The 72089-nt window shown below is 38.1% G+C and overlaps 3 protein-coding genes across 4 annotated transcripts in view; 1 reads left to right on the top strand and 2 right to left on the bottom strand.

Annotated features, from left to right (window-relative positions):
* Positions 1-745, bottom strand: part of LOC121250778 (monooxygenase 2-like) — a 2294-nt gene extending 1549 nt beyond the window's left edge. Inside the window, exons 1-2 of one of the 2 annotated variants that reach the window (XM_041149989.1) lie at positions 435-745; positions 107-172 (exon numbers count right to left, since the gene is read on the bottom strand). In XM_041149989.1, coding sequence (XP_041005923.1) covers positions 107-172; positions 435-436 — 68 coding nt within the window. In that variant the 5' untranslated portion in view covers positions 437-745. Of the gene's footprint in view, positions 1-106; positions 173-426 lie in introns of both variants that reach the window. The other variant, XM_041149991.1, reaches the window with a different exon arrangement.
* Positions 746-15856: 15111 nt separating this feature from the next.
* LOC121249279 (monooxygenase 2-like) lies at positions 15857-31463 on the bottom strand. The gene is made up of 7 exons (XM_041147990.1): positions 30650-31463; positions 22984-23224; positions 22663-22728; positions 22344-22521; positions 21981-22209; positions 21630-21800; positions 15857-16317 (listed from the first exon to the last, which is right to left on the bottom strand). Exons 1-7 carry the CDS (start codon positions 31461-31463, stop codon positions 15890-15892), a joined length of 2127 nt encoding a protein of 708 aa, XP_041003924.1. The 3' UTR covers positions 15857-15889.
* Positions 31464-52466: 21003 nt separating this feature from the next.
* Positions 52467-55558, top strand: LOC121250388 (probable mediator of RNA polymerase II transcription subunit 26c). Its single transcript, XM_041149518.1, has 9 exons — positions 52467-53476; positions 53577-53645; positions 53743-53825; positions 53976-54049; positions 54174-54223; positions 54337-54370; positions 54458-54582; positions 54863-54950; positions 55064-55558. The coding sequence occupies exons 1-9, from the start codon at positions 53075-53077 to the stop codon at positions 55183-55185; spliced, it is 1047 nt and encodes a 348-aa protein (XP_041005452.1). The 5' UTR covers positions 52467-53074; the 3' UTR covers positions 55186-55558.
* Positions 55559-72089: the final 16531 nt, after the last annotated feature.

The raw sequence follows: 72089 nt of genomic DNA, 5'->3' as shown, positions 1-72089 counted from the left end.
AAAAAGCCTGCTGAAGTTGGGGATGTGAGAAGATGGATCTAAATGAAAAAGAAAACAACAAAATCATGTGAGCAAGAACATTAAAGATAGGGTTCAAGTAGCATACTTGAAAGAATTTGCCGGGAAATAGGCCTCCTGAATTGCTCCAGTATCAAGATTTGTTATCTTCGTCCTACAATAACAAAAAGAGTGGAAAATTGAAAAGTGGATATATATGTACACAAACTGTACGTGCATCATCAATTGCATGTGTCTCTTCATACAGAGCACCCTTGAAACCATTCATTACTTCCATTCTAGCATGCTAGACAGAAAAAATCACCCAAAATTCCATACATCCACTGAAGAATTTACTAAAAGTTCCAGACGAAATAAAATTGAAAATACAAATGTTTGAAATGGAAAGAAAAAAATTGAAGGTTGTACGAAATTACATAGTGAGGGGGTAGAAGTAGCGGTGAGTTTGGAGCCTACGCCGAGGGCATGAAGGGCAAGCCAAGCATTTGGGGCAAGACCCAAGGACGTGCCTGTCGCTCTTAACCCTTCGGATTTCTCTAACACCAACGCTCCAACCCCTACTCTCTTCAAAGCTACCGCTGTTGCCAAACCTGCTATACCTCCTCCCACTATCACCACATCCTGTTCTTCCATCTCTTTCTGTCTGTCTGTCTGTTTTTCTGTGAATTATGTATGTGGACTTGGATGTATGGATGCTGCTCTATATATATAGATATATGTATTCGATACCAACCCCAATGTGTAAGAAGATCATGCAAAAGATCTGGTTTTGTTTTTCGTCGAAACTTGCGGTCGAATTTCATTTTTTTTTTTTTTAATTTTTGTTATTGTCTTCTCTCGGTCTGGAACTCTGGATACGTCAGCCAACTTCTAGCTAGCTGTGACATTTTGACAAGTACATCGTCAAATATAAGAAAAATAAGTACGAAAAACGAAAATGCAATCTAGATATTTTGAATTCATAATAAATAATTAAATAAATATAGATAGCCGTTACTGTTAAGAATAATCATTTTATACATATGATGTGGTATCATCTAGACCATACATTTCCCAAGTCTAAAAAATAAAAAATAAATAAAAAGAAGTAGAGAACTAGAAGCAGCCATATAATGAGTGTAAAGTGTGTACTGCTACAATAGTTTCTCTCTAGCATTACTCTAAATAATTTTGATTTGATGTGATTATAAAATCAATTTATAGAATTACATTTTTATTATAGTACCTTTGTTGTTGTTGCACTTCTCAACATTTTTTTTTTTTTTATCTTTTTGAATAATGCGTTGAATTAAGAAAAAGTTAAAAAATAAATGCTGATTTAATAAAACACGAAAGATATAAATATTGAAGTTAGCTTAATTTGGATCCAAAGAATTTTAAGAAATATTAATACACAAATACCAACTTATATAAAAATGAAAATTCATGATTGAATGCACCGAATCGAGTGCAGAAGCAAATTAAGCAATTATATATATAAAAAGGTTAGCGTATGGCCTTTAGATACACCATGCATGCCTAGCTTTTCAATTAATATTTCTATGTAAATATGAATTTTAACTGAATAAGGTTTTGTTCTTAGTTAAATACATTAATTGCTAAAAGTGATACTCAAAAGATTCTTTTATTTTTATTAAGTATTTGGTCAAACACGAAAACCGCCGACGGCTCTATTTGATGCCAAATCGAACTCGTAGTCCGTAGAAACCTGTGGAAAGGCTGCTAAGAAACAATAATTGATAGTTTTACAAGGGAAAGAGAAGCTTCCTGGTACTCGGCCTTTGTTGTAAAAATCATAAATTCTGTTCAAAAATGACATGCAGAGGTTGTTTGGAAAAGAAGGAAAAGCAAAAATGAAAGAAAACACAAGAACAACAGTGTGAAGTGGCTGCTGAGTGCTGAACATTTGGCTATAAAAGTTGCTTGGTGCGACTTGTCAATCTATTGGGGCACGTGGCACAAGCCACATGGTGTTGGGTGTGACCTAGAGTCCTTTAGGGCTTAAGCCCACTTGGTTGGCCGAAACTTCAAGGGCTTAAGTGGCCAGTCTCTTGAGTTTTGGATGCCCAATATTGAGACCCAAGGCCGTAATCACCATATACCTAATCCATGACCCTTAATAAAATAAAAATTACGCAACGAAATACAGACAAAAATCTAGCTAAGTCCGGGTTATCACACACAATTCATAGCTAGCAGGACGAGAATGTAGAGTTGACTATAAAAACCCCCACTACGCTGCAAGAGTTCATAGATCAGGATGATGGCTTTATCAATGCCGAAGATACACTTCGGGCCTTGACTGAACCCAGAAAGACGAAGCTAGAACATGCATACAGGAAAGCCAAGGCGTCAGGTAAAGTTAAAGCCCTTGAGAAAGGCAAGGGGAGCCAGCTAGATAGGAGGCGGGATGAGGCGCCCATCTTGAGAGGCCTGAGACCTCGATATGGTGGGGTTACGTTATCTATACAGGATGAGGGCAGACCAACAAGCAAGGAAGTTGACAACCGGAATAGAGGCCGCCGCTGGCTCGCTACTGCACCACCGGACGAAATCTCACCACACTGCGAATTGCACCTCCCTCAAACCAAGACAAAAAGTGCTAGAGTACTAACCCCCTCAGCACCATATTGACTGGAGAGGGGAGCGGGAGCAGAGTAAAGGAAGGTATGATAGGTCAAGAAGGAGCGAAGAAGGTGGCAGGTGGAGCAAGGGCCCTAACAGGACTACCCTCGGATGCCACCCCTTGAGGCTAAATGAGAAGCATATGGCATAGAAGCAGTAGATGAAGGAAAATGATCCATATAAACAGCATGAATAGAAGACTGAGACATCAAATAAAATCGGTGAATTGTATTAAACAGTTGTTCTCTGAAGCGTCCAGCACCAAACAACTCAACCAAAAAGGAGATACTGTTCATCCTACTGATCAACTCCTCCAAGCAAAAGTTTCTAATCCATGCAAGTTGCTTGGTGCGACTTGTCAATCTATTGGGTCACGTGGAATTCTTCTCTTCCAAAGCACAGCACGAGTACCGCCATTCTCAAAAAAGAAAGTACAGGCAATACGGAACTCTCGACAGCTCCCTCTCCTTGGTGAGGTAAAACATTCAACTCTTTATTTAAGAAAAAATTTAATCGTAAGTGATTCTACACATTAATATGCTTACATATTTAATATGATTGGTCAGAAAATAAATTTTATTGAAAATAGTGCTAATTTAAATTTAGAATATGAAGGCAATAATATTAGTATGCAGATTAGTATGCAAACTTGTTTGTACATAGCAAAACTCTTGTTTATATATCGTATACTTGTTTTTATTTTTAACATTTTCTATGTTTTTCTTTAGCAATTTTATGATGTAATGATGATAATAAGTAAAAGAATTACTTTATTTAGTAGGAATAAAAAAATAAAAAAATAAAATCTGGTGTGCAGTGTAGACAGTTGGATAAAATGTCTAATTTTCATACTCATTATTAATAAATGTTTTACTTACAAAAAGATCTAATGAAAATAAACTTATAAACTGATATGTTTTGATATGGTATATCAGATTGTAAAACTATTTTTATTTTAAAGCAAATCTAAATTTCATATAAAATCGCATCAATTTATAGATTTACTTTTAAAGAATATTTTTATAGCTCTAGTCGTTCTCTTTATTATTATATTCCTATCTAGCCGCCTTCTGTCTTGGATCGAAAGAGTACTCGTCTTACCAAATGCATTCAGGAAGTCCAGGTTAATTTGGCGACAAAAGATGTAATTAAGTTGACTTGGAAGTAGGGGTGTAACCGGTCCAGTCCGGTCCAGTTTTGAACAAAATCTAAGACCGAACCGGTATGTACCGGTTTTTCATTTTTCAAAACCGATTACGCCTCGGTTACCCTCCTAAACCGGTACATCCGGTTTTACCGGTTTCCAGTCCGGTCCGGTCCGGTTTTCTCCTTTTTTTAAAATGTAAAAAACATATAAAAAAGTGTTAATTCTTATGATAAAATATTATTAATAATTTAATATATATATTATGTTTAAAGTATATGATCAATTAAATTTTTATCTTTAAGATTAAATTTTTATTTTATAAATTATAATAACATTATCTTATATATAATTATATTAATAATATATGATCAAACAAATTACAAATGTTCATATTTAAGATTAACATTTTATGTAATAATTTATAAATTATAATATGAAATTATTTCATATATGATATATAATTATATATTATATATTATATATAAAAATTTAATATATAATTATATATTATATATAAAACTTATATATATAAATATTTTGTATAATATATAAAATTAATTTTTATAGATATATTTTTTCCAACCGGTCCGGTTTAGTTCCGGAAACTACGGAACTGAAATCGGACCGGTTCCGGCTGGTTTTCATAATATAGGAACCGGTTCCGGACCGGACCAGTTCAAAACCGGACCAACCGGTCCGGTCCGGTTCAGTCCGGTCCGGTTTTCTGGTTTATTTACATCCCTGCTTGGAAGGGATATTCCACTTTCGGCCCATTAGCTTGGTCCTGGGCTAGATACTAAGGCCCCTCTCGGACTAGAGTCTACCCTCCCACATCCCAAGAATCATCAAAGAGACCCGACCCACGAGCTATGTTAACAAAAAGAAAATGTATCGCGTGAGAAACAAGTCGAAGGGGACATATGGGATGTGTCAACCCTGACACTCGCCTACAATGACTAGCATTAAAGGATCCACGCTAGTAAGTGAATGGGAAGCACAAGCAACCTTCCATTCTCTGATGATGGGGACAGGAAGTGACAGCATTGATCGCCAACCGTCAAGACAAGAATTGGGAAGTTACGTCGCATTAATGGTACCACCTTAAGTACCACGCCACATTAAAGGCAATGACTGGGGGAACTGTGAGTGCGCCATAGGCCCCTAACACAAAGTACAAGAATGTTCCCTCCAGAAATCTCGTATAAAAGTCATGCTCTAGGGACAAATGAATCAGTCTAGAGTCGATGAGTCACCAACAATTTCTCTCGGACGAAATACTAACTTTGGCATCAGAGGTTTCCCGAAGAACCACCAAGCCCATCTTTGTCCTTGTGATCTCAAGTAGAAACATCTCGGCCTAAGTTGCATGAACTTAACCCAAGTGTACAAAATATGACATTAACAGTGGCGCCGTTTATGGATCTATATAGACGTAACGTGTACTTCATAGGTTGGCTACTATGTGCTCACAAGCAACCCTCGAACATGAAGCAATGTTGAAAAACATGGAAGAACGCTTTGTAAAGATGGAGGAATGTTTGAGAAAGATGACGGAGGAAGTTGGGAATCCTCACCATGAGAATGAAGTTCTGAGACAAGTCAACATCAAACTACAAGATGAAGTCGGGCCAAGTAGGAATGAACAAGGAGAATTCCGGAGTGCTGGCAGGGTTGACACTAGTGAAGAAGAAATAGAAAGATGCACGAGCTACGAGGCCTTATGGACAAGTATGAGGAGATGGCGAGGAGGCTGGGCACCTCCTCGTCCGGTAGATCAGCTACTCACCAGTATAGATTTACCCTACAATGTCGAGGTAAAGGCTGCGCTGTTGCCACCAAAGTTCAGGGTCCCTCAAATGGAAATGTACAATGGGACCATGAACCCCCTTGAGCACCCAGAAACCTTCAAGGGCTCACATGATTCTGCACAGGTTCCTTTGGGAGATTGCTTGCAGAGCCTTCCTGCTGACTTTGAGGGGCTCGCAAGGGTGTGGTTTGTGTTGTTGGCGCTCAGATCAATGGACAGCTGTAAAACCTAGGTGATAAATTGGTTGGCAGCCTCTAGTCTATCTACCATAGAGGGCTCCAATGAGCGCTCAGTGCCCTTCAGTGCCTCCTTGACTATCGGGGGTACCAACCTCTTGCGCTTCCCTATGAGGGATTTTTTCGTATCATGTTACAACTTCTACTATTTCGAGAAGGGAATGGTAGTGAAAACTACCACAATAAGATTTCGAGAAATCTCAGCAAGTAAACATACAATAGTAACATAAGCATACAATGATAAATCATGAAATGCGTGCATGTAGATGTACTTGACATAAAACTTGACTTATGCAACTTGGCATTTTTCAAAACATGAGACATAGGTCCTTAGAATTTTCAGAAAAAACATGTTTTGACATCATTTTCATGTTGATCATTACACATTCATATCATATCATTTCATGTGAGCTCATGGCCTTGTTCCTTTCATATAACATATGGTGGACACATCACGGCTCCCTTAAACACTACTTGTTCCTGCTAGTTACCACACCATTAATGGTCTGTACACTGTGGTGAATACGTTTTATTCATATTCATTATAATATGACAGTACTTCGTTGAGTTATTTGCCTTAGTCATGGCACCCACTAGCGTTTGGTGTTACCTCGCTTCAGCATCCTTTCTAAAAAGATCAATTCGAGGCATGCCGACAGTTCTTTGTCGGCCCTAGGAGTTACCACTCAATTCTTAAGCACTCCAGAGTGGACAGAGAAGTTCCACTAGGACATTCACCCGTCCTAGGAGTTGGGGTCGTGATAAAACATTTACTTGACTTTTGAAAATATCATTTACCCAAATGCATGTGACATGAGACTTAAAACGTGCTTTTTCTTACTTTAAGACATGTGACGTATGAAATGCCGTGTATGCATGAACAAGCATATCACATTCAGTTTCATGGCATGGTAACATATGAATATAACATGATACATAGGCAATATCCGAAGCATATTACAAATAAAACATCAAAACGCTCAAATCAAACATACACAAACATGATTGGCTGAAACTTCTAGGGTTCATTACCAAGTGAAATTCATCTTTAACATACATCAAATCTGAAACACAGTAGACTATACATCATGGAAAAGATAATCACATAATTCGAATCATGAAAACATGACAAATCATTACACAAGCCGAAACCCTAATCTCTAGCTGAAACCCTATATTACATAAAATCATGGCGTAAAGTCATGCAAACTGAAACCCTAATACACATGTGATCTTAGAATGGCATCATACAAAATGAAACATGTAATCATGGCATGTTCTTATACAACTTACAACAAGATATTTGTTCACAAAATCACTAAATAACAAACATACACAATACCAAACACGACGAAAAATTCACACAAGTATATACATATGTTAACCAAAAATAGGTTGAGGGTTTACTTACAAAAATCCTTCGAAATATTCACTAGCAAGCTGTAATAGAGTGATATAACTTATTAGAACAAGGGTTTAAACCTAATCCGCGTGTGCGTGTGTTATGAAATTGCTAGGGTTGGTCGTTTGCTTAAGGTAAGGCTTCAAGTGTTTGGTTAAGTGCTTAGAACACATGGACGAACTTGTGTTGGCGTGTGCAAAGGCCACCTTTGAAAGTGGCGTGTGCCTTGCCCTAGGTCAGTCCAAAGTCTCTCTTGCTCCTCTCTGAAATGTTCAGGTTCGTTGAACCTCAAGTGCAAAAACGTAATCAGCCTCAAAGCCCATTCATATTCCCAAGAAAGTGGGTGGTGCATGCATGCCACGTGGCATGGGCGTGTGAAGGGTGTGCGAGTTAGGGGTGGGCAGCGGGGCCCCGCCCCGCTTCCGTTCTGCCCCCGCATGGCGAGGCGGGCAATCCCGCCCCACATCTAGCTCCCCTAGCGGGGGCGGGTGGCGGGAGGGCCCAACCCCACCCTGCCTCTGCCCCCATTTTTATATATATTATACAATATATATAAACATAAATATATTTATATTTTACAAATTGTGTATATATAAATATATATTACAATTTGTTAGACTTGTTCACAAAATATACATTGGCAAATTTAAAAACTGCATAGTTTAAAAATTAATACACTACAATTTACACAAAATATGCACTAGTAAATTTAAAAATTACACAATTTTTAAATTATAGTCATATTTAAAAAATTTAAATTTATAATTTGGATCTAAAAATATATTTTTAATTACTTTTGCACTTATAAATAATTTTTAAATCAAATAAATGTAATGTTTTTTTTAAGTGAAAATAGGCGGGGCGGATTGGAAATTTGGCCCTCCCTCGCCCACAGGGCCAGGGGACAGGGGACATGGGTGAAAACCCCACCCCCCGCCCCATGCGGGGCGAGGTGTGGGGAAGGGGTGCCCCCACCCGTAGGGGGCGGGTAGTACCCCTAGTGTGAGTGCCACTCCCGTTTTCTTTTCCCCACGAGGATCCTTCCTCTTTCCTATGCATGTATCTTCCTTTTCCCCATGTGTGTCTCTTCCTTTTCCCCATGCATGTTCCCTAGGTGGCTTATCCCAATCTCTAAAGTCTTCTAGAATCCCTAAATATCACATGTGGCAAGTGAGGGATGGTTGGGTGAGTGCGGTGGCCGAAATCCTAGGGTTAGGAGGGTAATTTCGTGTGGCGCCTCTTCCATTTCCCTAAGGCAAATCTTCTAGAACATCTCTTCCAACAATGAGTGAGTGACAAATGGCATAATGATCTAAAAATGCCCTTCGGTGGGCCTGTGGCCTAAGAATCCGAAATGCCTCTTTGTGTTCCCCATACAAATCCTTAGGAAATCAAACTTTGGTCTTCCCCATGTGTCATTCCCCATGCAAAATCTCTTAGAATTCTTAACAAAGGACAAGTGGCGTGAGATGGAGGTGCTTGGGAGTGTGAGTGGCATGTTGGTCGAGGGGCCTTTGGCCTCCCCTAGGTGAATCTCATTATGTTTCTTCTAGAATCTTCATGCATGGATGACAAGTGGCAAGCCCAATGGCTTGTCACTAGGGTAGGCGTGCAAGCCTCCTATGGGTTTCCTAAAACCTTATTCTTTCTCCCCTTAGCCCACAATCACGTCTAGATACATTAAGTTGTGCATGGCGACAAGTGGCACCAGCCACATGGTGTTGGGTGTGACCTAGGGTCCTTTAGGGCTTTTGGGCTTAAGCCCACCTAGTTGGCCTAAACTTCAAGGGCTTAAGTGGCCATTCTCTTAGGCTTTGGATGCCTAATATTGAGACCCAAGGCCTTAATCACTCTATGCCTAATCCATGACTTTAATAAAATAAAAATTAGGCAATGAAATAGAGACAAAAAATCTAGCTAAGTCCGGGTTATCACACACAATTCATGGCTAGCCGGACGAGAATGTATAGTTGATTATAAGAGCCCCCACCACGCTGCAGGAGTTCATGGATCAGGATGATGGCTTTATCAATGCCGAATAAACACTTCGGGCCTTGACTAAACCCAGAAAGATGAAGCGAGATCATGCATACAGGAAAGCCAAGGCGTCGGGTAAAGTTAAAGCCCCCGAAAAGGCCAAGGGGAGCCAGCAAGATAGGAGGCGGTATGAGGCACCCATCTCGAGAGGCCTGATACCTCCGTATGGTAGGGTTATGTTATCTGTACAGGATGAGGGCAGACCAACAAGCAAGGAAGCCGACAACTGGAATAGAGGCTACCACTGGCCCGCTACTGCACCATCGGACGAAGTCTCACCATACTGCAGATTACACCTCCCTCAAACCAAGACAAAAAGTGCTAGAGTACTAGCCCCCTCAGCACCATATTGACTGGAGAAGGGAGCGGGAGCAGAGTAGAGGAAGGTATGACAGGTGAAGAAGGAGCAAAGAAGGTGGCAGGTGGAGCAAGGGCCCTAACAGAACTACCCTTAGATGCCACCCCTTGAGGCTAAATGAGAAGCATATGGCATAAAAGCAGCAGATGAAGGAAAATGATCCATATGAACAACATGAATAGAAGACTGAGACATCTAATAAAATCGGAGAATTTGAAATAGGTATGTAAATTGCACTTGGGAAACTTGTAGAAGAGCCATCCTTGGTAGTAGACTCAAATATAGAGGTTTCAATAGAGATGAAGTGCAGACCTTGGCTGGGAACAATGAGAAAAACCACATGATGACTTAGATACACATGCTTTGAGATGGGATGATCATAACATCTATATTCTCAAGAACTAGAACTATAGCCAAGAAAATTGCACTCCCTTTGAAAAAAGTAGACAAATTTAGAATTCAAATAAAAAAATTATTTTTTTAACGGTAGGATTCACTTTTTTTAAATGGAAATATGTGAACTTGCACACCCTAAGACTATATCTAGCATTACTCCTAATAATTAAACACCTTATAATGATTTACAGGAATCGTTTGAATACTTTTTTTTTATGTAGCATGTCAACGTGTACATAACACATCCCTCCCAACTGCAATGGCAAAGCAACTCTGAATCCTAATCTGTATATCGAGGAACAAAAGGAGATATCTATATGAAGGAACAAAAGGGATATTGACTCAAATTCACTAGAGCTGGGATTCATTCTACTTTTTTTTTTTTTTTTTTTTTTTTAGGATAGGGCCTCATTTATTAAAGAAAAGCCTCACTTCTGGCGGAGTAAAACTTTAACAAGGAAGCATTAACATGGAAGGACTTATGAATTGCTTCAAGTGTTGAACTTATAGTGCCATAAAAGCCGACCGACTCTCTTACGATGAGTTCTTCCTCCTCTCTAGTAGTCTTATCCTTTATGAGCCGCACCTAACCTCTCTTTGATTCCTTCTTATTCTTTTACTCCCCTATACCATAACCCTAACAGCCATTCCACCCACCAATCTACCGTAATGACAAAAGACAAGTCAAGCATTGATCTTCTCATTGAACAAACAAAATCTTTGACTTGGGACAATATCATCTTGGTCCCAACTTCAGAAACAACCACAAAGAGTTTCAATCACGCTCTTATAGGTAAGCTGGTCTCAGACAAAACCCTTAACAAGCATATTTTTCATTCCATTATACGTGCGGTATGGAGTTTTGTCCCGGATCTCCTGATTGAAGATTTGGATACCAATACTTTCCTCTTCACTTTTCCATTAACCTTAGAAAAAAATAGAGTTTTTCTTCAAAGGCCTTGGAATTCTAAGGGCTATTACATGGTCCTTAAAGAATGGCCTCCAGGCCTTAGTCTCTAGGAAATTGACCTTACTTTCTCTGCGTTTTGGATCCACATTTGTGGTTTACCCATTGAGATGATGAAAGAGGAAAATGCTAACAAAATAGGCAGAGTCTTAGGAAACCTTGTTGAAATAGATCAGTCCTATCTTCCGCACAACTGTATGAGGCCATGCTTACGTATTAGGGTTGAAATAAATGCAATGAAACCACTCTTTGAAGGCTTCTCCTTACCCAGACTCAACAAAAAACCTGCACAAATTAGATTTAAATATGAAAGGCTTTTTGAGTTATGTTATGGTTGTGGAAGATTGGGTCATCTCCAACAAGCATGTCCCATTTACACTAAATTTGCTGAAGAACCATGGTTTGGTCAATGGATGAGAGTAGAGTCACAGGACTTGCGTCATTTTAGTACCATGCAGCAAAAACCTGAAGAACAACCAAGAGGCCATACCCAGTTGATTACTTCTTTCAGGAATCTGAACTAAATCCCGCCTAGTTTATCCCCAGTAAGAATCAGAGAGGCCTTTGAAAATTCCCTGCAAAGTCTCAACTCAGCATCGAAGGAAAAAACCTAGGCCAGATACATGGGTAAGGGCAAAGCGGTCATCATCAATACCAGTGAAGGAAACAAAAAGGAGTTTTGTATTAAATAGTTATTTTCTGAAGCGTCCAACACCAAACAATTCAAGCAAGAAGAAGATACTGTTCATCTTACTGATCAACTCCTCCAAGCAAAAATTATTGATCCATGCCTAATCTCACCACCTACACGTGGCACCGACCAACGTCATCATCAGTCTGAATCATTAAAGGAAAGCAGCCATTCAATCTCAATCAAAAACCCTATCCCCTCTAACCCAACTGACCTGACAAATGTCATTAGATCACCTCCCCTTCAAATTCCTTTTTCAGAACCAACTGAACCAAATGTTTCCCCATGTTCCCTAAAGAAAAAGGATCAAATACCCTTCTTACCAACCGCAAACACTAAAGAGATTAGTCCACTGCCTAACAAGCCCAAAGTTAGCCCATCTTTTTTAACCAAATCCTTTCTCAACTTCAAAACAAAGAAGGCCCGGATGCATTTACCAAGCCCAATCACAACCTTTCCTTACTCGTAAGTCCCTCGGGTAGAGCATGCATTGCTTTCAATACTTTCCAGGTCAGCCCAACCCAACCTTTATCTCAAGCCCATCTCGCCCCTTATCCATATTCTCTCATCCTGTCTGAGGCTCCCCAGATTGAAACCTTAACCACAAAAAAGATGTCCTTTACATTCTCAACCCCATCCCTTACCCCAAAATCATCCACTGAGACTACTATAAAGAGGAAGGATTTCATCGTGGAGAAACCTATCCCACTGTTTGCCCACAAAAATGCTTCCATAGGTCAAAAATCATAATGGAGGCAATCGACACTAAAAAATTATAGTGGAGCTCAGACGAAAGGAACTGCACCAATCAATCCAGGAGCTACATCAACAAAAGCAAGGGCAAACCCAAGAGAAAAAAAGGAAAGAGTTCAAAGGAGGAATTTGAAGAAATCACTTCCTGTCCGCTATGCTCCTTACCAGAATCAGGAACTGAAAGAATCGGGTAATAATGTTCAGACCCAAACAATGAATCTCTTCCACATGAATCCAACTACTGAGGTGGCAGGGTCCTCACTACCACCAATGAGTCCATGAGGCTTATAGCATGGAATTGCCGAGGTATAGCTTGACCTCGTGCAATCAGATCCCTAAGGGCCATCATCAGGGTTCATAACCCTGAAGTCATATTTCTTTTTGAAACTTTACTTTCTCCTAATGAAACTGTTTGTATCGTAAATTTGCTGGAGTTTTCATTTTTTGTGCATGCTCCCCCTACTGGAAAATTGGGGGGAGGGGGGGACTTTTGTTATTGTATCGATCTGGTATCGATACTGAACTTGTGACTATTTCTAGTAATATTATCTATGTGTTGGTTTATTCTGATCCCATCCACACACCTTGGCTCTTAAACTTAGTATATTGTCATGCCCTTTCTAGCAAAAAACAAAAATTTTGAGATCGATTTAGCCTTTTAATAGAATCCTTCTCTAGCCATTCCTTGGTAGTGGGAGATTTCAATTCAATTTTGTCCCAATTAGAAAAGCTAGGTGGTAAACATTTTGCCCAAGCTTCTAATCCGAAAGGCCTTCAATTATTTATGAATAGATTTGACTTTACTGATCTTGGTTCCATTGGACCAAAGTATACCTGGTCCAATAATAGTCAGAGGCATAATCTGATCAAGGAGAGACTTGATAGGGGAATTGCAAACCTATCTTAGGTTGATCTCTTCCCCCAAGCAACTATTTCTACCCTCAATAGAATCTCTTCCGACCATGCTCCTATTTTTCTGGATACCTCCAATAGAAACTAGTTCCCTAAATCTTTTAAATTTGAAGAATTCTGGCTTCGTGATCCGTCAATCTTTAAGACCATAAAAAAGCTTGGAATTCTCAATTTATTGGGACCCATTCATTCATTCTTTCAAAAAAGCCCAAATTTACAGAAAAAGCTCTTAGACCCTAGAATCTCAAATGCTTTGGACATATTCAAACCCAAATAAAAAATCCATCAAAAGCTCTTTCTTCTATACAAGGGCGAGACTTAATCTCTTCTTCTAATCAGTAGGAGTTTGATTTGCGAGAAAATCTGAATGGGTTGCTTTTAAGGGAAGAGAGTTTATGGAGGCAGAAATCCAGGGTTACTTGGCTCATTACCATTGATTTGAACAAAAAATTCTTCCATGCCTCAACTTCTATCAGACGTAGAAGAAACAACATTGAGTGTCTCAAATTAAATGGACTTCTGATCACTCGGTTATCATTGAAAAAATCGATCACTTCAAAAATACTTTCATCTCCTCAAATCCTACTCCCCAGGTAGGATCGGAACACTTATTCCCTTGGAAGGTTACTAATACCGAGAATGATTTCTTGTGCAAAATTCCCACTGATGAGGAAATCACCCTAGTTGTCAAAAAACTTCATTCTTTGAACTTCTTTGAAGGCCCCTGGTCCTGATGGTTTTACTGGATTATTCTATAAAATTTTCTAGAAAATTATAAAAAAGTACCTGATTGCTACTGTTAAGAGTTTGTTCATCCATGACAAACTTCTCAAAGAACTCAATCATACCAACCTGGTTTTGATTCCCAAAGTTGATAATCCAAATGATGTCAGTCAGTTTAGACCTATTAGATTCTCTAATGTTTGCTATAAGATTATAGCAAAAATCCTTGCTAATAGACTTAAATCCATTCTTCCAAACATCATATCTCCATGTCAATTTGCTTTCATCCCGGGTCGAATCATCCAAGAAAATACAATTCTCGCTCAAGAAATCTTCCATTTAATGAAAAAAAGGAAAAGCAGAATTGGTTCCATGGCCATAAAAATTTATATGGCCAAAGCCTTTGGTTCCACAGAATGGTCATTCCTTTTTGCTGCCCTTTACCAGGTTGGTTTCAAAAATCAATGGATCAATTGGATCAAAGAATGCATATCAACAGTATCCTATTCGATCATTATTAATGGGTCTCCCCACAGATTCTTTCAACCTTCTAGGGGTTTAAGACAAGGAGATCCTCTATCTCCGTTCCTTTTTATCTTAGGAACTGAAGTGCTCTCTAGACTCATTGCCAAAAAGGAAAACCTCAACCTTTTAAAAGGCATCAAATTGTCAAGGAATGGACCTTTATCTCTCACCTTCTGTTTGCGGATGATTTATTTTTCTTTGGTTTTGCTTCTATCCAAACTGTACAAGCGTTTGAAGATTGCATTGATGCCTATAATTCTTGGTCTGGGCAAAGTATTAACCAAAAAAAATCATCCCATCACTTCAGTAGGAATATCACCATGGACTCTATTAACATTGTTAAAAATTATTTTGAGTTCAGACTCTCTCCCCCTAATTCTAAATATTTGGGATTACCTCTCTTAAGTGGGATTGACAAGAAAAATCTCTTTACAGAAATCATTGGAAGGATTCAAACAAAACTTCAAGGTTGGAAAACTAAAATTCTCTTTCAAGCCTCTAAAACTGTCCTAATAAGAGCCGCTGCTAGTTCAATTCCCTCTAAAACTCTCACAAGCAATCTGCTCCCTCTATCCATGTCTATGTAGAATGAGTCTTCAAAACCTATACACAGCATTCAAGAGCTTGGGCAGCAAAAAACATTCTGATTGGAGAAAATGAAGTGAGACATCGTACTGGATATCATCTCATTACCTTTGATGTGGCGATTAGCAAAAAAGGATCCATCCTTGCATCCATTTGCTGGAAAGATAATGGAGAAGTATTATTTGTCAAATCAGACTTTATTAATAATGTCAATCCAAATCAAGGAGAAGCAAGTGCAGCTCTTATGGCCATCAAGGAAGCTAAAAGACTAAAGCTGGAAGAGATAGTGCTGGAAGGAGATTCAAAAGTGACCATCCAAGCAATTTCAAATTCCTCTCCTGTTCAAGAATGGATTTTGAGCCCCATCATAAATGACATTAGACACCATTTAAGCTCATTCAAAGAATGAACAGTGAAGAAAATTTATCGATCAAAAAATCGATGCGCGCATAACCTTGCCCAATGGGCAGCAGCAACGCAAGCCTTCGAAAACATCTCCTTAATCCAAATTCTAGCATCCTAACTGCAATTGCACAGTGGAAAGGACCCACTTGTATCTAAGTAGTTTTTGTAGTTTCTGAAACTCCAATTATATATCAGACTCTTTATGTTTTAATATATCTTTAGTAACTTGCGAAAAAAAAAAAAAAAAAAAAACTTTAACAAGCAGACCATAGGACAAATAGCCCAACAAGCTGGGATTCTGTCTACTCGGTCTTACTTCGGTTCTCTAATTCAAGACTATAATTTGATGAAACACAGGGCAGCTCCCCACAATCATACTGTATAAAATTAAATATTCTAGTGAAGAGAAGCCTATAGAAAATCACATCCCTGAAGAATTTCATCCACCATCCAGATCCATCTTGTTGTACCCACCCTGATAGATACGAGCCCGTGATCAAGGTAGCGGCACGCCACCTCCTCTCCTTAGTATATCTTACCAAGGCTCCAGCCAACGGATCTCCAGCAACAAGTCTTTTGTTTCGGATAATTGAGTTCCCAATGTGTCTGCCTAAAACAACGGCATCTTCCAATGCTGCGCAACCACCTTGTCCTAGGTCTGGTGTCATAGGATGCATGGCATCACCTGCCACCGTAACATTCCCTTTGGTCAAGTTTCCGAATATCAGGTCTGTTATGAGGTGGCTTGAATTCTGATTGAACAGTGCAAGTGTCGTAGGTTCGCTCGAGCGGAGGTTCACTCAACTCGAGCGAGTTCAGGCAGAGAGCTTCGCTCGACTCTCGCACAACTGTTGGCTTGAGCGAAGTGCAGAATATCTACGTTCGCTCGACACTCGCTCGACGTTCGCTCGAGCCAATGTTCACAAAAGTGAATTCTCACTTTTCTTATAAATATCAAACGGCGCCTCTCTCATTGTTAAGACTTCAGAATTCATTTGTCATTTGTTTTAGTGTTTTCTTGAGAGAGAAGTCTAGAGAGAGTTTTGAGAGATAACTTTCTTGTGAAGTTTTGTTGTATTGATTTGTACTCCATCTCTGTTGATAGTGAAATCTTCGATACCGACTCCACCAGTGGACGTAGGCTCGTTTTGAGTCGAACCACTTAATTCTTGGTGTTCATTCTGTGTGATTGTCATCAATTTCTTTCATTTTTTTAGTTCCGCTACTATACTTCGCGTTAGTCCTAGCTACACTTATTCCCAACAAACTGGTATCAGAGCTTGGCTCAGGATCTGGAGGGATGGCTATGGCTAAGTTCGAAGTGGAGAAATTTGACGGTCAGAACAGTTTCAGTCTATGGCGCATCAAGATGAAGGCTTTACTGCGACAACAGGGCTTGTCAAAAGTATTAGAAGTCTCGGTATCTGAAGATTCTCCGGCTCCTTCGAAAGAAGAAGAAGAAAAGGTACACAGTACTATTCTTTTGTCACTATCTGATGGAGTTTTAAGAGAGGTTGCTGATGAGGAGACTGCAACTGGTCTCTGGTCGGCACTTGAGAATCTGTACATGAAGAGATCTCTCACTAACCGGTTGTATTTGAAACAACGGTTATACACTCTCAAAATGAAGGAAGGTACTCTTATTTCTGAACACCTAGATGAATTTAATAAAATCATTATGGATCTGAGGAACATAGATATTAAGCTTGAAGAAGAAGATCAAGCGTTAATTATTTTATGTTCATTACCCACATCTTTTGAGAACTTTGTAAATTCCATGTTGTATGGTAGAAATACAATTTCCTTGGTAGATGTAAAGTCTGCTTTGAATTCTAAGGAGTTGAGGAATAAATTGAGTGTGAAGAACACTAATGAACAAGCTAGTGGCTTGTTTGTTAAGGGGTCCTCAAGCAGGGGTAGATCGAATGACAGGGGTTCAGAAAAGAATAAGGGGAAATCCAGGGGCAGTTCACAAACAACGTTTAGTAAGAAAAACGTCAAATGTCATTACTGCCATAAGTTTGGTCACTACAAGAACGAGTGTCCAAAATTGAAAAACAGGGAGGACGGCACTAGTTCATCTAATGCCGTTAGTGTTGCTGATGATAGGTCTAACGACCTAGATCTTGTTCTAGCAATAAGCGACTCCAATAGTCGCTTTAGTGACAAGTGGGTTTTGGACTCAGCTTGCACTTTCCATATGTGTCCCAAGAGGGACTGGTTCACTAACTATGAATCGGTCAACGGAGGTTCTGTTTTGTTAGGGAATGATATGGGTTGTAAAATTGCTGGAATTGGTTCAGTCAGAATCAAGATGTTTGATGGAATTGTCCGGACATTGTCTAATGTTCGACATATTCCAGAGTTGAAAAAGAATCTCATTTCTTTGGGTACTCTTGATTCTCTAGACTATAAGTACACTGGTGAAGGTGGAGCTATCAGAGTCAGTAAGGGCTCTATGGTTGTGATGAAAGGAGATAAGACAAATGGTCTTTATTTCCTTCAGGGCTCTACAGTGACAGGTGCAGCTGCAGTGTCAGTGTCAGATGATCTAGATTCAGATGTCACTCGTTTGTGGCATATGCGTTTGGGTCATATGAGTGAAAAGGGAATGTCAATTCTGAGTAAGCAGGGTTTGTTATGTAATCAGAAGATAGGGAAACTGGATTTTTGTGAGCACTGTGTGTTTGGCAAACAGTGCAGGGTTCAGTTCTCTACAGGGGTTCACAGAACCAAAAGTTCTGTGGACTACATTCATTCTGATCTTTGGGGCCCATCTTCCGTCCCGTCAAAAGGTGGAGCTCAATACTTGCTTACGTTCATTGATGATTTCTCTCGGAAGGTTTGGGTCTACTTTTTGAAGCAGAAGAGTGATGTATCTGTCAACTTCAAACAGTGGAAAGCTTTGATTGAAAATCAGACGGGCAAGAAAATCAAGCGACTTCGCACTGACAATGGTATGGAGTTCTGCGGAGGTGAGTTTGATGAATTCTGCAGAAATGAGGGTATTGCCAGACATCGTACAGTTAGACATACTCCACAGCAAAACGGGGTAGCTGAACGGATGAACAAGACCCTTTTGGAGAGAGCTCGCAGCATGCTTTCTAATGCAAGCTTGGCTAAGGATTTCTGGGCCGAAGCAATCAACACGGCCTGTTACTTGATCAATCGCTCTCCAGCCACAGCGATTGGTTTGAAGACTACGAATGAGGTATGGTCTGATACTCCTACTGATTATTCAAATTTGAAAATTTTTGGTTGTCCTGCATATTTCCATGTTAATGATGGAAAACTTGAGCCAAGGGCAAAGAAGGGCATATTCATTGGATATGCCAGTGGGGTGAAGGGATTCAGGTTGTGGTGTACTGATCCTAAATCACCCAAGTTTGTAATCAGTAGGGATGTCACTTTTGATGAAAAGTCCATGCTTAGTCCGAGGAAGGAGAATTCTGAGTCTACAGGACAAGAACAGGATGTTAGAAAGCAGGTGGAGTTTCAGGTGGAAGCATCACAAGGGCTGCCCAACGGCGCCCAAGATCATGCTTTTGAAGATGAGCATGATTCCGATTCAAGTAGCGGCGCACAAGGTGAGCAAGACTACAGTATAGCGACTGGTAGACAGAGGAGGCAGATTAGACCACCTCAGAGGTATGCTCATGCAGATATGGTTATGTATGCTCTTACTATGGCAGAGAATATTGTTGGTCAGGAACCTTCCAGTTATTCAGAAGATGTCAAGAGCGTAGAATCTGCACAGTGGTGCGCAGCTATGACTGAAGAGATTGAGTCTCTTCACAAAAACCAAACATGGGATTTGGTTCTGTTGCCAAAGAAGGTAAAGACTGTTGGCTGTAAATGGGTTTTCAAAAGAAAAGAGGGAATCCAGGGTGACACAGATGCAAGGTACAAGGCACGCTTAGTTGCTAAGGGCTTCAGTCAGAGAGAAGGCATCGACTTCACTGAAGTCTTCTCTCCAGTGGTGAAACACAGTTCGATCAGATTGCTACTAGCTTTAGTAGCATTGTATGACTTAGAGCTACAGCAACTCGATGTTAAAACAGCGTTCTTACATGGTGAACTTGAAGAAACCATTTACATGCATCAGCCAGAGGGATTCATTGTTGAAAACAAGGAAGATCAAGTGTGCAGATTGAAGAAGTCTTTATATGGTTTGAAGCAGTCGCCAAGGCAATGGTATAAGCGGTTTGATTCCTTTATGATTGATCATGGTTATTTGAGAAGTAACTATGATAGTTGTGTTTATCATAAGGAATTATCTGATAAGTCTTTCATTTATTTGCTATTATATGTTGATGATATGCTTATTGCTGCTAGAAGCATATTTGACATAGGGTTGTTAAAGACCCAACTCAGAAATGAGTTTGAAATGAAAGACTTAGGTGCTGCAAAGAAGATTTTGGGAATGGAAATCTTCAGAGATAGGAAAGCTGGAAAGTTGTACTTGTCCCAGGGAAAGTACATTGAGAAAGTGCTTCAGAGATTTGGAATGTTTGATTCCAAACCAGTAAGTACACCACTTGCTACGCACTTTAAGCTTTCAGCTTGCCTATCTCCTCAGACAACTAAAGAGGAACAGTTTATGGCTAGTGTTCCTTATTCAAGTGCAGTTGGCAGCATCATGTATGCAATGGTTTGCACCCGCCCAGACATTTCACAGGCAGTGAGCGTAGTTAGCAGGTATATGGCTAACCCAGGTAAGACTCATTGGCAGGCTGTGAAATGGATACTCAGGTATCTGAGGGGAACCCTGAACTTTGGGTTAATATTTGATAGAGATGTCGATCTCAGTTCCAAAGTTACTGGTTTTGTTGATTCAGATTATGCTGGAGACTTAGATAAAAGAAGATCATTGACAGGTTATGTTTTCACTCTGTGTGGGTCAGCTATCAGTTGGAAAGCAACACTGCAATCCACTGTTGCTTTATCAACTACCGAGGCAGAGTACATGGCAGCAGCAGAGGCTGTTAAGGAGGCCATTTGGTTGAAAGGCTTGGTCAATGATTTGGGTTTACAACAAGCTAGGATCTCAGTATTCTGTGACAGTCAGAGTGCAATACATTTGACCAAAAATCAAATGTATCATGAAAGAACGAAGCACATTGATGTCAGGTACCATTTTCTCAGAGAGATTGTTATAGAGGGTGCTATACAGATTCTGAAGATTGCTACTACAGAAAATCCAGCAGATATGATGACTAAGCCAGTTGCAGTATACAAGTTCAAACTTTGTTTGGACCTGATTGGCGTTCGCATTTTGTTATTCCCGTAAGGGATTTGGTGGTGGGGATTGGTTTTGTGGTCGGAGGTTTTTTGTGTTTTGGCAGAGTTCAAGCCAAGGTGGAGATTTGTTATGAGGTGGCTTGAATTCTGATTGAACAGTGCAAGTGTCGTAGGTTCGCTCGAGCGGAGGTTCACTCAGCTCGAGCGAATTCAGACAGAGAGCTTCGCTCAACATTCGCTCGACATTCAGCTCGAGCGAATTCAGACAGAGAGCTTCGCTCAAGTATCGCTCGACATTCAGCTCGAGCAATATCCAAGTCAGAGAGTTTCGCTCGACACTCGCTCGACACCCAGCTCGAGCGAGTTCAGGCAGAGAGCTTCGCTCGACTCTCGCACAACTGTTGGCTTGAGCGAAGTGCAGAATATCTACGTTCGCTCGACACTCGCTCGACGTTCGCTCGAGCCAATGTTCACAAAAGTGAATTCTCACTTTTCTTATAAATATCAAACGGCGCCTCTCTCATTGTTAAGACTTCAGAATTCATTTGTCATTTGTTTTAGTGTTTTCTTGAGAGAGAAGTCTAGAGAGAGTTTTGAGAGATAACTTCCTTGTGAAGTTTTGTTGTATTGATTTGTACTCCATCTCTGTTGATAGTGAAATCTTCGATACCGACCCCACCAGTGGACGTAGGCTCGTTTTGAGTCGAACCACTTAATTCTTGGTGTTCATTCTGTGTGATTGTCATCAATTTCTTTCGTTTTTTTAGTTCCGCTACTATACTTTGCGTTAGTCCTAGCTACACTTATTCCCAACAAGGTCCCATGGAAACCTAAACATCAGTGGAGCCCCTGTAAGAGTAGAGATATCTGAATGCTTTACAACCCTCAAGTACATTGGGGGAAAATCCTTGGCAAGATTGTCAGTAACTTCTCTTTTTATCATCTCGGGGTCATGTGCGATGTGATCTTCTCCTGGAATGATAAAAGATTTCCACTTTTTTGTCATTTATAAGTGTCAAAGAGCTATAAATCTTGCTGCAATAATAAAATATATTGGTATCCATGAAGTGTAGGCTTCTTTCGCTTAAAAGGTGGGGTAGCCTACTTGACTTATACATACATACATATATATGGTAGGTAAAAAAGGCAAACCTTTTGAGGAAAATTTGCAGACGAGAAACCAGTAGATCTCCTTATCATTGAGAGGAGCGAAACCAGCCCGTTTGCCGATTGTTACAAATTGTTGGAATTCATAGTTCAATCCATGGCCATCGGGAAATACAGCCAATCCACGCACTGCCCTGCGGCCGGAGTTGACTGGCGCACTGAGTCCTAACCAACTTGCCACAACCGAGTGTACCCCATCACACCCTATAAGAGCCTGCCATATTCAGAATGGAAAAACGATCAAATCAAAGAATTTCAAAGAAGATGTACAATCGAAATGGGAATATTGTACATAATGAGAAGTGGGCTAGCTTCAACATGAGCCTATTACATTTCATTCCTATGTACCTTTGCTTTGATGCTAGCTCCATCCTCCATATGAATGATCGCAAATGATGAGCCTTCTTGTGTTTGGTTTTCAATGGACTTGAGCTTAGAAGAGAAACGGATGGAGTCAATTGGCACTTCTTCTGCCAGAGCTTCCAGTAAGGCTTTACGATGTACTACTCTAAGTCCATGTTGACCCCTGCATCACCACAGACTGTACGTTCAGCATAAAGAAAAAGCCTGCTGAAGTTGCGTATGTGAGAAGATGGATCTATATGAAAAAGAAAAGAACAAAATCATGTGCAGCAAGAACATTAAAGATAGGGTTCAAGTAGCATACTTGAAAGAATTTGCCGGGAAATAGGCCTCCTGAATTGCTCCAGTATCAAGATTTGTTATCTTCGTCCTACAATAACAAAAAGAATGGAAAATTGAAAAGTGGATATATATGTACATAAACTGTACGTGCATGTATGTCTCTCTTCATACAGAGCATCCTTGAAACGATTCATTACTTTCATTCTAGCATGTCAGATAGAAAAAATTACCCAAAATTCCATACATCCACTGAAGAATTTACTAAAAGTTCCGGACAAAATAAAATTGAAAATACAAATGTTTGAAATGGAAAGAAAAAAAATTGAAGGTTGTACGAAATTACTTAGTGACGGGGGTAGAAGTAGCGGTGAGCTTGGTGCCTACGCTGAGGGCATGAAGGGCAAGCCAAGCATTTGGGGTAAGACCCAAGGACATACCTGTCGGTCTTAACCCTTCGGATTTCTCTAGCACCAACGCTCCAACCCCTACTCTCTTCAAAGCTACCGCTGTTGCCAAACCTGCTATACCTCCTCCCACTATCACCACATCCTGTTCTTCCCTCTCTCTGTCTGTGATCTGTCTGTCTGTTTTTCAGTGAATTATGCATGTGGACATGGATGTCTGTATGCTGTTCTATATATATAGATATATGTATTCGATACCAACCCCAATGTGTAACAAGATCATGGAAAAAAACTGGTTTTGTTTTTCGTCAAAACTTGCGGGCGAATTTCATTTTTATTTTAAATTTTTGTTATTGACTTCTCTCGGTCTGTGACATTTTGACCTGTACATCGTGAAAGTTAAAAAAATTAAGTACGGAAAGCGAAATACATTCTAGATATTTTGAATTGATAATATTTAGATATTATGAATACTTTAATTATAAAAAAATATATAAAAATAATCTTATAAATTGATGTGATTTATTGTGATTTGTCAAATTATAAAATTATTTTTATTATAAAATAGATTTATCAGAATAGATGAAAGTATATCAGTTTGTGAAATTATATTTTTATTATAAAACCTTTGTTGTTATTGTTGTTGCAGCTCCCAACATTTTTTTTATTCTTTCTAAATAAAGCGTTGAATTAAGAAAAAGTTAAAAAATAAATGCTGATTTAATAAAACTAGAAAGACATAAATATTCAACTTAGCTTTGGATCCAAGGAATTTTAAGAAATATTAATACAAAAATAATTACTAATTTTACTCGGGAAAGAGAAGGTACCCGGCCTTTCTTGTAACAATTTCAAAAATGACATGCAGAGGTTGTTTGGAAAAGAAGGAAAAGCAAAAAGGACAGACAAAACATGAATAAAAAAGATTAAAAAATTAATTCTGTTGTACAGCATAGGTAGCTGGATAAAAGGGCTAAATATATATAAATTAATATTTATATATATTATACAAAATATATAAAAATTAATTTAATATATTATACAAAATATTTATATATATATATAAGTTTTATATATAATATATAATTATATATTATATTTTTATATATAATATATATAATTATATATCATATATGAAATAATTTCATATTATAATTTATAAATTATAACATAAAATGTTAATTTTAAATATGAACATTTGTAATTTGTTTGATCATATGTTATTAATATAATTATATATACGATAATGTTATTATAATTTATAAAATAAAAGTTTAATCTTAAAAATAAAAATTTAATTGATCATATGCTTTAAACATAATATATATATATATATATATCTATTAAATTATTAATAACATTTTATCATAAGAAGTAACACTTTATTATATATTCTTTACATTTAAAAAAAACTGAAAAACCGGACCAGAAACTGGTAAAACCGGAGGTACCAATTTAGGAGGGTAACCGGGGCGTAATCGGTTTTGAAAAATACAAAACCTGTACATACCGGTTCGGTCCTAGATTTTGTCCAAAACCGGACCGAACTAGACCGGTTACACCCCTATAAATTGCTGACGTGTTTTGATATGATATGTTAGATTGTAAAAATACTTTTATCATAAAGTAGATATAACATTTCATATAAAATCACATCAATTTATAGATTTTCGTTAATGGAATCTTTTTATGGTTATAGCAGTTCTTTTCATTATTATATTCCTATCTAGCTACCTTTTGTCTTGGAGTGAAAGAGTACTCGTCTTACCAAATGCATTCAGGACGTCAAGGTCAATTTGGTGACAAGAGGAGTAATTAAGTTGAAAAACTCTAAACCCAGGCATACGGGGGGAAGGTCGCGCGCACGACAACCTATGTGCACTAATAAAACGCTGCGTTTAGTTGAAGACAAAAATCGCGATGATGAACCCCTCCTCCATTGAAATGGTTCGTTTTGAACATTCCTAATTCCCTAATTCCATCTCTCTACTCGAGACTCCCCTGCCCTCCCTCTGGTCGAGTCCCCTTCCCATTATAGAACCCTAACCCTAAGCTCCATGTGACCCTTCCTCTCTGTGTCTGAGGATTTCGCTTTCTCTTTAATTTGGTCCTAAGTAACTCACTACTCCAATCTTAGTCCATTTATATTTCTATTCCACTTAATTTTATTTTTTTATTTTAGAATATTTTTCATCCTTGGTACTATTTTTCCTTTCGTTTCATTTGATTTTTTGTTTGATTGTATGTATTCTTGTTCGCGTCGAGGGTTGTTTTAAAATGTAGATTGGTTGTGATGCCTTAGAATTTTTTTTTGCTTTTCCTCATTGTTATTAGCGACTCATTGCGGGGTATTCTAGTTTTCTTTTTGATATAGTAGGTTTTTAGCTCTCATTCTCCGCTTGGTTGAATGAAAAGAAAAGAAATCAAGCAAGGAAATTATAAGTCATTTTTTTCCTTTTATGTTGTTTGTAGGTTTGGTTTGATTTCGCAAGAAAATGAGAACCCAAGTCAACTAAGACTCTATAGATGTAGGGTTTTGTTAGTTGGGTCCCAAATAACTCAGTCTGATGCATGGTTTTACTTAAAACATTGTTTTCTATTCAGTTAAACATTGTATGGAGCATTAGAAATTGTTCTTTTGGAATCATTTCACCTCAGTATTGTGCTTTAGGTTTTCATAAGAATTTGAAGAGTCTATTTCAAAATGCAAAAGATGTAGTTTCTTGTCATCTTTAAGTATTCCTCATCTCTTATGAAGGGCCTCCATTCGGGTTTAGAATGATAGAGGGAAAAGAAGTGAAATGAAAAAATGGGTTTTCTTCAGCAATCATTGTTCCTTATTTTGTCTAGCTTGTCCATAAGCCTCGTAATAACGCCATTTGCATGATTATTTTATCCATAATAATATCAAATTTAGTTCATTTGTTTCAAAATTGGAGTACACACTACAACAAAAATTGGTTTTTGGGACGATTTTTGTTTAGAACGAAATAAAAATCGTCCCAAAAAATGAGATGTAGGGACGAAATTCACAGTTTGTTAAAAAAAAAAATTGAAACATGTTCGAATGTGGTAATAGTTCGTATATGTAGGAACGATAAATTTCATCCCTAATAAAATAACAGTTCGAATGTGGTAAAGAAATTGGCGAGTTAAGAACGGGAAATTGATTTTTCGTTCGAACATACCGCTTTACTGTTTGAACATGTAGATCATCAATGTTCGAACGTGGATAACAGAATTCAAATGGTTATTTTTCGTTTGAGTGGTATATATGTTGTTTGAATGCTAACATTAATTTTAATTAAAGAATATATAATAGAAATTAACACTTAATTTATATAAAAAAATATTTAATTCATAATTAATTAAATTTACCAAACATATTGTCCATACCAAAAACAAAAGAAAATATAAATTAAAAATACAAAATACTAAGATCCTAACTCTTTACACACATCCTCGACTAAAGTTAGGTGGGTCTCTAGCTGTGTCAGTCGAGTACAGATCGTGTGCTGAGTTTCAGACAGGAGATCAATCTCCATAGGTAACTTAGAGAAGGCAGTCCGGATCTCTGTGCTTACTGCAGCAACAATCTGCGAAGTCTGTACGTGGATCTATGCACGCATTATATCAGCAATCTGGCCAGGAGTGACAGTGCATAAGGCCTCGGGCTATGTGAATATCTCATCGGCTGATACTCCATGATCTGTCGGGTGTGCATCTCTGACTTGAGTATCGATCGGCTCCTCCCTAGGAGCATGATGATGAAGTCTCGAGTGCCCCATGCTTCGTGACAGGGTGGAGGAGTTGATTGGTCCAATCGACTCCCGTACATACTTGGCAATATCTAGCAAGACCCCTGCCTGTAGTAGAAATCGCGTGATGAGGATCCCAAAAGGCAAAATATATCTCGTAACGTAGGATCCCTCTGATTGAATCCTACTGAATATATAGTCCACTATGTTGATAGGCACCATAAAAGCGATCCGTATCATAAACTTCGTCCGATCAATGCCAACCTCTGTCCTGTGCTGCCTCGGATCAATATTGTTGGCAATGATCAAGTTCATGATCTTGAAGAAAGAAGATAAATCAACATGTTTGATACTCTTCATCTCATCATAGGGAGGAACATCTGGACCAATAACCACTATTTGACCTCATGATCTGCGAGGCCGTCGATCTCATCTCTAGCAGAGCCCTCATCCTCAGTCGTCTCCCATCAGTTGTAGACTCCCAGGGCACTACGTTCGAATATGCAGTTCGCAAACATTAGATGTTGATGAAATCAACAAGTTTGCTGAAAATATAAATGTTGCTCCCCGTATAGTGATCAGATATGCATCATCAGCATCTCGACTGGAGCCACGATGTTGATGTCGATGTCGATGTCAATGTATGTATGAGGTGGAACGTCTCATCCCAGTGGTCTAGAATTGGTGTCCAACTGCACTCCACAAAGACGGACGCCAAGGAATGCCTCCCCCAAAGAAGATCTTGAAAGTCAAAGATCTTCACCCGACGCTCCAATAACACTTTCTAGCCTGTAAATGTATCACCACTAGTACTAGCGGAAGTATTTGGCCTTGATTTGCTACGCTTCATTCCCATAGAAGACACTTTCAACTTGAAATATAAATAACAAAATTAAGAAAATGAGTTATAAAATATCAAATATAAAACAATCACAAAATTATATAATGACTAAAATAATTTAAAATTGTTTTACTTTTAAGCGTTCGATCGAATTACAAGGCGTTCTAATGCCATAATGCAATTTAAATTAACCTTTCGCACAATGTTGTATACGTTCGAACGGAAACAAAAGTGTTCAAATGGTTTTCCAACCGTTTGAAATTAAAACATGTCAGTAATACGTTCGAATGCGTTAGAACGTCATTTTTATGTTTGAACGTCATCTTAATAAATGGTCAAGCGGTATCCTAACCATTCGAGATTCTGACACTTGAGCTCTATCCGTTCGAACGGAATCTGGATCGAGCTCAACAATGGCTGAGTCAACTCAGTGGCTATTGAAACGAATGGAATCCACCGATTCGTTTCGTTTCTTCCACAAATAATACACACACAAGGTCGAAAATTGCATAGAAGCATTCCGACCTTGTGTTTTCTAGCCCTAAGAACAGAGTAAATTACCTTCAGGAAATCGACTCCAGCCGAGTGGATCAGGAGACGAATGGGAGGGAAAATCGACTCCAACCCACTTTGATTAGGAAACGGGTCGACGATGATGAAGAACAAAGCCTTAGGGTGTCAGAAAAATGAGACTTTTTTCACTGGTGTGGACTCGACATAAACTGATGAAGATGCCGATTAGTGGGTTTTCGATGGGGTGGAGTCGCGTACATTGCTTACGCTCGAATCACTGGACTGGAGCAGTGCCAATGTTAGTGGTTTCATTTGGTGGAAGTTGATCCCTAGCAATTTTGAGTGGGCGGCGATTAATTTGCAGCTAGAGAGAAATGAAGAAGGAGAAAGTTGGGGACGACGAAGGGGGAAATCAGATAAATTTTTGGGGTTTTGGCGCCGTGTACTTTAAAAGCACTATTGTAGCAAAATTGTGCGTCAGCATAAGGTTTTCACCTTTTGCGGCAGTTAAATTTGCCGCACTTATCATAAAAATCGCCGCAAAAGTAAAAATATATTTTGCAGCGAATTTTTAGCGCTGCAAATGTGTTTAAAATCGCGGCAAAAGGTAAATCTAAAAACGCGCCCCTTCGAAGCAGCGTCGACCCAAAAATCGCCGTGAATAATTGCCTATTGCGGTGATATTATTTGCAGTAGACAAAAAATCGTCACTATAGACCTTTTTTCTTGTAGTGCGTGTTGGGATCCAACATCATATCTTCGATGTTAAAATTTGACCCAATGGTATTATTTAATGAGTCAGTTCGCTATTATCAATGGTAGCCAATGTAGAATTCAACCATGTATTAAACGGCCAACAGCATTAACTACACGTGAATATTCTAATGTTATTAAAAAGGTCGGTCTATTCGAGTTAACATTCGTAAATTACAGTAGAATATTCTTAAAGATTACGAAAGAATATATTCACATGTAAGCATTCTGAGTATCTAAGTCGGACATTGACTTCAAGTCTTCCTTAATATCAAAGACAGCAATTATTTGGTGGGTTAAAAGGCATCCGCCCCTTTCCTTTCGATCGGTCCTGTGATCTCCAACGATGATCAATTGGAGATATTATTGTAATGTCCTAAAATTGCTAATCGACCTCTGATATATTTCTCTCGCTAGGTAGGCAAAACTATGATATTATTTTAACTATTATTTATCATTTTTGTAACCATCATCCTTCCATTTTTTTTTTCATCAAATGATTTGTAAATAATTAAAAAATAACAAATACCTTTTCAATAGAAAAACTCTTGTTACAGGCGATTTTGTGCACCCGCTTGTGCACGAAAATGACATGGCAAATTAAAACGCTGTGTTTTGGTGTGGGACTGAGACAACCCTTCTCCACTTCTGAACCACGCCGAATGCCCCATAGCCGAACCCTTCTCTCGGTTTCTTCCTTCCTTCCTTCTTTCCTTCTTTCTTTCTCTCGGTTTCTTTTTTTCCTTCCTTCCTTTTATAATAGCTAGGGTCTAATGTGATGGAATAATGTCAATGAAGAATGAAATTGTCATAAGTATGTCATGTATTGAGTATCGTCTTGCCTACTTCGAGGGAGCCTTCTCTGTTAAAAACTGTTAAGCACAGAAAGTGAAAATGAGAAGAAACTGATTCTCATTTATTCCTTTGATTATACAAGGGTCATATATATATATACACACACACACACACACACACACACACACACATTACAAAAGCCAGAAAAGTAAAAAGCTACTGAAAAAAATAACTTCTGATTATCTACACAATTACAAGCATCAATTCAGAACTTTTATGGACAATATGGTAGATGTAGCTTTATGCATCGTGTCCCTCATACTTCTTTGTGTGCAACCATGCATTTCCTTAGCTAAAGTCTTCTTTTATGTGCCATCTCTTGTCTCCTTTTTGTTGTTGTTGTTATCTTTTTCTTTCCATGTATTGCAGCATACTTTATCAGCTTTATGCATCTCTTAAGTGCTGCAGTGTATTTCAGGTATGCTTTGGCTGTTGTCCTCGTGTAGAACCAGATTGCATTTTACTTTGTTAGATTGTATTATGTAAGACTCCCCGTCAAGATGGGTATATATGTTAACAATTTCCATCTTGGATAGTAGGAATTGAAATGTAGAAGTTGGTAAGGCCTTAGTGAAAATATCTGCCAACTGAAATTTTGAGGACACGTGCATTGTTAGAGAGAAGCAGATTGTGCATTGTTAGAGAGAAAGCAGATTCTTTCATGAAAAATTGGATTCTTTGTAATGTAGATGGCTGCTTGGTTATCACATTAGAGGGAAGCAGATTATGCATGGTCAACATTAAATTCCCTTAGCAAACCAAGAAGCCACATGATCTCACAACTTGTAGATGCTAGTGCCCTATATTCTGCCTCAGCTGAAGATCTAGAAACTGTTGCTTGTTTTTTAGATTTTCAGCTTATTAGTGAGTCTCCAATGAATATACAAAACCCTGTGACAGATCTTCTTGTCTCGAGGCAGGCAGCCCAATCAGAATCACTATAGGCCCTTAGATGTAAAGCTGATTTGGATGACAAGAAAATGCCTTGACCTATGGATCCTTTAAGGTACTTGAGAATCCTATAGGCTGAGTGCATATGAGATTGTGAGGGTTTGTCCATGAACTGGCTTAGAACACTTATAGCATAGGTGATGTTGAGTCTGGTGATGGGTAAGTAAATTAACCTTCCAATGAGTCTTCTATAAGTTGTAGGATCTTGGAGGATTTCTTCTGTGGCGTGGCTCAATTTATGGTTCAGTTCAATAGGTGTGGAAACTGTCTTTGTGCCAAGTAGACATGAATCTTCTAATATCTCGAGGGTGTACTTCCTTTGACAAAGGTTAATTCCAAGTGAGGACCTAGCAACTTCCAATCCTAGGAAATACTTGAGGGGTCCAAGGTCCTTAATTCTGAACTTGCTGTAAAGGTAAGATTTGAGTGAATCAACTTCTTCTTGACAGTCACTTCTAACTATGATGTCATCTACATAGACTAAGAATGCTATAAATCCATTGGGACTAACCTTAGTGAACAAAGAATAGTCAGATTTTGATTGATGAAATCCAACGACAGCGAGTGAATTTGAAAACTTTGAGAACCATTGCCTAGATGCTTGCTTAAGTCCATAGAGAGACTTATTTAATTTGCATACCAAGTTCTCCCCCTCAATCTGCTTACTCTTGATGTGATAACCTGGAGGTAATTGCATATAGATGTCCTTATCAAGGTCTCCATGGAGAAAGGCATTGTAAACATCCATTTGAGTGAGGGACCAGTTTTTAATGGCTGCTATGGCAAGGAAAACTCAAACTGTGGTGAGCTTTGCAATTGGACTGAAAGTCTCTTGGAAGTCAAAGCCTTCTTTTTTAGTGTAGCCTTTCGCCATAAGTCTAGCTTTGTACCTTTCAAAAGATCCATCTGATTTCAACTTGGTCTTATAAACATATCTGCACCCAATTGCAGTTTTGTTGGGAGGTAAGGTGGTGATAGTCCATGTGTTGTTTTCTTCTAGAGCATAGAGTTCAGCTTTCATGGCATCTTGCCAATGCTTAAACCTGACAGCTTCATTGTAGGATTGAGATTCATGAAGTAATGAAAGTGAAACAGAAAATGATTGGTTAGAGGGAGAGAGATTTTTGTAAGTTATGTAATCATGAAGGGGGTGGATTGTGGAGGAGGGAAGGAAGGGATGAGATGATGCAAGCTGGCAATGATATTGATGAAGATAAGTAGGTTGGTTCCTATTTCTAGTGGACCTTCGAAGTGGGAAAGGGTCTGGATGACGTGAGGGGGTAGGTGAAGGAAGTGTAGGAGCAGTAGGTGAGGGAGGGGTGGAGGGGTCAGTTGGTGAAGAAAGTTCTTCATCAGCTAGTGAAGAAGGTTTTGATGAAGAAGGTTCTTCACTAGTGTGTGATTGAGTGAGAGTTTGAGAAGTTTGGGGAAAGGAGAAGATGTCATCTGGTGGTGCAGGAGGAAGGACCAATTTATTAGGGAAGGAGGACAGGTCATTGTCTGAAGGGAACCAAATTTGAAGGAGAAAATGGATTCATGAAAAATGACATTTCGAAAGATGAAGGTAGAGTGAGATTCAATGTCATATAGCTTATAACCTTTGACATTAGCAAGTTATCCTAAGAAAATGCAAGGTTTAGCTCTATGTTCAAATTTGGTTCTGTTTTGATTGAGAGTGCTAGCATAAGATAGACAACCAAAGACCCTAAGGTGAGAATCTGAAGGTGGTGATGAGAAAATCATCTCATGTGGGGACATATTGGAGAGGAGAGGTGTGGGGATTCTGTTAATGATATAGGCTTCTGTTAAGATAACATCTCCCCAAAATTGGATTGGCAATGATGTTTGAAAGAGAAGGGCTCGGGCAACATTCAAGAGATGTTGGTGTTTTCTCTCAACAACACCATTTTGTTGAGGGGTATACATACATGATGTTTGATGAATGATGCCATATGTTTTGTAAAAATCAGTCATAGCAAATTCAAGTCCATTGTCAGTTCTGATTTGCTTAATGATTTTGTTGAATTGGATTTGTATGAGATGGAAGAAAGATTGCAGGAGAGATCTTGTGTCTGATTTTTGTCTCATTAGGAAAACCCAAGTAACTCTAGAATAATCATCCACAATGGTTAAAAAATAATGAAATCCTTGAAGGGAAGCATGGGAGTATGGACCCCATATATCACAATGGATTAAATCAAAAGGAAATGACCTACTTGAAATACTTGAAGGGAATGAAAGTTGTTTCTGTTTAGCCAAATGACAAACTGTACAATGAAATTTTTCTTTGGACTTTACATTAGGTACATTAGAATGAATTGAGTTCATTCTTTGGGAGGATAAATGTCCTAATCTGCAGTGCCATAAGTCAAAATCTTGATGTACAATTGCTTGGTTGACTCAAGTTAGACAAGATGGGCTTGAAGATGGAATATTGGTGTTGTCTGGTGGTGAAGACAATAGGTAATAGAGATGCTGGACTTTAGCAAGTCCAATCGTCATCCATGAAGAGAGGACCTGAATGAAAAAAAGATTATTTAAGAAAAAAAGACAAGTGTCTGGCCTTTGAGTGAGTTTACTGACTGAGATGAGATTGAAAGTAAATGAGAGAACACACAGGACATCAGTAAGAAGGAGAGAGTGTGAAATTTTAACAGTGCCTATGTGTGTTAGTTGAGCTTTTGTACCATTTGGAAGTTGTATAAAAGCTTGAATGCAGCAGGAAGAATTAGTAAAAAATGAGGTGGAGCACACCAAGTGATTAGTGGCTCCTGTGTCCATGATCCATGGTGTGTCATGAAAGGTATCATGCTGATCTTGTGAAAGAGCAGTGAATTTATCATGACTTGTGACATTGAAAAGAGAGTGATTATGAGAGATGCTAGGACTGGAAAAATAGTGATGATTACCTGCTAGATTGGAGTGAGATGTTGTTGAAGGGGCAAGTTCTGAGATAATTGGTGAGGGATGCACATGTGGTGGCATGAGTAGTTTATTGTGTCCTGAGGTCTGCTGAGGGAATTGAGTATTGACAAGAGCCATGAGGTATTGTGCTTGGCTTGAGAGAGGTTTAACTGAGAAGTACTTGGTGCAGGAGATGCATGGCCTGCAGCAACAGTTTGATCCATAATGGAACCCTCAAGGGTAACCTGGTTTGCAGAGTGAGCAACAAGTTTTCCAAAACCATTTCCAAACTTAGATTTGGTGAATTTGAAAGTGGGTGGAAACCCTATTAATTTGTAGCATTTCTTCTTTGTGTGTCCCATCTTCCCACAATGTCCACAAACAAAATCTGTTTTTCTCCTTTTTCTTTGAGAAATTTTGATAAGCAAGCAAGGCAGATGGTTCTGTGGTAGGAACAACTATGTTTCTTGCTTGCCTTTGCCTCTCTTCTTGTAAAATAAGTGAGAAGGTCTTATCTAGAGAAGGCAAGGGGCTCAACAAGATAATTTGCCCTCTAACAGCATCATAGCTATCCTTTAAACCCATTAAAAATTTGAAAACATAGTCCCTTTGCTGAACTTCACCAATATTCTTTAAAGCATCACATGTACATAAACCACAAGAGTAACAAGGAAGTGGTCTATAGCTATGCAGTTATTCCCAAATGGCATTAAGTTGGGTGAAGTAGTCACTTACAGAAACATGCCCTTGAACTATGCCACTAAGTTTGTGTTGAAGGTGATATATCCTAGCTTCATCAGGCTGTGCAAAACGCTCTTTGAGTTTATCCCATGCCTGTTTAGCTGAAGTCATGAAGAACACATTAGAGGCTATGTCCTTGGAAACTGAATTCAAGATCCAAGCAAGCAGGATGTTGTTGCATCGTAACCAAGATACATAAGAAGGATCTGCAAGGTCAGGAGTGAAGATGGTGCCATCCAAGAAACCTGACTTATTCTTGATTGAAATGAAGAGAAGGAAATATCTGCTCAAAAAAATGTAGTTGAAGCCAGTTAAGGGTGGTGAAACAATGACAGTGTTTGCATTGTCACTGTGATGTGGATCTTCTGTAGGAGAAGAAGAAGAGGAAGATGAGGAGGCCATAGGTTTAATGAAATATAATCGAGAAGGTATTGCAGGAAATTACTCCTGCTCTGATACTTCTTGGAAACTGATTCTCATTTATTCCTTTGATTATACAAGAGTCATATATATATATACATTACAAAAGGCAGAAAAGTAAAAAGCTACTAAAAAAAATAACTTTTGATTATCTACACAATTACAAGCATCAATTCAGAACTTTTGTGGACAATATGGTAGAGGCAGTTTTATGCATCCTGTCCCTCATACTTCTTTGTGTGCAACCATGCATTTCCTTAGCTGAAGTCTTCTTTTATGTGCCATCTCTTATCTCCCTTTTGTTGTTGCTGCTACTATATTTTTCCTTCCATGTACTGCAACATGCTTTATCAGTTTTATACATCTCTTGAGTGCTGCAGTGTATTTTAGATATACTTTGGCTACTGTCTTCGTGTAGAACCAGAATGCATTTTATTTTGTTACATTGTATTATGCAAGATCCTCCAATTGAGCAAACACTTACACGAATATTCTGGATGATCATTCCATTACTAGCTACTTGGCTTATATAATAAAGCAGGTAAAAATATGAAAGTATCCTTACTAATATAATAAAAAAGTACCCTTAGTCTTCTTTGTCTTCATCTTTTAGCCCTTCTTGCCGTCAACACTTTACCTTTACCTTTACAGCCCCGCACGTCTCACTACCCTGTCTCTTCAAGTGTTCCCTCACGATGGCGTGTAACACTTTATCTCGGTTTCTCTCCCTCTCTCTGCTTCTATTTTCTTTTTCGACTGCTTTGCGTAGGAACCTGAGCAGATATATCGGAATTCAAATTCCCAAAATTGAAAACCTTTTCGGGGATTGTCTCCGAAGGGCATTTGAAGATTGGAGTGATCTCTGTCTATAGCTCGCTCGAGTGACAACGGAATCAAAATGTCATACGCTTTTTTTTTTTTAGGAAGAGGACGTAACCCCAATTTTATTTTATTGATAGCCCTCACTTTTTGCAGAGGAAAACTGTGATTACAAGAAGATACCTGGGTGTTACAATTTAGGTAAATAAGCATAACCCAGGTAATTCGGAGCCGAAAATTCCAACCAAAATACAAATTACCCATAAATTCAGAAACAAGGACCAAAACCAGTAAGAAAAATAGAACAAAGAACCAAGTGCACGTAAAAAGGCCAAAGAAAAACCAGAAATCCTAATCACAATGCATATAAGGAATACCAATTATGTCCATCCTAAGAAGACCTCTTAACTGACTAGGGAGATTATCACATTCAGCAGACCACTCCATATCTAAGCCTGCCCTCAGCACCCCTCTTAGCAAGAAAATCAGCCACAACATTCCCTTCACAATAGATGTGACTTACACGATAGTCCATGTAGTCGAGATAGGAGAATAATTAATCCCAGTACTCCTCCAGATACCAAATATTACATTCACCTTTAATAATCTAATTAACAAGAAGCTGAGAGTCCATCTCAATCTCAACCATAGAAAACCCAAGTTGGTAGCACCTCCTGATCCCTTCCAGAATACTTCTCATTTCAACAAAGATATTGGAACCCTGGCCTAAATAAGTAGAATAAGCTACTCGAAGCCTACCACAATTGTCACGAACAGCACCGGCCGGCCCAAGATTACCCAAACTACTTCCATCAGTGTTAAGCTTCACCCATCCTAGTTGAGGTCTAACCCATCTCACCACACGAGCCGGCTTAGACTTAGGTAAAAGAACTGGGATATCCATCCTATTTAAAATAGCAACATCCTTATTTGAAATTCGGGCAACTTTCATGATCATAAGCATAATCCTACAGATCCAAAACTTAATAACTTTCCAAACCGACTCAATCATATCAACCTTATCTTCATACCTAGCTTTACAACGCCATTCCCAAATTTTTCAAGAAACAACAGAAGGGAGAAACCCGAAAATAAAGCGAATCTGAGAAGACTTGTCTGCTTGATGAAACCAGAAGTTAATTTGCTTGTTCCAAGTATGAAAAATACCCATGTGCACACCTAAGTGAATAGCAGCCGTATGCCAAATTTTCCTAGCAAACTCACCAGTGCAAAGCACATGGTTTAAATCCTCCTTATGACCCAAGGAACAACAATTGAATTTAGAAACCTTCGGGATGCCAACTTTTCTAATCTTTTCATCAACACTCAAGCAATTATTAATAGCCTTCCACATCATACTAGAAATTTTCTTAGGAATGTTGGTGTGCCAAATCCGCAGAACCCAAGTTAGAGGGGTTTCCTTGGCTCGGGTACAATTCCCATCACTTTTGGTAGAAAATTTACAATCATTTTCCTTCAACCAAATTAAAATGTCCGTCCTGTTTTCCTCCTTTCCAAAAAATGGCACAGATCGAAAGCTTTTTGATGACCTACAAGCCTTTCCAATAAGGAGAAATCCCACCCACTTCCAAGATGACAATCTTTAATTTTTAACAAAGGATTCTCAATCACAGGATATTGATTACTCAGAGGCCCCTTCTCATCCCAATTATCCAACTAGAAGGAAATATTTCCTTCTCTAACAATCCATTTAGAGTTAGATAAGACATCAGGAGTACAACGAACAATAGATTTCCAAAACCGAGTACCCTTGTTAAGGGAAGATGGTTACCCCGCACATATTTGCCCCGATAAAAATCCGCCCATAAGGACTGACCCTAAATAAGGCGCAAGCCAGCTTAAAATGTAAAGCCCTTTGGGTATCTTCAAAATCCCGAATACCCAGACCACCTTCCTTAGTAGGCCTACAAATTTTTTTCCACACGATCCATTTCCTCTTACCGTTCCCATAAGAAGCTCCCCAAAAGAAGGAGCTCAAAAGCCTATTCAAAGTCAAGATCACAGTTTGAGGGATCTTAAGAACAGTCAGGAGGTGAGTGGCCATACTAGAGAGAACATGGCGAAGAAGAATAGTTCACCCCCCCAGCAGATAGCAACTTCATCATCCAACCTGCAATTTTCTTATTAATTTTACCAAGCAGATCCCCAAAGTCACTAACTCTGAGTCTCCCATCCACAATAAGAACATCCAAATACTTAAAAGGAAAAGTCCCTTCAGAAAAACCCGTAGTGCGAAGAAGAGAAGACTTCCTATGGAGAGGATGTTTTTTGGAAAAATAAATAGCACTCTTCTCTTTAGTGAGAATTTGACCCGTCCAAGTTTTATAAAGAATTAAATCCTGCATTAATCTCCTCAAGGATCTCTTGCCACCGTTAGCAAAAATAACAATGTCATTCGCATACATAAGATGAGACATTATAGGGGTGCCTCTAGTTTGAGTAAACTGACCAATTCTATCATTCCCAAAGGATTTCTTAAGGAGACGAGTGAGAACCTCTTGCATAATGATGAATAGATAGGGCGAAAGAGGATAGCCTTTCCGCAACCCACGTTCCCCTTAAAAAGACCCAATGACATACCATTCATCATGATGGAATACCACGGAGTATAAATACACAACTTAATCAGTTTACAAATATTGGGGGAAAAACCAAAAGCATCCAAGACATGGAGTAAAAAATTACAATCAACTCTGTCATAAGCCTTGGACATATCAAGCTTAACAACCACGTTACCCCCATTAGAGCATTTATGGATGGAGTGGACCATCTCCTGTGTAAGACTAATATTCTCAAAGAGACTACGACCAGAAATAAAGGCCCCTTGTTCCTGAGAAATCATCTTTTTTAGCAAGTTCGTCATACGATCCACAATAATCTTAGCACAAATTTTGTTAATCACCGAACAAAGGCTAATGGGTCTAAACTTGTCAAACCCTTTAGGATTGTCCACCTTAGGGATCAAGACAATAAAAGAGGCAGTATAAAATCTAGGTAATGAATAGTTTTGGAAAAAATCTGATATGCTTCCAGTAAATCATCTTTAACCAAATCCCAACAGAACCTAAAGAAACCTGATCCGAAACCATTCGAGCCCGGACTGCTATCGATAGGGATACTAAACAGAGCCCCCTTAATGTCTTCAAGGGAAGGAGCTCTACAAAGTGCCAAATTCTCATCTTCAGTGATCACAGGAGAGATCAAATCACTTAAGGGCAAATCTCTACAGCTCCTAACACCCATAAATTGAGTAAAATAATCCACTGCAGCCTGATGGATTTTAAAAGGGGAATCTAGTAAGGTACCATCAACTAGACACATATTATTCACCCTTTTGTGATTCTTAGCTTTCAGATAAGCATGAAAAAATTTTGAGTTTTGATCTCTATCTTTCAGCCAACTTTTCTTAGCCATGTGCGACAGACGGGTGTCCTCTCTACCTATCCAAGTTAAAAGCTCCATCTTAGAAGCCATGAGATCATTGTCATCATCTGTGTTGTGGCAGACTTGAAGACTATTTTCCAGACTCTCAATACGATGTTCTAAATCTCTAATAATAATATCAGACCTCCCAAACACATTCTTATTCCAATCCTTTAACGCCACCTTAACCTGTTTCAGCTTAGAAGCTAGTTTAACCAGACCAAAAGCATTCCCCTCTTGCTTCCACACCCTCTCAATAAAACTAATAACATTCACATGATCAGTCCACATATACTGGAAATGAAAAGGACAAAGACCATACCTGAAAGGGTCTTCGCCCATTTGAATAACCAACGGAGAATGATCGGAAGTAGTACGAGCTAAGACCTGATAAAAGACATTAGAAAAAAAGAAAGTTAGAGTCAATGAGACATTGATCTAACCTGGCCCAGCTGCGAGACAAACCAGTTTGCCAATTACACTAGGTCATCAGCGATCCTTTATGGGGCTTTTCCAGCAAACCGCAATTTTGAATGCACATGTTAAAATCTTCCATCGCAGCAAAAGGGCGGGGTTGACCCCCTTTTCGGTCTGAGTCATTTATGATGATATTGAAGTCACCACATACAACCCAAGGAAGATTTCCAACTCTAGCTGCTTTCAGATCCTCCCAAAGCTTCTTCCTCTCCATCTGGTTACACTTAGCATACACAATAGTTAGAGCATACGCATGTCCATTCTCCTCAACTTTCACCGAGAGGAATTGGCTAGACCCAGCTAGCCAATGAGTAGAGACGGTAGAATTCCACAACAACCAAATTTTTCCACCTTGCATTTTATTGGTGAGAAACAATTCACAATTGAACCTCCCCAAGAAATTTGTAATTTTATCTTCTAGCATAAAGGGCTATGCCAGAGCAAGAACATTCGGTCAAAATTCTTTTATGATTTTCCTCAAGCGCATCTGGGAGGTGCGAACTCCCCTAATATTCCAAAAAATAAGAGGACTAATCATAGATTAAGTTTGGAAGGACGGATAACCGCCTTGGAAGAGCTCCTTTTTGGGAGCTTGCTAACTGATTTTTTGGGGTCTTTCGAGTCAGAGCAATATTCTTTTCTCATATCTTCTTTGATCCTATCTCTCTCAAATTCGTGATCAGATTGTGTTTCACTTCTAGAGTCCATCTCATTAACAACAAAATCATATCTATGACTAGAGTAAACACCTAAATCACCAACATGTCCCATTGGGTGAAACATTACCTCTTGAATCTGCTCAACCACTCCAAAACCCACATGATCATGATGGTCTTCAAACAGCCCTTCAAGATCCGATGGTTGAGAGCTGCCATTCCCCTCCTTAGTCTCCTTGTCTCTGGAAGCTTGCTCAAGGGTCTCGAGGATCATGGAAACTTCCACTCCCAATGAGGCATCTAGAGCTAAATCGTCAACTGGATTGGGCATATCCTCCATAAATGGTTCTTTACTAGATTCTCCATGCTCTTCCACCACTATTCCTTTGAAAGGCACCAAGCTCTTCTCAACATTAAATGTCTGATCATCCCCGGCCACTTCTTTCACCCCTTCGACCTCAAGTTTGCCAACTTTCTTCGCCCAAGCCTTCGAGGGTATAGTCCCCTTATTTCCATGCTTACAAGTCCTCTGATTATGCCCTTGACAGCGGAAGTTTACACAGTTGGCCGGCAGCGTTTCAAAGACAATCTCTTGTCTCCTACTACATGGCATCCCAGGTAACCCAATCCAGAAATGAGAGATAGGTTGCTTTGAAGCATCTACCTTAATACAGACCCATGCCCCATCTGTACGGGTAGCACAGATCATGGGGTTATCACGACAGATAAATTTTCCTATTGGTGCCGTGAGCATCTTCAAAACAAAGGCATGGTAGAAATTCGGCGGGGGGCCCGACAAGAACACGCAAACCAGAACAGAAGGTAGCTCAAAATCCTCATTAAAGTTCGGTGACCAAGCAAAAGGCCTGTAGTGGACACCTTCCATTTCACACTATTCCCTTGGCATCGCCTTGTTGAAGTCGGCTTCATTTGATATACGGATGAAAATGTTTCTGGGGCATTGCATGGCAGAGACAACAGGCACACTAGACAGACCCCAGCAGTAGCGTATAAAGGCACAAATGGCGTCAGCGGAAGGTCTCTGCCTTAGGAATTTTATCACCATTGAGAACCTAAAGGGTTCAGTTGTTTTAAGGATTTCCTTAGCTGAAAACATGAAAAAGATTTCACCATCAACAGTTTTTGGGTGTCGGAAAGGGACTACCATCTTCGGCAACAGTTGTGGAGCTGCCGAAACAAGATTAGCGAAGGACCGAAGTGGAGCTGGCCATCGACGGCCTCCATAGAGGGTATGAGAGGAGCTTATGAAACTGTATCAACCCAGCCGAATTGATCCACTATCACCAGGTGACCGATGAGGATCCTCCCGAGGCTGGCAACTCTGGTTCTGGCCACTGCAAAGATGAAGCAGATCCATTGGAAACAACGGTCAGATCCCACTGGGATGTCGGGCAGAAGAGATCGCAACAGGGATGGAAGACCCTCGGCGGAGTCGCCTGAGCCCGACGATGAAGTCTGTGCTGGCGGTGAGCAGGCACATGCCGGATTAGGCCAGCGATGGATCTTTTCTCTCCTCATGGCTTTTCTCTGTAACGGGTCTCTTCTCTCTCCTCAAAAGTATGTCTAAGGCAGAGCCGTGAATTAGTTATTGTGCGAAAAAAAAATGTCAAATGCTTACCTCTTCAAGTACATCATCATCGGTGATACGATATTTTTTTCTTTATCATTCTATCTCAAAATTCGATTTAGATCTTGTGAATAGAATTGATGTATTCTTTCATGCCGAATGGATCAAATCCTCTGTCCACGATTTCGACCAGGTTGTGATTTCTCTTTAGATTCGAGTTTGTTTCCTTGCTTGTTTGGCAGGAGTTGGAAAGTCATGTCTTCTGCTACAACTCGCGCACTAGTCTTGATCCTATTTGCAGTCTTATGGAATAAATGATGGATACGGTAGAATCCCAAGACCATTAGGAGGCAAATTAGATGTCTCTTCTCAAGGTGGAGGCTTTTTTTTTTATTATTTTATTTTTTATTTTTATAAAAGAGTTATGGCAACCTGTCCATGAGCAACCCTTCCCCAAGTTTATTAAAACAACTCTTATTTATGACGGATGAATACCATGGTTATAACCAAACATCTGGGAGTTTAAGCAAAAAAACCTCCCAACACAAAAGAAGCAAAACCAGCTACAAAGCTAAAAACAACAAATACAACACTGAACTAAAATCGGCCAAACTAACATGCCTAAAGATACCCATCTAAACAAGCCTAAAGACCACCAAATAAAACAAAGTTAAGTACGTATAGCGGGTAATCCTGCCTTATCGATTCGAATAACACCCTTTAAAAACCTCGGCAACTGCTGGAGATCATAATAAAAAAACACTATTTCCCAACTCGCCTTGTTTAGCCAAAAAATCAGGTGCTTGATTCCCTTCTCTAAACTGATGCAATACACGTATCTCCATTCCTTGCATTTCAGAAATCAACTCATTCCAATAGTCCCATAAGTACCATAGGGAGTAGTTACTTGACTGGACCCAATCCACCACCAACTTGGAATCACTTTCCACAATTACATTTAAAAAATTTAATCCTTTACAAAGCCGAATCCCACCCAACATAGCTCGTAATTCAGCTTCATTATTAGTACCAACACCAAAATGAGCTGAGACTGCCACTTTAAAATTTCCATCCATGTCCCGCAAGATACCCCCACCTCCCGAAGACCTTGGGTTTCCCCGACTACTCCCATCGCAATTAAGCTTGATCCACCCGGACAGTGGTTTTTTCCATTTCACAAGTATGCATTTCTGGGGAACAACTCTCGGCATAAACAAATTTAACTCATTTAACACATAACAGTCCTGCTCATTAAGCCGCCTCTGCACTCTCAATTCACCCGCTACCATTTTAAGCCATAATTTCACTGCAGTCCACACTTGCAGTGCATTAATTTTCAACCCCTCCATATGTACTTTGCATCTCCTATTCCATAAACATCAAGTAATAATGCACGGTATCATACCAAAGAGATTACCCACCAATGATGACTTTTTTGCACAAGTCATCCAAGCCAAAATTCTTGCTTTCCATGTATTAAACCTCAAGCACGACACATTTAACATCCTACTTGCATATTCCTAAACCTGAGCCGCTACCTGACCAGTAGAAAAACATGATCTATGCTTTTCCTAGCCTGCGGCATACAACAATCACATGCTGATGCAAGTGAAATTCTCTTATTTTGAACCCTCTCATCTACGGCTAGACACTGAAACCAAGCTCTCCAATTGCACATAGAAACTTTTTTTGGCAGCCCTTTATTCCAGAACCAATCATGCCAAGTCAATGGACCACCTTTTTCCCTAGTTACTTCCCAAGCAGTCGCCGTTGTAAACTTACCACCCAATGACGGCTTCCACACACAAATATCCAACGAATCTCGCCCACTGAGCTTAATTCGCACAATTTCTTCCATAATCGCCTCTCCCACTAAATCCTTCAAAAGCTCAACGTTCCATACCTGGTCCGTCCAACAATCACTTATACGAATTCGTGTATTAGAAATGTTCATAATTCTGGCTGATAATGGCCCCAAAGCTAGCCATCTGTCAAACCAGAAAAACGAGTTCCCACTTCGCAACAGAATTTGAACATTGTCCATTACTTCTGGAACCCGCTTCGTTATTGATCTCCACATTCTTGAATCCGTAGCCTTTGGAATATATGACAGAGGATGACCATCCCTTAAATATTTTGATTTTAAAAAATCGGCCCACAACCCTTCATTAGTCAGTAATCGGTACACAAACTTCATGTGTAAGGACTTCTAAACCTTATGTAAATCCCTTAGCCCCAAACCACCTTCATTAGTCGGTTTACATATTTTAGCCCATGATCGACAGTGCAATTTCCTCCTTCCCTCCACTTCGCCCCAAAGAAAATTGGCTAATAAAGAATTAATACGCTCAAGTGTCACCTTCGGAACATTAATCACCGAAAATATATGTAAAGGAACACTTGATAACACATGCCGCAACAAGATTAACCGACCACCTTGTGAAAGCAACTGAAATTTCCAGCCCATCACTTTGCTTCTTATTTTCTCAATTAATGGCTCAATGATGCATGATATTAGTCTACCTGTAACAAGTGGCGCCCCCAAATAAATCACAGGAAATTTTCCTTCCTTAAAACCCGTAACTCTCAATAATTCATGCTTCCAACTTGGACTTATAAGTTTAGAGGGAAAGATCCTTGATTTCTCACTATTAATCTTCTTACCAGACCACCTTTCATAGGTATTCAGAATTTCAACCAGTCTCTTAATAGATTTTTTCCCCCCATTAGAAAATATCAAAAGATCGTCAGCATACAACAAATGAGAAACTAAAGGTGCCCCCACTGGATGCGTAAATCTTTTGACCCTACCAACCTCAAAATTTTTCCTAAGCAGCCTTGTTAACACCTCCTCCATAATAATAAACAAATAATGCGATAACGGATCCCCTTCCCTTGTCGAAGCCCTCGAGTGGATTGAAAAAATTCTTTAAAAGTCCCGTTCATCATCACAGAAAACCATGGAGACTTAATACAACCCCCAATCAATTAACAAAAATCTTGAGAAAAACCGAAAGACTTGAGCACTTCCAAAAGAAAACTCCAATCAACCCTGTCATAAGTTTTAGCCATATCGATTTTTAACATAACATTACCACCCAAAATTTTCCTATGAAGAGAATGCACCATCTTTTGGGCAAGCGTAATATTCTCAAAAATACTACGACCCGGAACAAAAGCCCCTTGTTCATGAGAAACCAACATATGAATAACCCGAGTTAAACGAGCCACAATAATTTTTTTAAAAATCTTATAGGTCACTGAACACAAACTAATAGGCCTAAAGTTATCAAAACTGGTAGGATCAGACACTTTCGGAATCAAAACAATAAATGATGACATGAAAGCCTAGTTAAATGACAGTCCTTGAAAAATTCCCTGGTAGCTTCAATAACATCATCTTTAATAATCTCCCAACACTTAATGTAAAAACAAGACCCGAAACCATCAAGCCCTGGACTGCTTTGGTGTGGAATTGAGAAACATGCATCTTTCACTTCCATCTCAGTTGGCTCAGCACACAGCACATTATTCTTAGCTTCCGTAATCACTGGCTCAATCAAATTTGATAAGTCAGCATGCTCTACTTCACACAACGCAACAAGGAAACTTCGAAAATACTGTGCAGCTCCCATATGTACAGACTCCGCACTATCCAGAATAGTACCATCCGATAAAGCCATCTGAGAGATAAGAGCCTTTTTACGCCTACGATTAATCACAGAGTAAAAAAACTTAGTGTTCTGATCACCTTCCATCAACCACCTTTTCTTAGCAAGTTGTTCCAACCGGGTTGTCTCTCTCTTTTGCTAGGTATCGATCTCTAATTTAGTCACAAGATAATCCATTTCCATATCTTAAGAGTAGTCCAACTGCAACTGGTTTTCTAAAATTTCATGCCGTTCCTCAAGAGTTTTTAGCTTCTCATCAACTCTGCCAAATAACCACTTATTCCAAGCACGTAAGGCAATTTTTGTTCTCTTGAGTCTTGCTGCCAGTTTAAGCAGACCAGAACTAGTATCATGTCTACCCCAAGCATCCTGCACACAATCTAAGAAATTTTCATGTAAACACCACATATTTTGAAACTGGAAAAGAGCCGGACCATATAATGAAAAAGGCCTCTCCAGATTGACCACCATAGGACAGTGGTCTGAAGTTTTCCGCGCCAAATAGACTAATTGAGCCGAAACAAACTGAGCAGAGAAGCTACTGTTAATGACCACTCTATCTAACTTCACCCAACTTCTATTAACCCCAAGATGACCATTGCACCATGACAGAGCACGCCCACTACTGTGAAGATCAAGACCACATTTATCTAAACAGTCATTAAACTCTAACATAGAAATTAGAGGGCGAGGATGACCACCAATCCCTTCCGAGTCAATGCGAATAGCAATAAAATCGCCCATTACCATCCAAGGCACATTATTCACCTGTTGATTCTCCAATTCTTCCCATAACCCTCTTCTTTTCGTATAAGAACATTTAGCATAGACAAAGGTTGTAAACAGCCTTTGATTCTTTACAACCTTTGATTCGCCATAGATAGCCATCCTGAAACCGTTTGTGAAGTACAAAAAACTATTTGAAACTCATTCAACTCTTTCCAAAAAATCTACAACTTACCACCCTTTGTCTCATTGGATTAAAAATAATTTAGATTAAAAAAAAAAAACCTGTAGCAGCCATACGATTATTGCCCGCAAAAGGTTCCGTAATCGCACAGATATTGATATCTCTTTTTATAATTAACGCTTTCAATCTCCTCTTCGACGTCCCCAACCCTCTCACATTCCAATAAAAAATGTCATTTGCTCAGCTTTTTCGGTCGGGTGTGAACCCATTGGGATTTCCTCACCGCCTTGTCTAATGTAGTTTTTACTATCTCTGTATCCGATCGATCAGCCCCTTCAGAATCATAGGCCTTCTCTTTACCCCTAAATCCTTCTATTTCTCCATCTTCACGCTTCGAAGAATATCCCATAGCTAATTCCCCTTGTACCCTTGTATAAGAAGTTACATTCACCTTCTCCGCACCCAAGATCCGTAGCACATCGAGAACCTCCTTATCATTCATCTGCACCAGCGCCAGATCCTCTTCATTCTCTTTATCACACTAAACCTCCTCACATTCTTCATCATTAGTCTCATTTTGATCATCTGGCATTTTTCCTAAATCCTAAAGAGGAATCTTTGGCAACTCTACACTCATAATAATACTCGGCACCATCTCGAACTCATTACACTTCGCAGACTCGCCCTCAATGCTTGAAGTCTTTCCTTCAATTATTTTCGTAGACTCATCCTCACTTCGCACAGACTCACCATCTTTGCCCCTATTTGGTGCTTCATCAACATTCACAACCTGCACCACATTTGCAACAGTCTCCTCTCGGGTGACATGCAAACTATCATCCGGTAATTCAACATTTACTTCCAACTCCTTGTCATCTTTAGTTCCCGAAGTGCTACCCCTGACTTTACTAGTTTTTGTCTGCCATACCCTTTTATCCTTTTGCTTCTCATCCTCTTTGCACCTCTCTCCAACCCTGCAAACCATAGCCGTATGTCCCTGTCGATGGCATTTCATACAATAAAATCCCTATTTTTCATATCTCACTTCTTGCCAAATACACTTCGTAGGCGACACTACAATTGGAAATCTTTTCACCGGTTCCACTGTCAAATTTATCTCCACACAAATTCTTGCACCCGTGGCTCTCGAACGATTCAACGTCACATTATCTGTCCCAAGATAACGACCAAACTGTGTGGCAAAGATTTGAAGACAATCACGATGATAAAGATGCATAGGCAGTCTTGGCAAGAAGATCCACTGAGGAGCCAGTGAGGATTCTTTATGAAAATCAAAGTCCTTTGTCCATTTAAACAAGCGAAACACATTCCCATCTATGATTCTTCCTTCACGAGCCCAACCATGCACAAAATCAAGTTCATTCTTCATTTGAATTAACACATGATAATCATCCATAAAGCTAATCGTCGGAATCTCTGCAAGACCCCACTTTTTCACCACGTTCAATCTGATCGCATCAATAGAGGGACGAACTCGCATAAATTTCATGACAATTGCAAACTTATATTCATCTGCCGCTTTCACCATCTCCGTTTCATAAAAAATGAAACCCAACTCTCCGTTAATGTCCACAGGAAAGCATAAAGGAATTTTGTAGGAAGAATGCTCTACCGGTTTTGAAACTGTCGAAACATATGATGTTACCATACCACCGCCCAAGGCAGTGTTCCCCGCCGATGGCATGGCCATTAGAGGGCCTAGAGACCACAAGAAATGGCCCACCAAACCGTCTGACCAAAACAGACCACCCTAGAAAAAACCTATCACCCTTCCAAGCCAGAAGGAAACGAAAGGAGAATCTCCGCAACAACTCTCTCCAAGAAACTCCAAGAAGCTCCAAGAAACGTTTAATTAGACTTCAAGGTGGAGGCTGTTGCGGCTGAAGTAGTTTGAGATCTTATTTGCTAAACCGAAAGCAATATATCTATTTTTCTTGTGCTTTCTCATTCTTTCCCTTCTTATGGGTCTGAATATTAGACTCCCCCACCCCCTTTTCCGCTTGTTTTATGTCCAAAATACGAGATATATGTATAGTGATCCATCCTGATATATGTCTTTTCTATTCGATTGTAAATTTATCGATTGTTTCATTCATTAGTAGGTGTGTTGAAAAGGATTACGAAATTGTGAAAATGCAAGAAATGAACTTTTTTCTTCTTCGTTGTTCGTCGTGTTTTACTTTTTTTTTTTAATAATAATAAAGCAACGCTGACATGGCCAGTGTGCGTTGAGAGTGTGGGAACTTGACTGATCGTAGAAGAACTGTTTTCAATATCACATGATCAAGAGACAATGAATGGATGATAGATTATGGGTTGATGAATAGTATTACTTCTAAGTCCTTGTCGTTGCTATGTACGTGTAATCCTCATGGACTCTTAATTAAGTTTGGTTGCCGTCGATCTGATTTGTTATTTACAACCAACGTCACAAATCAGCCACAACTTATGAGGCAAATTTTTATATCACTATTTCAAAACCTAAGAATCTTCGCCAACATAAAGCAAAATCTCTCTTTCATGCTTAATGGCTTGCATTAAATTTAACCCTTTTTCATGCTTATGGACTCTCAAATTTAGTTGCATGCTTTATAGTCAAAGACGGCTTAATCTCCGGTACTCTTATTTCACTAATATATAATATGTATTTGGTTCTTTATTTTAATTTTGCCTAAAGTGAACCAGCCATAAAAGAAATCTTATAAAAATAAATTTATAAATTGATATGATTTCATATAAAACGTTAAATGATCTATTTTATAATAAAAATAATTTTATAATTTAATATATCAGATCAAAATACGTCAAGTTATAAATTTATTTTTATAGAATTTCTACGTGACTAAAGCATTTATCTTACCTAAAAGCCAAGATACTATACAATGGAGTAATCCTCTAGTCACCACCTATACATGAATGCTAACTTAGTAACTTAAATGAAGCTGGTTGGATTAATTAATTGTATATTTATGTTAATCCTCTGAGTAACTTTCACGCTTTGTATCTTTTGAAGCAACGTCATAATCTTTGAGTATTTAGATTCAGTTCTTCTATTCAACAATCTTACACTACATATCTATTGATTGAGTATTTATTTTTAATAGAAAAATTATATTTAAGAGTATTACATCATTATGTATGCGGTGTAAGGCTACTTAATAAAATATCCCTTTTTAATATTTTTATTTATTTTCTTTGTGGTGTATGATTTCTTAATATAATTTCATTTAGAATATTAAAATCATATCTTTGGCAGGCCATACCACAGATACGGTCCATGCGTCTTCTTTCAAGTGGCCCACTCAACTGTGATGGCGGCTCTATCACTTCCTTCTAACCTAAATTGGGCTCCCGACTCCCAATCATTAATAATAATTAAATGGACAGTACTACTGGGACGATATTTAATCGAAGAAAGTGTAGTGACAAGTGTAAATGTATTTTTTTTATTTTAATATTTTTTATACAGGTTTAAATACTTTTAAAAAATAAAAAATATCAATCTATTAATATCTATTTCCTTAATTATTAAATAAAAAAAATTAAAAATTCAATTGATCACTTTTATCGTATAGATGGCTGACCCCAAAATATGGTTTCAAAATGTAATAGGTACATGAGTGAAGATAAGATTAGTGGTGTTTGAGAAATTATTAAATATTTTCAATGTCAATTATTAAAATTAGTTATATGAGTGTTAATTTTGAATTAAGTATAATAGCTTCTAATAAATTTTATTTTAAAATACAAAATGATATTTGTAGTCGTGTAGTGTACAAGCGTCGCACAATTCTTTTAAAAAAAACAAGTAAATACGAGACGTATATAAAAAAAATTAATTTTTTAATAATGAACTTTATTCTTTTTTAAAAAGATTATACAGTACTTACCTACTGTATGACTGTACGTGACCTTATTCTTTTAAAACTATTTAGTAATCATTCATTTCTATCTTCATTTGTTATTTTTACTCAATGGTTCTATTCTCCTCATCTCTTATGTTATTCAGTCTAGACGAGTACAAACTTCGCAATTCTATGATTTGAAATTTGTAAAGAAAAGGAAAAGGAAAAGTGGTTCCCAAAGATTTGCACAAGAAAGGAATGCTATTCTTCCCTGTTTTCCATGACATTTTCTTGAACTGTTTTTTCCCCCCCATTTTTGGTTACGTGTTTTTCAAGAAGCAACCATGGGGGATCAGTGGAGAAGTTTCTAATTTCACGCTCAATTCATTTTATGAAAATCCTGCAGCCATTATCAAGTTGTCTAACAGCTACTCACCTTTCTGACTCAGAGGGTATGTATAATTCAAAATTTAAAATTAATAATAGAAAAAAAATATTTTTAACTATGAAAAGGTTTTATAAAAATAAATTTATAAACTAATATGATTTGATGTGATATATTAGATGATAAAATTATTTTTATTATAAAATAGATTTAATGTATCATATATATGAAACCATATAACTTTATAAATTTATCTTTATAAAACTTATTCATGAATGTAATACTTCTAAAAAAAAAAAAAACAAAATAACCATCGATCAAATGAGTTAAATATTAAAATAATTTTTGTGTTTTAATCATTAATGAATTACTCCCCAACTTTTAATTTTAAACTATTTGAAATATTAATTTGAAATAAGAGAGGATGGTCCCTTTCGATCAAGGGATAGTCTGGTGAAGAAATTCATAAGCGTAACTCATATCATAAAATCGGTTTTACAAGAGAGGATTGTTCATTACTTATAAACATGTCTAAGATCTTATCCACAAGCGATGTGTGATTATTCCTCAATATCTGACCACCCTCTTATAGATATTGGCCACCGTCCACCCCTAGATCTCTCTAGAGACTGCCTTAGAGACCCCATCATCCTAAGCTGGGATGGGAGGGTCACCTCCTGAATATTTTCAATTTTTATATTTATATTTGATTTGTTGTGACACATTGGACGTTTCAATTGGTGATAACATGACTTTCGTTTGCTAGGATTAGGTCTTCGAATAGTAAGTTTCAGCCTCGTTCCCCCTGCTTGCCTTGCTCTCAAGTCTCAAGTTGGCCTTCTACTTGTCTAACTAATATTCCACAAATAGATTTGATGAATGTACGATGAAAGGATAAAAATGATTGAAGATATTGATGAAAATGCCCAAAAGTTATAACAACCAAACCACAAGGTCTATTTTAATATTTAACTCCAATAAAATAAACAAATTAATTATAGTTTTTTCCCTTGTAATCTTGTGGAGAATGGTTTTTAGATTGAGATATTTTTTATTTTAAAAAATTTTCATCTCTAATCATATTTATTAATATGATACATTTTAAGTGATTTTAGATACCATTCACTTAAATGAATAGTTATTTAAAATATGTTATATCCAATCGCTCTACTATGAATAATGATAAAATTTAAGATTTGAAATGAAGGCCATAGTGATGTTATTTGACATGAAGTTTGAAGTTTCAAAAAAAAAAAAAAATGATAAAATTTAAGATAAAGATAATAATCTATTTTTTAAGATTTCTAGATAATAAAAATGTTAATTGAATTATACTTATCAAGAAATATTAGTCCTAATCGTTTTAATCATCATCAATTTATCATAAGTGAATGGACTAATTCAAAATTTACTTGTTATTTCTCAAGTATATATCACCATAGGAGGAGGATTAGATTACAAAATAACCATAACTAAAAACTCGGAAGTATTATTATATCCATTAAAATCTTAAATAAAGCTTCATATATAGGTAAGAATAATAATAGACTTCTTTTTAATTTTTTTTTACTTCGTAATTAAGGAAGTGTTTTTTAATAATATTCTAATTTTTTTTTATTTTTTAAAAATATTTAAACATGCTAAAAAATATATATAAAAAAAAAGAAAAAAAAAACACATAAAATACACTTGTGGTGGCTCCCAGCGATTGGCTCTAGAATTACTCTATAGGTAATTTCCGATGAAATATAGGTAATTAATTTGAGTTGAAGTAAGAACAGCTTAATGCTTATCGAAACACAGTGGATATGACTCGCTAAAAAAATTATGAGTATAGTGGACGATTGGAGAAACAGAAAAATCTTGCCTGGATATTGGGCACTGCAAATCCACAAGTCCACGTTCATTTAATATTCCATTCCACCAATAATGCAAGCCGTAATCTAAAGTTACCCCATTGTTACTAATACTCTCTCTCTCTCTCTCTCTCTCTCCCCATCGCCCAACCCACAACAAACCCAACCCCAGTTTCTCAGAAAGACAGAGAACCCATGACTACTTCGTAGGTCAACATAAACTAAACTATTTCATAAAACAAATAAAGAACATAACTTGATTACAATTTTTCATGGAATATACCCTCACAGTTTAATCCCCAAAGGTAACAAAAAACAGGAGGAAGAATAGGAACAAAGATCACCACGGTTCTGTTCTGCCCCCACTACCCCCAGAATCCAGTTCAGCTTTTTCATTGTTCTCAGATGTGCCTTTATTCTTTTGTTTTGCCCAAACGGGTTTACGATGATTGGTCATATGTATATATTGTATGGATGCATGATTTTCTAACGTAACTCGTCAGACAAAGGTTCATTGATTTCAATCTCCGAAAGCGCTCGGAAAATACGATAGAAAAAACCCATTTCAAGCTGTCCTTTTTTCTGTTCTTAACGAATTGAATTTATCGGAACAGCGACGGCGATGATGGATTTAGATGATTTCCGGGCCGTTCTGGACAGTTGTGGGGTTGACGTGTGGACGTTCATTGACACGGCCATAGCGGTCGCGTCTTTAGACTACGGCGGCGAGCTCAAGCACCGGAGGGACGGGATCGTGGAAAGGCTCTATGCGGCGACCTCGCCGGCGCAGACTCGGTGCCGAAACTGCGACGACCTCGATGATCGGAGGCCTAATAATCGATACGAAGTGAAGGCTCCGGCGGGGAAAAATAGCAGCGGCCAGGAAGGGAAAGAAGGGTCACCGGTGACACCTGAGTCGGTGGAGAGAGATGACGACGAAGATTTGGATCCCTACGGTGGTTTGTTCGATGACGAGCAGAAGAAGATTCTTGAAATTAAGGAGCACCTTGAAGATCCTGACCAGGTTTCTTTCGTTACTTTATAGATATTGTTTCATTCATATTCCAGTTTTTATCTTTCTGGGTATGATTTTTCTCTTTGGTTTTTTTGTTTCTGTGTGTCAGTCTGAGGATTCTTTGGTTGAATTGCTTCAAACTCTAGCAGACATGGATATAACATTTCAAGCACTCAAGGTAAACTGTGCTGCAAATTATCTTTCTCTTGTTCTTTCTGACTGATTGTTTCTAATAATTATAGTTTTCGTTTTTCTGTTGTAATTGTTAATTGTAGGAGACTGATATAGGAAGGCATGTGAATCGATTGCGAAAGCATTCATCAAATGATGTCCGGAGATTGGTGAAGCTACTAGTCAGGTTTTGAAGAAACAAAAATCTTGGAAAATATGTACCAAATGTTTTATATTTTCTTTCTAGTCATCTTAATGTTTTTGCACATGGTAGTGTTTAAGTGTTGGAGAAGGCTGTTCAACATTTATTGATTTGGTTTTCTTTTGTTTTGGTCAGGAAGTGGAAAGACATTGTGGATGAGTGGGTGAAGTTGAATCAACCTGGAGAACAGACTTCTGCTGCTCTAATGGGTAAACATTATACTAATAAATTAAAATGATCTCAGTTTCCCTTGTGGGAAAGATTTGAAGATTCTTGAAGCACAAAATGTGGTTAAGAAATTAAGCTAAAAGTTGTTATTGATGCTGTTGGCAGCTTATGGAGACTCACCCCAGCAGAAAATTCCCCAAAATGGTCATCACCAGGTGAAAGAAATCAGTTTTTCCCCCCAATTCCAGATAATTTGCGTTGTCTGGGAAAAAAAAGGTTGCAAAATTCTGTCTTTTGTTTAACTTTCTAATATTCTCTTTTTTTGTAGGTTCCTGATTTTGGATACTCTCCAAATCCACACAGTGAGTGGTAGAATCAGATTCAAAGTAAAGCTTTTAATCTTTGTTTGCGTTCTTGTTTGGATTTGTTGATCTATCTTACCTGCACAGATGGGAGTTCCGGGTCAGACAAGAATAATTCAGAATCAGAGCCAAAGCCAAAAGCGATTCCCCGAAAAGAAGCTCCTCCTAGACCAGCCCAATTAGCACCTGTATCTGCCTCTGCACATCAAAATGTATGCATACCAACTTAAGAGTTTCCAGCTCTAGCTCTATGTTTGGTTGATTATTAGAGAGAAAAACCAAGTTTTTTAAGCATTATGCTTCTAGAGAATATAAGAAACCAAAACTCAATTGCATCAAATGGTTTAATTTGGTTCATTGAGAAGGAGGTGCAACTTTTATCAATATGGACTTTCAGAGATTTTCCTGCTCTTTACTTCTTCTTCCTAACCTACCAAATGGATTGTAAGTGGCTTCTACTCAATTTGAATCACTTCATTGGGATTTATGCAGAGACAAAAAGAGCAAAAGGATTTGGACTCTGACAAACTGGCTTCAGCGAGAAAACGGCTTCACGAGAATTACAAAGAAGCTGAAAATGGTTTAGTCATATGGCTTTTGTTCCTATAATTTTGCTGCAATTCAATGTAGTAGTGCATATTTTGAGCTTATGCTGATGGGTTTTGTGCTTTGTGTGTTCTACTGATTGTGAAGCCAAAAAGCAAAGAACGATTCAAGTGATGGACATCCATGATATACCAAAACCCAAGAATGCATTCTTTACAAAGAACAAAGGTGGTGGTGGTGGTGGTGGTTCTCACGGGAGGCACTGGTGACAGAATACTGTAAAATCATATGTAGAAAGAAAGGGTACATGACATGGGACAGAAGGGAAGAGTTCCATAACCGGTTTTTGCCTCTTTTTACTTTTCTTTTGCTCTTTTTTTATTTTTTTGAAGTTAAGAAAACAAAAGCAAGAACAGTTTCTTTAATTACTTAATCGATGATGACAAAAATTAAAATTGCATATTTTGGGAAGGAGTAGAAAATACAGAGCTCTCTAGGTTATCGTAGGCGGGTCCATGTACAGATGCTGGTATGGACCATTGAAATGGATATTGCTTTCTCTCTTTTTCATTTTTTCCATTGGTTTGGGTTGGGGAATAAGGTGTGAACAGAGTGAAAATGAAGCTTTGTTTTGGTAGTGTTCATGTGACGCAATGATGCCAACCTGTGAGCCAATTGCTCTCTTAGAGTGAGTGGAGGGTCAAAAAGGATTTGGATGGTGGTGGGGGCAGCTTGGTGATGGGTTTTGGTTGGAGGTGCTCCGGCCTCAATTATCTTCGTTAGTATCTAAGTTGTTTATTAAAATAAAATAATAATAATAATAATTATATTATTAGGGATGGAGCTTCCGAGAAATTGAAAATTGACAGTGTCAGTCATAAAGAGGGGTTGGTTTAGAAAGATGGAAATGTCATTTGCTTACAGGCTTTTCCCATGTTAGTAGTGTTTTTGTGGATTCCTTTTTTAAGCAGAAACGCTCACTTATGTTGGGCTTAAAAAATACGAGCATGTCTCTTCATTTTATATTTTACCAATGACATTTTAAATGATGTTATTTGAATGCACTGTCACTTAAGATATATCATATCTTCATAGACTATAGAGGATTAAAAAAATATATATTCTTCAAGTAAGATGAAGAATACTATTTTTTAAAAATATATTAAAAAATGCTTCAAAAACTTTAAAATGAAGAAAGTTAATTTTCAGAAAATATTTATGACCTCTCTCTACCTTTTGAGTGTAATGACAGGGTTCGATGAAAGTGATAATATATGCTTTTGCGATTTAAGGTGTAATTAGGCCTTTGTACTTTTTGAATAGGGTACCTTTTTATTTTTTGAAAGGAAACTTCAATTCATTGAACTCAAACAATACATGATTTGTCAATAGAGATGATAGGAAGAACCTCAACAAGTCCCTCCATCCATACATGCTCTTTGTTTAAAGATAATGCCAGTTTTGCAGCTGTATGAGCAGCTTGATTTCCTTCTCTGCAAATGAATGAGAGCAGCCAACTTGAGTGCCGTGACAAAACTATCTTGATGTCTTCAATTACTTACTTTGTCCAAGATGAATCTACTCTGGTAGAATTAATAAAATCCACCACAGCCTTAGCATCCCCTTCCAGTACCACCTGCCTAAATCTCAACTCATGACACAAATTAACAGCTCTCAGCAAAACGTAACTCTTAGCAATATAAGCAGATTTGACAAACTTCTTTGAAGCAACAAGCACAACCTCCACATCTCCCCTATAATCTTTAATCACAATACCAATCTCCATCCTCTCATCCACTTTGTCAAAGGCAGTATCAACATTCACCTTAAACTAAGATGTAGTCTCCAAATTTGTCTTTATGCAAATATCACCACCCTTTTAGGTGTATTACAACTCTTAAAATGGGCTAATTTGTAAGTTTCAAGATCTTGTATTGTCAAATTGAACACAATAGTAGGACCTCTAAACTTATTTTCAAAAACTAACTCGTTTCTCCTACTACACAACTGATGGAAAACTACTACAATCAAGTCCAAGCTATCAGAATCGAGTATAGTAATGAGATCAGACCACAAAGTTGAAAAATCGTCATAATTCCTTCTGCACTTCTTAACTGGACTTCCTTCCTCCTCCCATACATTAGCTGATGCTAGACACCCCCATAAAACATGAATGATTGATTTCTCCTCTTTGTTGCAAATTGGACAAACTGAGTTCTCCACTATTTGTTTCTTAAACAGATTACCTTTGGTAGGTAAGATGTCATTGAGAGCTTTCCACACTAGTTGTTTGACCTTACCTATGCCTATTAAGTTCCACAGTTTCCTCCATTGTTCCACATCTTGGACACCTCTTGAGGATTCCCCACCCATTTGTTTTTTCTTCACCAAATCAGCATAATAAACACTTTTTACAGAGAAAATCTCATTCTCTGATAAACCCCATATAATTTTATCTTCAGATCCTCTTGCACTGATAGGAATGCTGCAAATACCATGAGCCTCTTTTAGACTAAAAACTGCATCAATCACCTCTTTTTTCAAAGTCTTGTTCTCCTCATCAATTAAAGCATCCACTGTGACATTAGACTCAAACTTGTTAATGGGAGTCTAGATCTGGTAAGGACAGGGACTAGGCACCCATTTGTCCCTCTAAACTCTAATACTCTTTCCATTCCTAACCCTCAAAACATATCCATCCTTAACCAAATCCATGACTGACCATATGCTCCTCTAGATATGAGATGGACAATAGCCTAACTTGGCATCTACTAGCTGACCATCTTTAAAATATTTTTCTTTATATATAAGCACCACCAAAGAAGAGCGCCGTCAAAGCAGAGCGCTGTGCTTGCACCTAATGCAATCGAGTACATATATTGCCAAAGCATAGCTCGGTGCTCGCACCTAATGCGGTCGAGTACATCTCCTGCCTATCTCTCTATGCTGAGCTGTTCACCGCTTAGCACAAAACAAAAAAAAAACCAAGACCAAACAGAAAACCAGAGACCAATTTTCAAATTTTATTCTATAGATTATTGACTTGAAGATTCTCAAGACCTTTTTGTTGAGAGAATCGACCTTAAGAATTGTGGATATTTGTAAGGGTCAAATCAGCAATCTAAAAGTTAGCCTCGAGATAAAGTTAAAAGTCAAGCTAAGAGATAAGGAAAGAGACTCAGACTCTTAAAAGGGAAATGTTTCATGAGAGAGGTTGGACTCAATCACTCTAAGGAAATAGACTTCTATATAAGGAGCAGATCTCCCACAAATCTAACAAGAACTCTCCACAGACTCTACATAGGCTCTTGACAGAAGCACTCTATAGCCCAGATTCGCCATAACTTCTCTACATTTAAACTAAATTCCTCTATTGTATTGTGAGATATGTGAGACTATGAGAGATAATAAAATTACCTATCATAGTGGATTTATCATAGTGGATTTCTCCCCCAAACAACCTGTAGATGTCGACATTATGACAAACAACGTAAATCTCTCTTTTTATTTATTTTTATTTGTTTATTTGTTATTTATTTTAAGGATGAACCGAAAAGTACTGTATCGACACCCGAATCACAATCATGAGTCAGAGATCATTCTTTCCTCCCTTCTGATTTGTTGTACGAATTTAGGCATTAACACTCACATTTTGGGACTCCTTGTCGAAGCGTCTCCCCGAGGGTGCGGAATGGGAAGAGGTTGAGAAATGAGAGATTTTAAGAATCATTGAAGAAGAAAAAGAAGAAAGACAAGGGTTGTTGGGGAGAGTAGTGTCTCCTTATAAAATTTGGGTCTAGAGTAAGGGTCTGGAAATGGGAGGCTTTGAGTGTGGTATTGGACATTCCGAAATGGGGTTTGTAATTGCACGGTACTGGTTTCGGAGATTCGAAGTGGAATTTTCAGGTGGATCAGTATTCAGTAGTCAGTACGTCTGTGAGGGTTTAGAATTAGAGTTTTGCTATATACAAGCAAGTTTGCGTACCAATCTGCGTACTAATGTTATTACCTTCATATTTTAAATTTAAATTAGTACTGTTTTCAATAAAATCTACTTTTTAACCAATCATATTGAATGAGTACGCGTATTAGTGCGCAGAATCGCTTGTAATTAGATTTTTCCTTAGAATTAGGGGTAATAAGAAGACGTAAGTAACTTAAAGCCCGGGTGCACATGTGGCGCACACGCGGTCTCTATGAATTTTGGTCCTAATTGGGCTCATGCAAAAAATATTATAGAACTTGATTGACCCAATCTTATTGGACTTGGGCCCAGTTGGAAGGCATATTTGTTGGATTTGTCTTGTTTAAATTCACAGCTTCCTATTCCTATTCCTAAAATCTATAACATAATGTCAAGAGTGTTCATTAATTAATATTACTTGGTACCTTATTTGCTTTGCCTATAATTTGGACATAATCTTAAGTGGTTTCATCTATGTAGAACAAAATGGGTCTTTAGGATTTGTAGTTTTTGAAAAATGATTTGTGCGAACCTAATGATTTTATACACATAATATACAAGTCTTGTACTGCAGTTTCTTTAGAAAAAAAAAGGTTTTATATGAAAGAATTCACTTTTTTTTTTTTGTAAGGGTCTTAATTTTTTCAATGGGCTACACAAGGCTTGCATGTCCTAATCTTGTATCTAGTTTTAATATTTTTCAATGCTACATTTTCCAACCTTCATCCGCATGACCTTAACAACTAGTTGCCTAGAACTACTGAGACATCATCCAGCTCATGACTAATTAGGATCTACTTCGTATTCTTCCGTGTAAAAATATTTTAACACACTATCGGAATTTTTTGGCAAAGAATTCAATGTTGTCTGCACCCAGGCCTAAAAGAAGAATGAATACATGAAAAACAAGTACTTCTTCGTTAACGTTACATGATGTTGTGGACCTTCAAATTCGCTTTTCATAGATTTGGGAAAGGTGGTTTTGCTTTGGGAAGTGACATTCATGATCCAGATTGAGCATACATGCATGTGCGACAAGTAAGAAAAAGGGAATCTGTTTCATTGTGATCATGATCTGCAACCTAGCTATGTATATATAAAACTGAGGAATTATTTTATTAACACACAAATAAAAAATGAAAAATGAGCCTTTTTTCTTTATTTTGATAGAAATAAAAAAAATAAAGAAAAAATTTCAAATATTAAAAGTAATATTTCATATTTTGAGGGAAAAAAAACTAGTGTACCTGAGGGGATTTCCTCCTCACTCATAACTCATAAGCCCACTAGGCGTTCGGCTGAGAGTAATGAGCTTTGCTCCGATACCCGAACCTAGGGCCCAAACTTGCCCACGAAGCAACTCGTCTGCAAGGGAAAGTAAGCAATGATGGCTGATGAGACGGACAAGTTTGATGCCGCTCTGCCGCATCTCGCTCATAGGGACTCGGTGCAGGGCAGAACAGGAAAGACAAAAAGCTTTTGATCTTCTGACAAGGGAACATCAACGGACGGCCAACAAGGCTTACAGAATCAAGCGATCAGGAAGCCATGTCGCATTAATAGCACTACTACCTAAGAAACATGTCACAATAATAACGTCATCGCAGAGGCACGCTGCGTTAAAGGACATTAATGACAAAAGGAACAATAGTGAGAACGTAGGCCCCACGAGGGTAGGCACGATCTGTTTCCCCAGACTCTTGATATAAATAGTAATTGTCAAGTACGAAAAAGCTCTTTCGCTCTAGACTTTCTCATTATTTACAAACTTCCAAAGTACTCTACTGACTTTGGCATTAGAGAGTACTCCCCGGCCCCAAGGCCGCCCTCTCCTAGTTTCTTTATTTTTTATTTTCACAAGCCCAACTTTGAAGACTTGAGTTGTTAGAACCTGACTCAAAGGTATACGAAATACGACATTGACAATATGGTACGTTTTACATATTGTTTCTAACAATATAAAAATAAATCTTATACTATCGAAATGGAACAGAAACAGAAACAGAATGTTATACCAGAGGTTTTCAGAAATCACATCATATCATATTAGAGTATAAAACATCTTCATAATAGAACAGAATCAGATCACACAATCATAATTTATCCACAAAATTAAATATTCGCTCTCTTTTGTACAATTCAGAAACAGAATGTCAAAAATAAGCTTATGTCTACACTAGTCATACTAGAAAAATACTTTATTCTTAGACAGAATCTCATGAGTAATGCAGAACAAATAACTGAGGTAGTTCAAATTTTTTTTCATAACAAAATATGCATACTTCTCAAAAATCGACCTCAGCCCATTTTATTTTTATGTAAAGTCTAGTATAGGAATCCCACTTACCTAGACTTCTTAGCATTCTTCAGAATTTTTCTCAAAATGCCGAACAATAATTAATCGTCACCTATAAAATAATCACGTAATTTTCGTAAATTTTCAATCAGTCACGTATTTCGATATTTAAGCCTAAGCTTTTAAAATAACCTATTTAATTCCTCAAAACCTAAAATTTTATAACCTCAAATTATATCATCACTTCCTAAAATCATGAATGTCAATTAAATAACTCCGACTATGATATAAAAATCTAATCTATTTACTATCGAAATCAAATTATAAAATTTAATACTAAATAATATAATTATAACCAAATATTTTAAATTATACATACAAAATTTAATAAACTAGATCATAATAAAAACAATACAACATTATTGCTTACTTACCTTTGAAAGGAACAATTTAAATCACTTATAAAAATTTCTATATTGAAGAGTTTTTTAGAAAATTATAAAATAAAAATGATGCTCACTTTTAAATATTAAATATTAAAAATTAAAACTAACTAACATGACTTGTAATTAAAAGGGTAACATTGTAATTATAACTCAAAATATTTACTACCCTACGTAAGTTTACGGGGACCACTTGAACACTTAGGCTAGAACACAAGGCGGCGTCGTTGAGAGTAACAGAGGACTTACCGAGAGATGGGAAGCACGACAGCGACGATCTGGGCAGTTGTCTACGGTGGTGAGGATAGTTGCAAGACACTGGTTAGAGAGAGAGTGATGAGCGAGAAAGAGGAACCTCACGTAGAAAAAGAGAGAGAGACGGAAAGAGACAGAGAGGAGAGTGGGTGAGTTCGATGGTAGCTTACTGAGAGGAGAGCGACGGACCTGGATGGAGTGCAGCGCCCAGCGATGCTCTCTGTGTGGTGGCGATGTCGTGGAGGAGGTTGGCAACATAGGGTGGTAGGTTGGTTGCACACGATGGGGAAAACTACTTCCTCTGTTTCGGGGGGTCAAAAACAGAGTATTTCATGGGTGTTTTTCCTTCAACGGCTGGGCGACCGTGGTGGTGGTCTAGGCAGTGGTTTACGTGGGGTGGAAGAACCGGAGTGAGAAGGTGGTGCGACTGGGTGGCCCATGGGCGAGCTGGGGGGTGTTGCGCTATTGGGCTTCGCCCGGGAAGGATGTTCCCGATGGCTAACGACTACTATTGTTGTTCTCCCACGGTGGTTGAACGTGTAGGCTTGCGGGTTGAGTGGTTTCTTGGGTGCGGTGGTGAAAGGCAGCGTTGTGGAGGATCTAGGCACTTTAGGGTGGTTTCAGTTCGGCTGAGTGCACACGGGCATTGGTTTTTCTGATGCAGGAATGCCACGGAAAGTGACCCAAGTTGCGTCTCGGGCTGGCTAGTTTGCGGCAGTGGAGTGGTGGTTGAGTTGCGGCAGTAAGTGCTTGGGTAGCTTCTACAAGCATGTGATAATATATGTGTGTATATATATGGGTGACGGAAACCCTAAGGGAAACACTGAGATGAAGAAACGTGCATGCCGTGGAGAAAACTGACTCAAGTGTAACCCTAGTTGAGGGAAAGTGGCGTGCATGTAGAGGAAAAAAAAATGGACGTGAAATCGCATAGTACGTAAAGAAAATAAGGTAACACGGGCTTGGGCTTTTTCCGTGAATTATAGGCCCCGACTCAAACTAAAAAAAAAATACTACAACTTTCTAATGAATTTTCTCAGCCCATAAAAATTCTATATCCACCGAAAAAGAATCCTAGGCCCGTACTCTCTTCTAAAAAAAATTTACTCATGATTCCGAATGGGCTTTTCATGTTTATAAACCCAAAAAAAAAAAAAAAAAAAATTGAAAAGCGAGCCTAGTTGGGACCAGGTATTACACTCCAAATCCATTCTTGAATAGGAAATGAATTTGAAATTGCTTGAATGGTCACTTGTGAATCTTCTTCCAACACTATCTTTTCCAACTTTAGTCTTTCAGCTTCTTTGATGGCCATAAGAGCTGCACTTGCTTCTCCTTGATTTGGATTGATATTATTAATAAAGTCTGATTTGACAAATAATACTTCTCCATTAGTTATTTAGTTCTCTCTGTTTTAAGTGTGCACGTGTAATGTTTTTGCTTCTGTTTTCAATAGCTTTTGTTCTATATAATGTATATAAACATAACAGTGTAACTTTAATTTACCTTTTTAGAAGAAATAGAATCATTTTTCCTCTTGCAACCCGAGTCTCTGAACTTTGGATGTTATCAGCTTAGGGTTTTTTTTTCCTCGACGATGGCGTCTTCCTCCGATGTTTCCTCTGTTATTTCTGTGATTCTTTGAATCCATATTTCCTTCACAATGGAGATCATCTAGGCTCCATCCTGGTTACTCAACCTCTCACAAGAGAGAACTACTCTACTTGGTCCCGATCGATGATGATGGCGCTACAATCAAAGAATAAAGTTGGGTTTGTTGATGGTTCGATTCGACAACCTATTTCCACTGATCCTCTGTTTCCTGTTTGGGAGCGATGCAATAACATGATTTTATCATGGATCCTTAATTCTGTTGCTAAGGACATTATCGTGAGTGTGATCTATGTTGAAACTGCTCATGAGGTATGGTCTGATCTTAAAGAATGCTTTGATCAAGGTAATGATCCTCGTGTTTTTCAAATAGAGAAGGATATTTTTTCTTTAGCTCAAGATAAATTGTCTCTTAGTTCTTACTCTACACTATGAAAGGGCTTTGGGATGAATTACAAAATTATTCTCCCATGCCACATTGTTCTTGTGGATCTTTGAAGGTTTTAACTGATTATCAGCAACGTCAATGAGAGTTTTTATAATGGGCTTAATGAGAGCTTTTGCCTCCCATCAATAAGGTTTTTATTCTTGTTTTATAAGAAGGAAAACAACGACAAGTGAGTCATATGACCATTTTCTCTTTGGAATCCTCTATTTTGTTTTCCAAGTTAGTGACTAACAATTGAGCCCCTTCTGGAAATTCATTTACTCATAAGGATCGAGCAACTTGTTCTCATTGTCGTATGACTGGCCATGTTGTAAATAAGTGTTACAAGCTCCATGGTTACCCACCTGGTTTTCGCACTAAGTCTAAGACATTTTCAGCCAATCAGGTTTCAGTTCAAGACCCAGATCCTATACCTTCTATGGCTCTAATTCCTCAGTTGCCTATCCTTGCATAACAATGTCAACAACTGTTGGCATTTATCAATTCTCAATCTTAGCATAGCATTGAATCTAATTCTGGTCATGTGACAACTACTGTGGCCTCTAATAACACCTTGCCTAATGCCATTCAACATCTTTCAGGTAATCAAATTTTGTTCCTTGACATTACACATTTTGTATTTTCTAGTAATTTTCAGTTGTCTCATTTGTCCTTTGACGCTTGGATCATTGATACAGGCACCATTAATCATATAGTGTCTTCCCCCATTTTTTTTTGTTCACTTCCACTAATCATTGGATCACCTTCTGCTGTTGATTTTACTGTCAAGTTACCAAATGGCTCTTTTGTTCCAATTTCTCATATTGGAACTATATAATTCTCTGATTCATTTATTCTTACAAATGTTTTTTGTATGCCATCCTTCTCTTTCAATCTCATTTCTATCAGTAAACTGATTAGTTCTTTACATTGTTGTTTCTTTTTCCTATCTCAACATTGTTTCATTTAGGACCTTACTCAATGGAGGACAATTAGACTGGGTAGCAGACATGACAATCTCTACATTCTGCAGTAGACATTGTATCACAAGTCTTTCATTTCTGTTTTCCCTATTTTTCACAATTATGTAGATCTTTGGCATCATCTTTTAGGTCGCCCTTCATTTTCTAAATTGACTATTCTTCATGATGTTGTAAACTGTCATTTCCTACTAGTACTCGAGTTACCAATATTTATTGACAATTGTTGATGACTATTCTAGACATACTTGGGTTTATTTGATGAAATATATATCTGAAGTACGCCCATTGATTCATTTCTTTTTTTCTTTTGTTGAAACTCAATTTCAAACTAGAATTAAAACCATTCAGACAGACAATGGTGCATAATTTTCTATGCATGATTTCTTTGCTCTCAAGGGTGTTGTTCATCAGCGTAGCTGCATGCAAACACCCCAACAAAATTCCATTGTTGAACGTAAACATCAGGACATTTTAAATGTTCCTCGTTCTCTCAAGTTCCAAGCTAATCTTCCTATTTGCTTCTGGGGAGATTGTATACTCACTACTGTTCATCTCATTAATAGGCTTCCTACACCTGTTTTGTCCAATAAATCTACTTTCAAAATGCTCTTCATGTTGTCCATTCTTATACTCATATTAGAGTTTTCGGTTGTCTTTGCTATGCTGCAACCCTTTCTCATAATCGAGCTAAATTTGATCCTAGATTTCGTCGATATATTCTCATTGGTTATCCTTATGGTGTCAAGGGTTACAAGCGATACTAATTCCATCTTTGTCTCATGAGATGTTTAGTTTCATGAATCTATTTTACCATTCCATTATTTTAACAATTATACTTCTCAGCATTCTCCTGTTGCTGATTCACAATTTTCCTCTTTTGTTTTACCTTTCCCTATCTCTGATTCTACCACTTCTAATTCTTCATAGTTTCCTTAACATTTTAATTCAGCTCCTCTTCCTTCTTGTCCTTTGATAAGATCCACTCGTGTTTCTCGATTACATGGCTATTTGCATGATTATAATTGTAGTTCTGTTTCAGCTCCTGGAGTCCTAGCTCCTCCTACAGGTAAGCCTTATGACCTTTCTCATACACTTTCATATTCTAAACTATCTTCCGCCCATCGAGCTTTTCCCTTATATGTTTCTGATCAATTTGAGCCCACATCTTTTAAGCAAGATATGCATTATAGTCATTGAAGAGATGCAATGGCAACTGAAATTACAACTTTAGAAGAGAATAAAATCAGGTCTCTTACTGAGTTACCTGTTGGGAAGCAGCCTATTGGTTGTAAGTGGGTTTACAAAATTAAACTTAAAACTGATGGTTCAGTTAAAAGGTATAAAGCCCGCTCGATTGCAAAGAGTTATACACAGCGTAAAGGTTTGGATTACTTGGAGACTTTTTCTCCAATGGCTAAAATGGTGACTATTCGATGTTTACTTGCTTTGGCTGTTGTCAAGGGCTGGACTTTGAACCAATTAGATGTTAATAATGTTTTTCCTAATAGTATTCTTGATGAAGAGGTTTATATGACTCTTCCACCTGGCTTTGGCAATAAGGGGGAGTCTCGGGTTTGTTGGTTACACAAATCTCTTTATGGACTAAAGCAAGCCTCCTGCCAATGGTTTGCTAAATTTTCCTCCACCATGGTTCAGCATGGTTTTGTTCAATCTAGGAATGACTATTCTTTGTTTACTCGGGTTCAAGGTTCTTCTTTCATTGCTCTCCTGATCTATGTTGACGATATTGGCATTGCCAGTAATGATGTGCATGCAGTTTTTGTTTTGAAAGAGCTTCTCAATAGTTAGTTTAAACTCAAGGATTTAGGGCCTTTAAAATATTTTTTAGGCTTTGAAGTTGCTCGCTCAGCTAAAGGAGTTTTTGTTTGCCAAAGTAAATATTCCCTTGACATTCTTAAAAATACTAGTTTTCTTGGAGCTAAACTTGTCAATTTTCCTATGGAACAACACTTGAAACTGAATAATTTTGAGTGTGAATTATTATCTCAACCTGGTGCTTATCAACATTTGATTGCTCATCTATTAAACTTGTTTGACTCGACCAGATCTCACTTTTCAATTCATACCTTAAGTTAGTTCATGGCACATTCATGTGTTCCTAATCTTCATGCTACACATCGTATTCTACGATACATTAAATCCGCACCTGGTCAAGACTTGTTTTTTCCATCGGATTCTCCACTTCATCTTAAAACTTTTGCTGATTCAAACTAGGCAGCTGTTTTGATACAAGGAAATCTATCACTGGTTTTTGTGTGTTTCTTGGTACATCTTTGTTGTCTTGGAAATCTAAGAAGTAGTCTACTATCTCAAGATCTTTTGCAGAGGTTGAGTATCAAGCTATGGCCTCTACAGTTTGTGATCTTACTTGGCTTTGTTCTTTACTTGCTGACTTTTCCATTTCTCACCCACAAGCTGCTTTACTTTTCTGTGATTTCACATTGCAGCAAACCCTATTTTCCATGAGTGCACGAAACACATAGAAATTGATTGTCATCTTATTTGTGAGAAGCTTTAGGCTGGATTAATTCGGACATTACATGTTGCTTCTGCTTCTTAGTTGGCTGACATTCTCACCAAATCACTTGGTTTTCAATCCTTTTATGTTTTGTTACGCAAGATGAGAATCTTAAACATTTATTCTTCATCTTTAGGGGAGTCTTAGATGTATATCAATCACGTGCTTATAATTAAGGACTTTGTTATTTAGTTCTCTCTGTTTTAAGTTGCACGTGTAATATTTGTGCTTCTGTTTTCAATAGCTTTTGTTATAATGTATATAAACAGAACAATGTAACATTACTTTACCTTTTTGGAAGAAATAGAATCATTTTTCCTCTTGCAACCCGAGTCTCCGAACTTTACACACTGAACCTTTGAATGCATCAATCATCTACATCGTCTTCTTCTTTCTCTGAAAACGTAGCTAAAGATAAGCTCTCTACAGTGTAAATTAGCAAAATCTCCGAGCACTAGAAACCGCAACCCTTTCGATAATTTGATGATTAATCATGGGAGCATAGGAAATTGAATATATATAAAATCTCTCCGGACTGTTTCAACGCTTCGTAAGTTTGAGAATTAAGAAAATAACAAAAGATAATAAGAAATTTGGCATTTTTTCATGAGTTTTTTTTTTTTCCAAGAACTACTATCATGGCAAATACTTAGCTGATTATGTAAAAGCTGTCTGTGAAAAAAAAGCCTTTTGCAACGAGATCACATATGGCAAGCAAAACTTTGTGGGAAAACGACTTTTTGCAGTGACTTTTTATCGCCGCAAATAGTTCCGCATATAAGACACCAAAATCACTTATTAATTTTTGCGGCAACAACTTATTAGCTTTTGCGGCGACAATGAACCGTAGTAAATATTTTTTTAAGATTAAAATCACATTTTTCCCATTTTTTATTTATTCCCTTTCCTTTCTTCTCTTCTTTCTTTTCTGCCTCCTCCCACTGCGCCGTCCTCTCCAGCCTGTGCTTTGCACCCCTACCTCCTTTCTCTCGCACCGACTACCGCCAACAGCATGCATGCACAGAGCCACCATGAACAACAATCACCACAAGGCTCACGTAGGACCAACCACCCTCCACGTAGTCACCATCAAGCACCGTCCAACCCCTTTCTCTCTTCGTCTCTGTTTTCTCCCTTGACTACCATCTTGGCGTCGTGTGCCACCAGGCCACCACCAACCACGTCTGCCTCACTCTCAGAACCCCTATCTCTAGATTTCTACCTTTCCCTCATGATCTTCCCAGCCACAAAGTGCTGTCATGAGCCACTTCTTCACACCTGACGCCGCCAGTGCTCAGATCTGGTACCGACACCTAAAGCCTCCAACACCCCCCCCCCCCAACACCATCTCCTTCACCCATGGCTTAAGTAGTGTACCCAGTGGAGAACCCTGTAACCCTCCTCCAAATAGCCACTACTCAGCCGTAAACCACCGTCGAAAACTACCCAGCCCCACTGCCAGCTCCTCCATCCATGGCAGTCTAAGACCTCCACCACCACATCCTCTATTTTAAACAGCACCGTCAACCACCAAGTCCCAACATTGTCGTGCACCAAACCTGTCCTTTGTCTCAGTTGTGCAAGTCCACCAAGAACCCCACACGGCACCCATTCGATTTATGGTATATTTTTGCAAGGCCGCCCTCTCCCAATTCCTCTCTTCTCTATTTTACCAAGTCCAGTTCGGAAAACCTGAGTCATTGGAACCTGGCCCAAAAGTGTACGAAACACGACATTAACACCAATAGTGCTTTAATGAAGTGTCGAGATGAGCCATGTAGTTTTAAGATGATGCAAAATGTCAAGTTCTAATAATTTTTTATTCGTTGATGTTTATAGTTTAAGAGGGCAGTGCGTTACTTTTGATGGTTTGTGTTGCAAAGTGCAAAACCCGTGGTAGTTTGAGAGTGAAAAATGTATTCATCCCTCTATTATTTACACGTGTGTAATATTCCTAATAAATAGTGAAGTCCGAGAAAATCTTCACTTCTTTGTGTAAATATCAGACCATTTTCATATTTCTAAAAAGAATCCATTTTTATTTGGAGAGTTCTGTAATTTAAAGAACCTGGCAGAATTTTCTATCAAAGAGATTAACATTTAATAATTTATGCTACGAGGTTCCGCTCATACGAGTCATCCATATGGGGGATTAACCTGTATACTTGGTCCAATAATTGCTAAAATTCGTGATAACTTATAAAAAGAAAATCGATGCGGGGGATTAAAGTGTTTGTCATCCTGATGTTATATAGTCAAGATATCATGCATTCTACTCGCTTTATGACTCATACACTACAACATTAGTGGGTTTTTGCCGCGGTTTATTTTTCCACAGACCACAGTTTGCCGTAATAAAAGATATTTTTCAGCGATATACGTACGCAGTAAACCATGCTGTGTTAAATACACGTCTGGTGTGTTATGAACAGTTGCACCAGGTAGTTGCGTCGACAATAAACATATACGCTGCGAGTTTGGGCCGACATAAAAACTAAGACCAAGTAATCTATACCTCGGCGAAACCAGAAATGGACGTAAAAATGTATACTTGGCTGTTGCTGCAAAATCACTAGTTTCTCACGACGGGAAGTTGCGCAGGTACGAGAGTCCACCAGATTTTCACTGCAAGTTAAGATCTTTTCCACCAGTCTCTTCGAGAGTCCACCAGATTCAAGAAATTCGCATGAGAGTCCATCAAGAACACCATTGCCATTCAAGAATTTCGCTTCTCAACTTTTAACCTTCCTTCACCTCAGATTTGAGCATCCTGTCATCCCAAAAGCCCCAATTTTAACCTTCGTACCTCTAAGTGAAGATCTCCACCAAATTGTCATCCCAAAAGCCCCAATTTGTTCTTAGGCTATCGGCCCTCTTATCCCCTTCATGAAAATTGTCCAAAGCGTTAAATCATAGAGATAAACAAGGCTCCCAGCCATTGACTTCCAGCAATATTCATTGATAATCACAACGCACTTTCGGCAACAAATAGTCGGTCGCACAAAGCAACTTCCATCGTAAAGGCCCATTAGGTAATAAGTTTTTTTCCCCCTTAGATTCCCTTATATTGATGAAGCTATTAGACATTCAATAATTTTTTCAATCAGATTCCTACTCATTTAAGAATGAACATGCTATAAACGGGTTCTCTAGAATTTACTAATGACAATCAAATATGATTATATGTTTCTTGTGGCTTGCTCCCATTTTTTTTTTTATAAGTCTTGCTGCCAATTTATTGGAGTTGTTTAATTTTCTGTGTAATTTATTGGAATTTAAGCCAGAACAGAGCATTTAGACACCAATATGGCATCAACGGTTTGCTCTTAGTTCATCAAAATGCTTTAAGACAAGGAAATGACGATATGAATTCGTGTGACATAAGTAAGAGTAGAGAAAACTTGTTAATGTCTGTTTGTGGTGGGCTTAGGGTTTAAAAATTAGTTTTTTTAAGGATGTTAGAATTATGGACATAAATATTATAATGTTTGTGGCTTGATTTAAGGGGTGAAAAGGGGATGAAAAACAGAGGATGATGAGTTGCAGCAACTATGAAGTAGCAGCAAAAGTATATACTCATGTATGGCTTGTTTTGATGTTTTGATAGCTAAGGAGAAAGGCTAATGGTAGGAAAATATATGGGATTCTACTGTTTTGATAGCTAAGGAGAAAGGCTTGACTTGAGGTTGTAAAAAGAGAAGAAAATAAAAGTTTAGACCTATGAACAATATCCATGAACAATACCAGAATGCAAATGGGCATGGTTATAGATGATAGAGAAAAGAGAGTGAGAACGGAGAGATGAAAGTGAGTGGGAGTTGTTAAAGTGAGTGGGGCCTTGCATGAATCTATCCCATACTAACTTGCCTATCCCATACTAACTTGCAGATTTTATTCTATAGTTTGCTATATTACCATTCAACTACAAAAAATATTTATTTTGTATAATACATTACTCAAATACATTACTCATTTGAAAATTATATTAATAAATAAAACACATTATTGCATTAAATAGATATATTTAAATTAGTTCTATTACTTATAACTAAAAAAGGGATATTATCCTTTAAAATGATTTCTAGAATATAGGTGAGGCTGATCATATAATGGTTGGTGGAATCAATCTGTCATTCTATCATCAACCCCTTTTCATTGAGTGATAAACAAAGTGTAATGAAAAGTATTTTTTTTTTCCTCTTTATTTCATTGGTAACTTGATCGAAACGATGGGCATCTAAAAGAAAACATAAACCTGCTTTGATTAACAATTAATTAAACATCTAAACTTTGTTCAATACGCATTTCAGTGTCACTTAACACAACCTGTTATTTGGTAGTCTTTGATAGCTATGCTTCACCATATATGCAGGAACCATTTATTTTTCTTACAGTTTCAACCGACTTTGCGATAAATAATCTGACTTTGTGATAAATAATGACACACTTCACTCGATTTGTCCAATATGGTTTCACCATCCTGATGTTGTTTCTGATAAATAATGACAGAGCTCGATTTACAGAAATAAGTTGTTTGTTATTTGTTAGATATGCTTCTCTCATATTTTTTATAAAGTTAAATTTAGTAATAAATAGAAAATGGCAAAGCCCTTGTATTTCGTAAATCTAAACAGTTATGAAAATATTACTAAATC

The sequence above is a fragment of the Juglans microcarpa x Juglans regia genome, chromosome 2D (genome assembly GCF_004785595.1).
Source record: "Juglans microcarpa x Juglans regia isolate MS1-56 chromosome 2D, Jm3101_v1.0, whole genome shotgun sequence".
NCBI classification, from domain to species: domain Eukaryota; kingdom Viridiplantae; phylum Streptophyta; class Magnoliopsida; order Fagales; family Juglandaceae; genus Juglans; species Juglans microcarpa x Juglans regia.
This window is presented reverse-complemented; position numbering and strand designations above follow the sequence as displayed.

Bases quoted from the DNA above. Each gene is read 5' to 3' on its own strand.
- LOC121249279 (XM_041147990.1), bottom strand. From the start codon at position 31,463: ATGGATGTTTACAATGCCTTTCTCCATGGAGACCTTGATAAGGACATC. The intron at 22,729-22,983 runs GTAATTTCGTAC...TTGTTATTGTAG, and splicing joins ACTTCTACCCCCGTCACTAA to GACGAAGATAACAAATCTTG. The intron at 22,522-22,662 runs GTATGCTACTTG...GTGGTGATGCAG, and splicing joins TTCCCGGCAAATTCTTTCAA to GGGTCAACATGGACTTAGAG.
- LOC121250388 (XM_041149518.1), top strand. From the start codon at position 53,075: ATGATGGATTTAGATGATTTCCGGGCCGTTCTGGACAGTTGTGGGGTT. The intron at 54,583-54,862 runs GTATGCATACCA...GGATTTATGCAG, and splicing joins CTGCCTCTGCACATCAAAAT to AGACAAAAAGAGCAAAAGGA. The intron at 54,951-55,063 runs GTTTAGTCATAT...CTGATTGTGAAG, and splicing joins TTACAAAGAAGCTGAAAATG to CCAAAAAGCAAAGAACGATT.